At 43.8% G+C, this 72089-nt stretch overlaps 1 protein-coding gene across 1 annotated transcript; it reads right to left on the bottom strand.

Moving 5' to 3' along the window:
* Positions 1 to 25514: 25514 nt before the first annotated feature.
* On the bottom strand, positions 25515 to 60339 carry LOC126443346 (uncharacterized). The gene is made up of 2 exons (XM_050090941.1): positions 60148 to 60339; positions 25515 to 25765 (listed from the first exon to the last, which is right to left on the bottom strand). The coding sequence occupies exons 1-2, from the start codon at positions 60299 to 60301 to the stop codon at positions 25515 to 25517; spliced, it is 405 nt and encodes a 134-aa protein (XP_049946898.1). The 5' UTR covers positions 60302 to 60339.
* Positions 60340 to 72089: the final 11750 nt, after the last annotated feature.

A 72089-nucleotide genomic window follows, 5' to 3' on the forward strand; every position in this document is an offset into this window, starting at 1 on the left:
TAAAGGAAACAAAAGAAAAATTCGGAGTAGGTATTAAAATTCATGGAGAAGAAATAAAAACTTTGAGGTTCGCCGATGACATTGTAATTCTGTCAGAGACAGCAAAGGACTTGGAAGAGCAGTTGAATGGAATGGACAGTGTCTTGAAAGGAGGATATAAGATGAACATCAACAAAAGCAAAACAAGGATAATGGAATGTAGTCTAATTACGTCGGGTGATGCTGAGGGAATTAGATTAGGAAATGAGGCACTTAAAGTAGTAAAGGAGTTTTGCTATTTGGGGAGCAAAATAACTGATGATGGTCGAAGTAGAGAGGATATAAAATGTAGGCTGGCAATGGCAAGGAAAGCGTTTCTGAAGAAGAGAAATTTGTTAACATCCAGTATTGATTTAAGTGTCAGGAAGTCATTTCTGAAAGTATTCGTATGGAGTGTAGCCATGTATGGAAGTGAAACATGGACGATAACCAGTTTGGACAGGAAGAGAATAGAAGCTTTCGAAATGTGGTGCTACAGAAGAATGCTGAAGATTAGATGGGTAGATCACGTAACTAATGAGGAAGTATTGAATAGGATTGGGGAGAAGAGAAGTTTGTGGCACAACTTGACCAGAAGAAGGGATCGGTTGGTAGGACATGTTCTGAGGCATCAAGGGATCACCAATTTAGTATTGGAGGGCAGCGTGGAGGGTAAAGATCGTAGAGGGAGACCAAGAGATGAATACACTAAGCAGATTCAGAAGGATGTAGGTTGCAGTAGGTACTGGGAGATGAAAAACCTTGCACAGGGTAGTGTAGCATGGAGAGCTGCATCAAACCAGTCTCAGGACTGAAGACCACAACAACAACAACAAAAGTGTAAGTCGCACAGTGTATGGGGATGCTGGGCCTCTTTCATTACATTATACATATGTTCTGGACCACTTTCTTTACATCATGTGACCCACGTCATAATCTAAGATAGCGGCAGCCACGCCCCCTTGTCTATCAAGTTACAACCCACGCCCTCCCCTCCCCCCTTCTCCCCTCCCACCACCATCTCATCAGCCTCTCCAAACAGCCACACCGTGGTATTAAAATCAAGCATAATGATGTCGCTAAGTTCAAAGATATGCAGTAAAGAATTACGTAACATTAACTTGAATGGGAACCAATGTGAGATACGGGCATCATTTGCTTGACAGTAATATTTCGTTCACACACACACACACATTTATCTGTATTTAATAACTTTATTGTGTAAATCTCGCGCAAAAATGGAGTCAAGCTGCATTATTTCCATAACTTTCACATTGAAGTCAAAGTTTGTTACGTAAGACATTTTTGTACACAAACGCTCGAACTATCTCTCTTTCTCTCTCTCCCTCTCCCTCCCTCTGTCTCTCAGTCTCTCTCTCTCTCTTTCTCTCTCTCTCTCTCTCACACACACACACACACACACACACACACACACACACACACACACACACACACACACACACTCACATACACACAGACACACACAGACACACACACACGCACACACACACACACACACACACACACACACACACACACACACACACACACACATATCCGGCGAAACTGGTTCCAAAACAAGATTTTGAAGCCTAAAGTAAGAATTCCATTGCCATAATCGAGCTAAAATAATTTCAACTTGGCCTAACTTGGTCTAACTTGACCAGGCTCATAACGCAGAATATACATCTTAACTGAAATACCATGCTAATCAGACAAACTCACAGACAGACAGTCTGAATTACTAGAAGATGTAATTAATTAGACATGTACTTGATGTAAGTTACAATACACAAGCAGACCGTCTTTCCTGTTTACTCCCAACACGACCATGGACGGTGAGAGAGATGACACATCACCAAAGATGATTCAATATTTCTAAGTAAAACCGTTGATGATATTATATATGATTTATATGATTTATCGAGTACAAAACTCATGCAGGTGGTTTATAATCAATATGTATTGGAGAAGTAAGTGCATAATATGTGTGTCCCTGAAACTCATAAACGAGTCGCAGTACAATTAAGGGAGTTGTATGGTGCGGTAGCTATCCATCCTCCATCCATGAAGGTTCCCATTTTTACCTGAAGGGCATGCTTTTGAAGATACCTTGAAGAACCAAGAAAAGCTGGTACACCTGCCAAATGTCATGTAACGCCCCCGCGAGCACGCAGAAGTGCCACAACACGTCGTGGTACAGACTCGACTAATGTCTGAAGTAGTGCTGGAGGGAAGTGACACCATGAATCCTGCAGGGCTGTCCATAAATCCGTAAGAGTACGAGGTGGTGGAGATCTCTTCTGAACAGACAATGTTCATGACTGGGTAGTCTGGTGGTCAGCGGAAGTGTTTAAACTCAGAAGAGCATTCCTGGAGCCACTCTGTAGCAATTCTGGATGTGTGGGATGTTGCATTGTCCTGGTGGATGCACGTGATCAAACAGGATACTTAAGTACGTGTCACCTGTCAGAGTTGTGTCCAGGTGTATTAGTGGTCATATCACTCCAACTGCACACGCCCCACACCATTACAGAGACTCCACCAGCTTGAACAGTCCCCTGTTGACATGCAGGGTCCATGGATTCATGAGGTACAAGTCCATTCGCTCGATTCAATTTGAAACCAGATTCTTGCGAGCAGGTAACATCTTTCCAGTCAACAACATTACAATATCCGAACACATCCATCCACTCGATACAATTTGAAATAGGACTCTTCCGACCAGGCATCACGTTTCCAGTCATCAACAGTCCAATGTCGGTGTTGACGGGACCAGGCGAGCCGTAAAGCTTTGTGTCGTGCAGTCATTGTCTCCGAAGGCCCATTTAACAACTGCGCCAGAGATTTGTTGTCTTATGAAGGCGTTGCCGACCGGAGCGCCCTATTCTGATTGTTTAGATATATCTGCATTTGAATACGTGAGCCTATACCAGTTTCTTTGGCGCTTCAGTGTAGTTCATAATAAGTTGAGCCACCCTATAATAGAATTACAAATATCAGGATCCATTGTGTACTGAACATAAAATTCAGTGTGAACATCCAGTTTCATGTAAACAGAGAGAAGAGCTTAGGCAAGTGTTAGTCAAGCATAACAATGTGTTGTCACATGTATGGAAACATATTAATAATGCAATTTAAATGTAAGAAGTTGGAAATATTTTTCAAGAAACCATATCTAACGATGACCAGTTGCCAAGAACCTCTTAAAAAATGATTCAACGAACGTTAGATTGGGGATTATTGGAACAGGCAATACATATTTTTAAAAATTCACTGGTGGTAGCACTGAATTGCGATAGAATTGTAAGGCTGGTACTGGATTCTCATAGTTTAAACAAAATTTAATAAGGGATAAAGCACAAAATATACGAAGTTATTGCAATAATTCTGAGGAGCTACTTGTTTCACATGAATGGTTGGATATAATTTGTGATTACTGGAATTTTCCATTGGCAAAAGACTGAAGAAATTATGTGTCCCGTATATATAATGGATTTTCTCATGGGTATAGGGTATTTCCCTCTGTCTGTAATATTTTAAGATCTATGGCGCTGTTACAGAGGCAGGAAGCATTAGGGCAAGTGACATTTTACGTAGACAACATGAAGTTGCATGCCCTACTTGGGAAGAGTATTTTAGTTTTCTGGACAATGTATGACATGAAGTAGGACAAGGTGGCACAAAACTGAATTAAGAAAGTATGGCATGCACTAAGAACCAATTGTATTTCTTGCTCCATGTGTTTAACGGAGAACGTATTTTAGCAAAACCATCCCGGTTCTCCGTGACTGAGCTGTTTGAAACGTCAAAGAAAAAGCAACTACGTAAAGCCATGTTTAACTTGTTTATGTCTTATCGGCGTTTTGTAGAAGGAGTCATTCTACGCTTCTTACACACATCAGATGTTAAAAGAGGATAGCCCCTGGGTTCAGATTAAAGAATATCAGCCCACATTTTATGAGCTAAAAAATCATTTCGTAAATAACCCGCTGCTGAATCACTCACATTTTGAGAAGACTTCTTTTATTTTATTGAACTCTGGTGCATATGGTAAAAGAGTGTATAAAATAAAAAGAAGGGGTATTGAAGTGTGTAAGATGATAGCTTTTACCACTTAATCACTGCAATCAGTGGAGCATAATAAAGGAGTATCAGAGCTAGACGCACTGTCCATCGTATTTGGAATGAAGAAATCTGAGCATTCTTTGTTGAATCACCAAGTAATAATATGCAATGATTTTAAAGCATTAACATTTTTGCAAACTTGTCAGCTAAAACATGCCAGGTGAGCAATGTTCCTGCAACAGTTCGATCATGAAATTAAAAACATATGAAGAAAGTGTACTTTGGCGGCCAACAGGTTGCCTAGAATGCTGAACTATATAAGGCGTCTGAACTTACATTAACTAAAAACGATTTGGTACCCACTTTTGCTATAAATGAAATCAAAGCGGAAATTGCTTTGAAGAAAATATGTCGGTACTCTGAAAGAGAACAGAATAGGGTGATCTTCGGAGATCAGTAAAACATCATTTGGGAGACCCTAATTATCCCATAGTAGCACAATATTACAATATCCATCAAGGAATTTGGTGCAAGAGGACGAACATGGATTTGCCAGAACGGATACTATGCTTCCCCTCCAAAAATCTGCCATTTTAATAGACTAAGTGTATTTAGAGTAAGAGCATTAAGGGACTAAGAAATCCATTACAAACTTCAATGAGAGAGTAACTTTAGAAAATATGCGTTTTGAGTTAAATAGAAGATTAGTAAATAGCACTGTGCAAGGGAATATGCAATCCCTTGAACACAGTGGAATTATTAGCAGTTTATCATTTTCGACCTACGCCTAGTTCTAGAGGAGTGTGCTTTGGTCTACTTCAGTGGATTCAGTAAATACATTAAGCTATTTCCAGACAGAAGAGCTAATACCACAACACCTACAGAAAAGCTGGGTAACAACAATTTTGTTGAGTTAGGTAGGCCTCAGAATGTCGTGGTGAGTAATGGTAAACGGTTTCCAAAAAATGGTTCAAATGGCTCTGAGCACTATGGGGCTTAACTGTTGCGGCCATCAGTCCCCTAGAACTTAGAACTGCTGAAACCTAACTAACCTAAGGACATCACACACATACATGCCCGAGGCAGGATTCGAACCTGCCTAGAAACGCTCGGCCACTCCGGTCGGCGGTAAACGGTTTGATGCTAAAAAAGTGAAGAAATGTTGTCAGGATACGATACATAATTATCTTAGGATTTTCCCTTAGATAAATATGAGTGATAAGGTTATAGGGGACTTTGCAGAAGATGTAGAGGAAACATTCAACATGGGGTAATAATATTAAGGAATTAGAAGCCATCATTAACAACCACAAGCCTGATGCAACAGTATTTGCATCATACAAATTAATATGTAACCATAAACCAGAGCTGACTGACTTTCTTGTTTTATTCGATATCTCATTAGGCAATAATCAAGCACAAGAAAGAGTAAACAGGGGAAAGAATGTTAGATGCGAAATGGTGATATGGTGTAAAATCTGTAACCCCATCTAATTTCAAAGTAGGATAACTGGTATTAGTAAAGAGTAATGAATAAAGCAGAATGGCACAAACTAAAATGGATATGCAGGTATATAAGCAACCATTCAGAATTGTACGAAACCTCACGTGAATGTCTCTCGAATATCTGAAAATCTGGAAGGAATTGAGACTCAGGAACATTATAGCCCTGGGAAAAATTATAGATAACAGTATCTAAGAGTCTGTTGGGAAGGTACTTCTGCATCGTAGTTACACTGTTTGGCGAACTAAGAGGCCTGAACTGGATGGAACTTTATTTCCAAATGCAAGTATCATACTTCCATTTATCTTTCGTTCTTATTAATTAAGTGTTATTTGTCTTTATTTTTGACTATCTTGACTAGAATGGCGCAGCTGAAACAATTACCTCATACTGACCACTTTGAATCAAGTCAGAAATCTGAAACTGCAGTTTGCATCTGAGAACAACGTAAACAAATATATATACATTTATATCTGATGTAGATAGTAGAGAGTGTGATGTGTATGGGGACAGAGAGCCATATTATCTCATATCTATGTACGTTGCATGGAATATGAAGCTAGAGCTAGTAAAAGCCTGAAGATTCAACTAAGTGTAGTTATTAGGTATTACGTAAAAGAACTCAAGACTTAATGAAGGAGACGTCCCTGTATGTTGAAAGGGATCAGCATAATGATGGTGTATGGAGTAATATTGAATAAAAAGAGTATAAAACGTCGTGTATATTGAGGAGAAAAAGAGGTTCTCGGAAATGTGTCAGGAAAACGCAGATAATTGCAGTGTTGCAAGAGGTGCTGCAGACAAATAACGGGCAAGTACAGGAAGAAATAATGTCTGATTTATATAAGGGGCGATCAAACAGTTTCCTTTAATTTACGTCTATGGTCACAAACCTTTTGATAACAGATTATCGGTCTCGGTCTTTAATGACCATCATTAGATCTGCAGCAAAAATGGGAAAAACTTAAATTCACTCGCAAACTATATACAGCTTAAGAACAATACAGACCATAATGAAAAGTAGTGCTGACAAAATTTACATTTGTGCACTTTGAATATGAAGAGGCGTACCTGTTTCATAAAAACAAAGTCATAATGTACTGCAGCCATGGAGGCATCGTCAAATGTTAAATGCGGAATCAGCACCAGCATCGTCATTAACGTATAAATAACATCACATACACGAGTCATTTTGTCAGTAGTACTACTGTATAAACAAGTTGCCGTACAGTAGCCACAAGATGTTTGTGTTGTAAGTTCACCAGATGTCGCTAATGTCGGCATACACTACTTTTCAATAATTAATTGAAATAGCGAAAATAAAGGGCTGGTACAATAGTTGAAGTCTGTAATAAGCTTATAACGTATAACAGGCATTACATTAATAAAAAGAAATAAAAAGAAGAACACGACAAAATTAATATTGCTAAAAGGGGGGAAGACTTAAAAAACAGTGGTTGACATGTGCTGTAGATAATGACATAAATATTAAACACCGTTGATAGTGTACCGGGTAATATTAAACGATCGTAAAACAAATCACTAAAGGAGCCACAAATGAAAGAAAACATAGTGCAGCACATAATCAGCCCCCTCTGTTAGCGCTAACCACAGAACTCCGCACAGGCGGGAAGTGGCTGGAGGGACGTGACCGGCAGAGGGCACCTCGTACCCAGCCGTTGCAAGAAAAGAATGATAAAATTCCGTAACAGTGGATGATCTACATCATCTGATTAATGTAGTCTATGAAATGAATAGAGAGGGAACAAGAACATACTAGAGTCATGCGTAAAACGTATGAAAACGAAGTAAATATGTGATGCACTCAATGCTAGGTGAACTTGTCAACACACTATATATAACAGAGGCGTGAAGTGATTAGAGTAAAACATTGTCAAATAAAGCAAAGTAGGCATTGGGCACAAAGTCATTTTGCCAGTGAGGCAGTTGAGCTGGTTAAAGATCACGGCTTTTTCCCCCTCGGTGAAGAACACGCGTACAACTCCCAATGCTCCCTATGGAGTGACCTGTATCAGATAAACGCTGTCCCAAAGCCGTTTTGTTTCTGTGAGTGTCCTTTAAACCTTAATTTAAAAGAGCGGCCTGTTTGACCGATATAATATTTGTCACAATTACTGCAGTCAATCCTTTATACTCCAGAGCCATCAAATTTATCATAGTTCCCTTTCAGTTTATGTTTTATTCGTAGTTTTAGGGTGTTATTAACCTGAAAGCGACATCTGACATCAGAGCTTTTAAAACATTTTTCTATTTGCAAAAAGTTTCCATCTGAAAGACCTTGCTACAGCATATCTCCAATGTAGCATGACTCTGACGCGGGTATATAAGCACCGACATGTAGGCAAGGGGTAGTGTACCATTCGTGTCACTTTGAGGAGTGTGCGGTAAACACAGCCCCATAATCTATGTGTTTTTTATCTTAGACGAGATTTACGTCCTAACATAACTTAAAGGGCACATTCCGTTTCATTTAACAACTATCTTAGCACCCACTGCTTCTCTTGTGTGGAGTGTATGGTCCACACTGGTTATTTCTTTATCGGATTTTTACGTCGTTCAGAAATCGCTACATCTTCTAAGCTTTTCACGCTAATTAAGGCCGTAGAAGTATGGTCTTTTCTGAATGCACTTCCGACCAGAAATCAATTCTGGTAGCTGTAGTCAGAGATCCTCATTAATCCACCCTTTTGAGTAATTTCGGTGACATTTACTTTCATCAAAATTTTCATTCCCTAACGCATATTTCTTTACAAGTCAAATACCAATTTTCATAGATTTAACTTTAAATATGTTTTAATATAAAGAAATTTTTTGTAAAAACTAACGTCCCCTATTTCAACCCCTTAGGGGTTGCATTTCCAGAAAACATTTAAACATCAATTTCTTTACCTCTAACCAAGAAGCCAAATACAAACTTTCAACATTTTGTTTGAAAAATTCTTTCGTAATCAAATATTTCCAGAACCATTTTCATTCCCAATTTTACCTCCTTAGCAGCTGAATTTCCAGAAACACCGAAACACATAATTTTTTAGATTTCCAACCTAGAACATAAATACAAATTTTCTTCGATGTAGTTATAAAAAGGATTACTTAATGAAATACTTTCAGAAAAATGTTCATCGCCTGTTTCACCCCCTTAGCGACTAAAATACCAAAAACACCAAAACACATACTTTTTAATTACTAACAAAGAAGTCCAATGCCATTTCTCAGAGATACATCTTTAAAAATACTTTATTAGTACTGTAATAATGATTTATTTTCAAAATAAACTTTCACCCACTATTTTAACCCCTTAGTAGTTGAATTTTCAAAAATACTGAAGCATGTATTTTTTTTATTTCTGATTGAGAAACCAAATACCAGTTTTCAAGCTCTAGCATCACAATTAACATAAGAGTGACTTGTCTTGAAAAAACATTTCAGCCCCTACTTCACCCTCTTAGGGATGGAATTTCGAACAATGCCTCACTAAATGGCGCTAACAGTGTAAGACCAGCGCCCATTCCAGTAGTTCAAGTTCGTCTCATTAGCAGTTTGGGCTGATGAATGATGAGTCAGTGAATGAGTCACACACTATTTCATTCACTTAGGAGCTGAATTTCCAAAAACACCGAAACACGTATTTCTTGTTTCTAATCGAGTATCCAAATACAAATTTTAATTAATTTAGCTTTAAAATGCTTTCATAATGAAATAATTTCATAAAACATTTCAGTGCTTATTGCAAAAACGTTGAAAACCGTATTTCTTTTTATTTCTAAACAAAAATTCAAGTAACATAGATGTAGCGTCAATAATTGTTTCAATAGTTCTTTAATAAAGATTTATTTTTAAAAAGAGACAGTCACACACTATTTCTCCCCCCACAGGAGTTCAATTCCCAAAAGTGCTGAAACACTGTTTCTTTACTCTCTCCAAATTTCGAATTTCTGTCCTTTGTGATTAAGGCTGGATAGTGACGAGTCAGTCACTCAGGACGTGGATCTTCATGTATAGAGATAACAAAGTTTCAAAGGAGATACTCACCAGTTTTGCTGAGGTTCTGGTCATTATGAAGAAATTCCCAATTATAATCCAAGACAAGGCGATTCCTGTGGTTTATGGCTCTTGTGATCTGCTGTACAGCGTGCAGTAACTTGGAGAGAGTCGCACTCCTCAGCCGATCCTTTTGCAGTGTCTCCAGGTTCCATTCCATGTTATCCAACCTTAAACAATAAAATGCGGTCACCTGATGTAACAAGTGACATTTTGATACTAGACTGTCTTTTCGTGAACAGAGCAATGAAACCAAACTCAGGCAGCCACATCTCAAGTTTTTAGGTCGCCCTTCGACACTGACATCCAGGCCATTAGGTGTGAATCAAGATATTAGACTGAGTTATTCCAGCGTGAATTGTGAATGGTATGCGAGTCTGTTGACACGTTTTGGTAAAGTGAGCGGTCTTTGTTGAAGAATACTTTTGCACAAATTCATCCAATACTATGATAGGACAAGTACAAACTCTAGTACAGATAGATAATTACTAACGTACTCCTTATAGAACATACAAACGTATACATTATGTTGATTGGTGAATGTTCAAATTTCATAATCATACCATAGCACTCGGTGTCACTTGACACAAGTCTTTCAGGCTAAGTTTCGAAACATGGCGTCGACAGTTCTCTACAAGTGTCTGTTCCTGCACAGCACAGCCACATGCACCACTTTCACTATAAAGCCACCACTTCATCAAGAGGTGGCCATATCTGCCTTGCGACATTCGGGTGCAGATGAGTCATGAGCATTCACCACAACGAAGATCAGACTCTGCACGCTTCACCGTTGGATTCTGAATAAGATGCGCCTTTTGGGTGGAAGTTCATTCCCACATTCTTTCTACATCTCGGTGACATCGAAGATAAATACGAAAATAAACACAAAGTGGCCTGTGTGACTTTCTTCAGGTGTGCAATCAGTGGATTTATGGAATACGGTATTTAGAACTGAGTTCATACGGTGCTTCAGAATTTGCACATCGGTCGCTTTAGATCTCAGGTGAGCAGGAGCAGTGTTGGATAGGACAGGCAACCATTGAGTGGCACTTGATCTGGCAGTGTCATTAACGGTTCTCAAGGCCTCGTTGCGCATAATCGCCACTACATTTTCATGCTGTGGTATTGCGTAGCATATCTGCATTTAATCCCCAGTCATTTCCAGAAAATTGGTGCAATTGATTTACTGTTGAGCCAAACTTTGTCAGATCCATTGAGTGCAGCACAAATGACAGAGACAGATAAGGGAGACGCCTACAGTAGATGTTTAGACAAGCAGTTATTTCATTTGGGTTTGGCCACAGTCAGCGCACTGGTCAACCAAAGCACTATGACCACCAAATTACTATCGATACGAAACAGTCCAGACTGTAGCAGCGTTACCTGGCAAGGGACGTGTGCTAGTCACACACACACACACACCATGCGGTATCAGTGGGCGAGCTGTCTGTGTGTAGAATGGGAAGGCACGCAGCCCATCTGAGTTCCTCCAAGGGCGGATTGTGATGGCCCAGAGGCTCGGCACGAGAATTTCAGAAACTGCACGACTCGACGGATGTTCCGGGAGTGCTGTGGGAGTGTCTTCAATACGAGGCGAAACTAAGGTGAAACCACATCCTGACATCGAGGGGCCACAACCCTGCAACACCACCACCTGATCAAACCAGAGTATCTCCCTACAGATTATCTTACAACCCTCAATTAAATGGAAAATATAAAATTAAAAAGACTGAAAATCGAACGAGATATGAATAATGAAACACACGTCCTCGCCACACCAACAAATGAAGGAACATAGGGCTGCTGGCCTGGATGATATCTGCAGTGTACGAATAAAGCATTTTGGTAGTACAGCCTTATAATGTAATGTAAAGTTAATGAATAGCTGTATCAGTAAGTAGCATGCGCATTCCGAAACTGTAGAGGAAAGCCAGAGTGGTAGCCCAGCTGAAACAAGGGAAAGATCCTACAGATCCTCAAACTTCTCGCCTTTGTCACATTTGTGTCATCTCTATGGGGCCATTGAAAGAATACTTTTTGAAAGACTTTTTGTAGCATTAGAGACCAAATTCATACCAGAACCAGTAGGATTTATGCTTGGTGGTTGCGGTAAAATACTCAGTCTCATTCAACATATAGAGGACGGCCTCTAACAGAAACAGATAATGGGACTCGCTTTTACAGATCTCTCTGCTGGCTATGATACTGTCAGTCACCAACGGCTGCTCGATAAATTTTATGACAAGGACTTTGAATGACAAAATTAGCGGAACGTCTATTTCAAAATAGACTTTTTATGTGACGCTACAAACAGGAAATAGGCACAGGAGAAGGCGAAAAAATGACACTCACACAAAATTGGCTCAAATGGCTCTAACCTAAGGACATCACACACATCCATGCCCGAGGCAGGATTCGAACCTGCGACCGTAGTAGTCGCCCGGTTCCAAACTGTAGCGCCAAGAACGGCTCGGCCATATTGGCCGATCTACCTACACACACACACACACACACACACACACACACACACACACACACACAGACACATATATATATATATATATATATATATATATATATCGACGATATTCCCATGGGTTCACAAGGAAAATCGTTTGTGGTGTGAATTCTCAAAGACATACTATGGAGAACACTTCCGCACATCAAATCCCAGTAGAACTCTGATGTGTGTCTTTCACTTTAGAAATAAAGACGCACATACACAATTTAAAGTGGCGAGGCTGGGTCAAGAACTAAACCAGATGAACCGCTGAAATATTTGGGTATCCGACTTGACAACAATGTGACATTTTGGACGTTAAGGGAAATGTGTGTGCGAATAATAACATCATCCAAAAATTCAGCGGCACGAAATGGGGAGTTCATCCTCAAATTCTGAGAACATCGGCTCTCGTCCTATATTTCTCTGCAGCTGAGAATGCGACAAATGCCTGGTACCACTCTGCAGTTGCCACATATGCCGACGTAGCAGACAATGAGAAAGAGCGCGTAGTGTCTGGCTCCTAAAATCAATGCTAGTTAGGCAAATTTACCCAACCTTCGACATAGCTCGACCCATAAACAGAAGGTAAGTTGCAGTCCGATTATCACCGGCACGATTTATACGGTTACGAAATACAGCACAGGCTACTGATATCCCAGAGAAGTTTAATGCGAAGGACTAATTCTGTAAACGAGCCTCCTGAAATAGGATAAAAAATGTATTGCAAAACTGTACTGATCAGATGCTAATGAAGCCTGAAGAACCACTGGCTGCTGCGAATCATCTGTTGTTTCCGACATGGCAGGTGCTTCATCACTTAAGAACGACCATCACACACTGCAATACCAATCTGAGAAAATGGAGGTGTAACAAGAACAACTCCTGTGAATGTGCTGCAATACAAGACTTAACGATATGTCCAAAAACAGGCAAAACCATCACAGTGGCATACTTTATGGTGGCAAATGACAAAGCCATCCATTGTCTCAGTACTGGAAATTCATTTATCAGCCAGGACATTATGACAACCTACCTTATAGCCTGTACGTTCACGTTTGGCATGGATAATAGTGGAGCCTTATCATGGTATGGAAGCAGTGAGTCCTTTCTAGGCCGCTGGAGGGAGCTGGAACTACATCTACACACACAAATCCCCTAATTCCCGTAAATTCCGGGGAGGAGGGCCATGAGCTGCGACGCCACGTTGAAGCACATCCCAGATGTGTTCGATCAGGTTCAGATCTGGTGAGTTGGAGGGCCAGCAAACCAATTGGGGCTTGTCACTGTGTTCCTTGAACCATTCCATCACTCTCCTTGCCACGTCACATGGTGCATTATCTAGCCGAAAAAAAAAGTTGTCAGAAAACATGATCGTCAAGCAGGGGTGTATGTGGTCTGCAAACCAGTGTACTATTCTTGGCCATCATGGTGCCTTACACGAGCTCCATTGGACCCACGGATGTCCACGTGAGTGTTCCCTGGAACATAATGCAGCCACCATCAGTCTGTCTCCACCCCACATTACACGTGTCACGGAACTGTTCCCCTGGAAGACGACGGATTGGGGCCCTTGCAGCTGAATGATGAAGAAGGTATCGAGATTCATCAGATCATGCCACAACATACCAATGCGCCAAGTACGGGAGTCGATGATAGTGTGCCCATTTCAGTCGCAGTTGCTGACGTCGTTAGCATTTGCAGAGACACAGGCTGTCAGCTGTGGAGGCCTGTCACTAGGAGTGTTTGGTGCACTGTGTGTCTAGACACACTTGAACTCTGGCCAGCATTAAAGTTGGATGTTAGTTCCCCCACTGTCTGCTGCCTGTCCTGGTTTACCATTCTGCACAGCTTTCGACGTACAACATCTGTAATGATGGGTGGCCACCCAACCCCACGACGTGTGGACGTGCTTTCACCAGGGTGTCGCCACATGTTGAACACACTCACCACTGCAGTCCTAGAACACCTGACAAGTGGTGCAGTTTCCGTGCTGGACCTCCGGCCCATCACACTCTGTCCTCGGTCACACTCAGGTATATCACGTGCCTTCCACATTATAAACATGCACAGAATACTCACTGATACTAGAGATGCACTGTACATGTGTCGACTGGCATTTATTCCTCACAGGGTGACAGTTCCATCGCCTGGGTGGGTCTATATCACTGGTAGGTCGGTGGTCATAATGTTCTGGCTAATCGGGTCTCTGGTACTGTTACCAATCTGCACACATAAGGTAAGTAAGTACTGACATAAAGCCTGAGGTTATTATACATTATGCTGCCAGGTCGTTAATACCAAACATGAACAACAAGGGCCCTAACACGCCTCTGTGGGACACATTGCTAGTGACTCTTGGCATGCTGTCTGCAAAGTGGTCGATTCATCGCTGCCCAGGCCTACCACACTTTTCCATGGAGGCACTCCTGAGACCATCGAATGAGTATGCAGAGATTTCTCGTGATGGTAGACTCACACTTTCACCAGGTCTAAAGCATGCTCAACCTGGTTCATGTAACAGCTGAAATGGTAGTTTTATGCCTGTGTGGATCAATGTTTTAAGGATGTGGTACACGTCCTTGTTTTACAGCTTGAAGACAACAAACATAATTCTTACGATTCTTTTGGACAGACATTTAGATATCTGCACATCTATTTTGACAAGAAGGGGCAGTTAGTGAGGCGGGGCCTCATAGCAGAAACCATATGGACATTTGCCTGAAGTGATTTAGGGAAAACAGAATACTGAAGTTAGAATATCTGGCTGGTGAATAGAGCAGACTGGTGGTGCGCTGTCCGTTCATCTCTTAGCAACAGACCTGCATACTCTACGTACACAATATCAAGTGCAATCAACAGTATGACGAAGATGTTAGGTTTTAATTTCATGTACCATAACTTCCCATCGGCTTGCCGGAAAATACTGAGCTAACATCGCTCCACAATGAGTGACATATTGGGCTCAGAGGTATGTCAGTACTTTCCAGTACAGAACTTTGAGATGAAGTTTTCCATAAAAACAAAATGAAGATCGAAAATGTGCTATGACATAACTGTGGTGTGTTATTATTATTTACTTGTGTTACATTGTTAGGAAACCTCTGTGTTATCAAGTAATCCTTCACTGTATAGAACTTACTGCTTAACAGGTGGTTATTAACTGCATCTGTAAATATTTTCGTTTATAGTCACTTTTGTCTTGTTAAGCAATCTATTGGACATTTTTATTCCTCGGTACATACCCATGTTCATGAACACAGCAATTTCTGCTCTAATTAACTGACTGATAAATGTGCTGACTACTGTTCTTGCTTCATGTTAATGTTCTATTATTTTACTGGCATCAGCAGACAGAATTAGTGATTTTCACAGGTGATACATGCATTATTGTGAATGCTAGTAAAAAATCATCAGCAGAAAAAATAGTAAATTGTGCTTTTGTAAAAGTTAAGCCACTAATAGGCTACCTTTAAAATTTGAAAACACAGTCACACACACACACACACACACACCAACTAGTTTTGTGCTGTCAAAAGCATCCTACCACTGATTAACCGAAAATACAGAACAGAAATAGTTAACAGTGTAGAAGTTTTAAGTTCTTAAGTGCCCATACTGATGAAAAGTTCAACTGGAAAACCCGTTGAGTAGACTTGCTAAAATGTTTAGCTTTGTTTACTGTTGCAAAGAGAATAATTTTCAACTCTGGGGATATAGAAGTCAGTAAGTTGATATAATTTCCATATTTCCATTCATTGATGTCTTAATGGAAAATATTCTTGCCTAACTTCTCACAGAGGCAAAAAGTATTCATTTCCCCAAAGAAATTAATTACAATTATGTGAGTGGTCCTCACACATACGTCCAGCAAGTATCCCTCTAATAATCCGAGAATATTAATCAAAGCCTCGTAATTCATTTATGAACTTTAAAATTTGTTACAATCAGTGAATCCGAGTTTGAAAGTAACAGAGATATTCATAACACTAGAAGCATTTGCTTTGCCCTTCATGCAACCTTGGCACAGAAAAACTGAAATATACACCATCTGAAGAAAAATTTCAGATCATAGAAGAGTTTTTCAATGTAGATTCAAGATGTGCCTCCTTAACAATCCCTTTTATTCTATAGAGGAATTCTTCAAGTGCATAGCACGTAGTCATGTGAATAGTATATTTTGGTTTAAAAACTGTGTCTTATTTTTCTTCAAATGAGACAGTTCACATCAAAACGTTTATTTATTTATCTATCGTGACTATGATGTGTGGAACACGTCACTAAGTAACTTGATATGCTAGAGCCATTTCTTTTTCTAATATACCTTAATGACAATGTAACAGCTGCAGCAGATGACTCTGGAGACGTTTTTCTTGTGGAGGGGATAGACACTATGTTTACACATTCGAATTAGGAACTGAATTAATTATATTCTGGAGGAAGTAGCTTTTGGTTTATAGGGGACAGGCTGATAAAATTGAAGTAGGAACATGCACTTTCTTGTGAATGAACATGTCTTTTCTGGTGTTCAACTCCTACAATGGTGGTATACTGTATTCTTAAACGACAGGCACTTTTTTTGAGCCACCAGGTTTCTGACTAGTTTGATGCACCTCACCATGAATTCCTCTGCTGTGCTAATCTCTCCATTTCAGAGTAGCACTTCCGACATTTGTCTTCAATTATTTGCTGGATGTACTCCAATCTCTGCTTCTCTTTATAAATTCTACCGTCGAAGGCTCCCTCTAGTACCATATAAGCTATTCCCCAATATCTTAAAAGATGTCCTTGTCAGTGCTCGAATATATTCCTCACCTAACTGACTCACCAGAGAACCACCTCATTCCTTACCTCATCAGTCAACCTAATTTTCAGCAGTCTTCTGTAGCACCACATTTCAAATGCTTCGATACTCTTCTTTTCCGGTTTTCCGAAAGTCCATGTTTCACTTACCATACAATCCTATGCTCCAAACGTACATTTTCAGAAATTTCTTTCACAAATTAGGGCCTATGTCTGATACTGACACACTCCTCTTGGGAAGAAATGCTCTTTTCGCCAATGCTAGTATGCATTTTTTGTCCTTTTTTGCTCCGTCTGTCATGGGTTATTTTTCTGCCTAGGTAACAGAATTCCTTAATTTCATCTACTTCGTGACCGCCAATTTTGATGTTACGTTCGTCGCTCTTCTCATTTCTGCTACTTTCGTCTTTCTTCAATTTACTCTCAGTCCATATTCTGCGCTCATTAGACCATTCCACTCAGGAAATCCTGTAAGTCTCGATCACTTTCACTGAAGACAGAAAGGTCATCAGCAAATGTTATTTTTTATATCCTTTCACCTTTAATTTTAATTTCACTCTTTAATCTTTCTGTTATTTCCATCACTGCTTTTACGAAGAATAGATTGAGCAATAGGGGCGAAAGAGTACATCCCTGTCTTCCACTCTCATTGTTCCCTGTTGATCCTTGTACATGTCGTATACTACCCGCTCTTCACTATAGCTTACCCTTATTTTACTCAGAATTTCGGACATCTTACACCATTTGACCTCGTCGAACGCTTTTTCCAGGTCAACAACTCCAATGAAAGTGTCTTGACTTTTTCTTCCTTGCTTCCATTATCAACCGCAACGTCAGAATTGCCTCTCTAGTGGTTTACCTTTCCTAAAGCCAAGGTGACAGTCATCTAATGGATCCTCCATTTTAATTTTGTTTCTTCTGAATATTATTCTTGTCAGAAATTTGGATTATCAGATGTTAAGATGATTGTACGATAATTCTCGCACTTGTCGGGTCTTGTAATCTTCAGAATTATGTTGATGATGCTTCTTCAAAAGTCAGATGGAACGTCCTCAAACTCATACATTCTACACACCAACGTGAATAATCGTTTACTTTCGACTTCCCCAATGATTTTAAAAATTTCTATGGAGTGTTATCTATCCCCTTTTGCTTTATTTGATCTTAAGTCTTCCAAAACTCTTTAAATTCCGGTAGTAATACTGGATCCCGTATCTCTTCTATACTGATTCCTGTTTCTTCTTTTTTAGGTTAGAGGGTCTCAGGAAACCACAGAAAAGGAGTTTGTCGAAAAAGGGGCAGGTACAACACAGTAAGGCAATTGTGGCAACAGTTGGTATTGTAGTTGTAAATTGTCGTAGCTGTTTTGGGAAAGAACCAGAAAGCCCTAATAGAAAGCGTTGAAGCTGAAATAGTACGGAAATCTGGCTAAAGCCGAAAATAAGTTCAGCCGAAAACTTTTCAATCGACCATTCAAAAAGGATAGATTAAACACAGTTGGTAGTGTTTATCGCTGTCAGAAGTAGTTTGCCTTGTAGCGAAATTGAAGTAGATAGTTCCTGCGAAATAGTATGGGTAGAGGTTGTACTTGACAATCGGACTAAACTATTAATAGGATCGTTTTACCTACCCCCGACTCAGAAGATATAGTTGCTGAACAGTTCAAAGAAAACTTGAGTCTCATTTACAATAAGTACCCCACTCATAAAATTATACTCGGTGGCAACTTTAATCTAGCCTCGATATGCTGGAAAAATTATACGATTAAAGCCTGCTGCAGGCATAAAACGTCATCCGAAATTTTACTGAATGCTTTCACAGATAATTATTTTGAACAATTAGTTAATGAGCCCACTCGAAGAGTGAATTGTTTCGAAAGCATACTTGACCTGTTAGCAACAAATCCTGCACAAATAGTATCATGTCGAAACAGGGATTAGCGACCACAAGGTAGTTGCTGCTAGGCTGAATACCGTAACACCTACAACCATCAAAGAGAAACGCAAAGTATACCTATTTAAAAAAGCTGATAAAAAAGCTCTTAACGTCTTTTGAAGAGGCAGTCTCCAGTCCTTCCCATCTGATCATGTAAGCGTAGAAAAGATGTGGAATGATATCAAACATAGTATCGACGGTAACTGAGAGGTATATAACACATAAATTAATAAGTGATAGTATTGATCCCCCATGGTACACAAAACGGGTCAGATCGCTGTTGCAGAGGCAACGAAAAAAGCGTACCAAATTTAAAAGAACGCAAAATCCCCAAGACTGGTAAAGTTTTACAGAAGTTCGAAATATAGCGCGTACTTCAATGCGAGATGCTTTTAATAACTTCCACAACGGAACTCTGTCTCTGAATCTGGCAGAAAACCCGAAAGATTTTAGTCATACATAAAGCACACCAGTGGAAAGACGCAACCAGTACCTTCACTGCGCTATAAAAACGGTGTATACACTGATGACTGTGCCACTAAAGCAGAGTTTCCGAAACTCCTTCACCAAAGAGGACGAAGTAAATATTCCTGAATTCCAATCAAGAACAACTGCCGAGATGACAGACATAGAAGTAGATATCCTCGGTGTAACGAAGCAGCTTAACTCAGTTAAAAAAGGCAAGGCCTCCAGGCCAGATTGTATACCAGTCAGGTTCCTTTCAGAGTAAGCTGATACAATAGCCCCATATTTAGCTCATAGAAAGATACGTACCTAAAGACTGGAAAATTGCTCAAGTAGCACCAATACCCAAAAAGGGAAATAGGAGTAATCAGCTCAATACAGGCCCTTATCACTAACGTCGATTTGAAGTTGAGTTTTGGAACATATACTGTATTAGAACATTACGAATTACCTCTAAGAAAACGATTTATTGACACATAGCACGGCTTCAGAAAATATCGTTCTTGTGAAACACAACTGGATTCGTGATTTCCTGTCAGAAAGGTCAGTTAGTAGTAACAGACGGAAAGTAATCGAGTAAAACAGAAGTAATATGCGGCGTTCTCCAAGTAAGTGTTACCGGCCGGTGTGGCCGTGCGGTTCTAAGCGCTTCAGTTTGGAACCGCGTGACGGTCGCAGGTTGGAATCCTGCCTCGGGCATGGATGTGTGTGACGTCCTTAGGTTAGTTAGGTTTAAGTAGTTCTAAGTTCTAGGGGACTGATGACCTCAGTAGTTAAGTCCCATAGTGCTCAGAGCCATTTTTGAACAAAGTAAGTGTTACAGGCCCTCTACTGTTCCTGATCTATAGAGACAATCTGAGTAGCCGTCTCAGTGTGTTTGCAGATTAAGCAGTCATTTCCCGTCTTCTAAAGTCGTCAGATGACCAAAACGAACTGCAAAATTAAGTAGATATGATATCTGTGTGGTGCGAAAAGTGGCAGTTGACCCTGAATAAAGAAAAGTGTGGAGCTATTCACACAAGTAATAGAAGAAATCGGCTAAATTTCGATTACGCGATAAGTCACACAAATCTGAAGAACTTCTATTACGCGGTAAGTCACACATATCTGAAGGCTGTAAATTCATCTAAATACTTAGGGACTACAATTGCAAATAAGCTAAACTGGAACTCTCACATAGATAATGTTGTGGGTAGAGCAAACCAAAGACGGCTATTCATTGGCAGAATACTTAGAAGGTGCGACAGGTCTACTACAGAGACTGCTTACACCAGCTTGTCCGCCCTATTCTGGAGTATTGCTGTGCGGTGTGGGATCAGCATCAGGTGGGACTGACGGATGACAGGGAAAAAGTACAAAGAAGGGCAGCTCGTTTTGTATTATCACGAAATAGGGGAGATAGTACCGCAGACATGATACATGAATTGGAGTGACAATCATTAAAACAAAGGCGTTCTTCGTTGGGACGGGATATTCTCCTGAAATTTCAATCAACAGTTCCCTCCGTCGATTGCGGAAACATTCTGTTGTCACCCACCTACATCGGGAGAAACGATCATCAGTATAAGGTAAGAGAAAACAGGGCTCGCACAGAAGAATTTAAGTGCTCATTTTTCTCGCGCACCGTTCGAGAATGGGACGGTAGAGAGGCAGCTTGAAGGTGGTTGACTGAACCCTCTGCCCGGCACGTTATTGTGAATAGCAGAGTAATCACGTAGATGTAGATCTACCTCTTCCGAGCTCAGTAATTTTACTGTCCAAGTATCAGAACCCGTCAGCTACTTCTAGTGACTCATTTCCTAATTTAATTACACCTTTACATTTCACAGTTCAGACTGATTTGTTCACTTAATAACCTAAGGACAGGTAACTTTGTTTTCTACGATTTAATATCGTTGAGATATAAGACCATTTGAAAGAAAAGAAAATGAATTAACTTAACGGTACTCCGTGTTTGACAGAACATGACAGGAAAATCGTACTGCAAACACTTTCTTGGTGTTTATTTAATCACAATCCGGCTCTCAGTTTGTAGGTCAGCGTCACGTCGACACTTGACCATGAGTTAAGGAGCTGAAAGCCAGTTTGACATTAAGTGAATAACAGCTGCCGAACATCAGGAAGGTGTTCCCTTTATGATTTTAAAGCAAAGTTATGTCCGAATGAGGAACTAAGACTCGAGATTTATAAATATTCAGTGAAAAGTTGTCGTAGCCTCACTCATATACGAATGTCACTAGCAGTAAGAATAAACTTACGCTAACAAACTCTGGGCTCTTGTCCTGGCGCTCCAGTGGGAACAGAGCGGCGGCCGCGTCATCTTCTGCCAGTGGCGTCGTGGGAGGGGCATGGAGGAGTGTGCGACCGCGACACCGCTCTCCAGCGCACTGTCGACTTTCAGAACCTGGAGCCGGTCTTTCGGACGCAATCAGCTCGTGAAATGACATCACGAGGCTGAGGGCACCCCATTCCAGTCCTCCGAGGTAAAATACTTCGCAGTACTTGGAACCGAACACAGACCCCTTCTATACCAGGTCTACAAACTGAGCATTGATCTGCTTTGGTCTTTGTAGAAAGAAACTAACCTGTTGATAACTTTTCTGAGTGAAATTAAAAACAAAGTGGGCAATCACTTCTTGATTTCCAACACGATGCTCACTATTAGCCACAATAGGTGTACTAAAAAGGTTGCAAGCCTCCTACAATTTGCAAAATATGACATAAACCCACCAGACAAAATGTTATTCACCAGCTTAACTGAGCACACGTGTTGCTTTGGAGTGCTACAGATGTTGCAGGACTGGTACCATGCAGTCACGTGACCCCCGCCACTGACGTCAGCCACAACACTGAGGTGGTAATCGTGGTGTGCAGGTCGCTTGTGACAGATCAGTAGATTAAGACGGGTCGACGTGTAGATCTTACGGAATGGCAGAAGTGATCTATCACTTTTGAACAAGCACATGAACAGACCATGAATGAAGTTACCCAAGGTACTGGATTCAACGCTCACTGTGCATGTGTCTGGAGGGAACGATGTGCCAGTCATAGCGACAAAAGTCAGCGTAACAGTACTGTTCTTAAAGAGACTCTAACCGCCAGGACTGAGAACGACTGTCACTCTGAGTGAATGATGAGTCGTCTCACACCTTACACCAACTGCTGCTGTCAGTGAATGTGAGACATGTGATGTGTCATCTTACTACACACGTTCTATTCACAGTGATTAAGTTTGCAAATTAAAATAATGGTTAAGAGTAGGAAGCAGAGGAACCCTACACTATATGATCAAAAGTATTCGGACGCCTGGCTGAAAATGGCATACAAGTTTCCTGGCGCCCTCCACCAGTAATGCTGGAATTCAATATGGTGTTGCCCCAACCTTAGCCTTGATGACGGCTTCCACTCTCGCAGGTATGCGATCAATCAGGTGCTGGATGGTTTCTTTGGGAATGGCAGCCCATTCTTCACCGAGTGCTGCACTGAGGAGAGGTATCGATATCGGTCGGTGAGGCCTGGCACATCCCTTAGATGTTCCATAGGATTCAGGTCAGGACTCTGTGCAGGCCAGTCCATTACGGGGATGTTATTGTCGTTTAAGCACTCCGCCACAGGCAGTGCATTATGAACAGAAGCTCGATCGTGTTGAAAGATGCAGTAACCATCACCGAATTGCTTTTCAACAGTGGGAAGCGAGAAGGTGCTTAAAACATCAATGTAGGCCTGTGTCGTGATAGTACCACGCCAAACAGCAAGCGGTCCATGAAAAACACGACCACACCATAACACCAACGCCTCCGAAATTTACTGTTCGCACTACACACGCTGGCAGATGACGTTCACCGGGCATTCACCATCCCACACACTGCCATCGGATCGCCACATTGTGTACCGTGGTTTGTCTCCCTCACTGTTCAACTGCTCAATGTTTACGCTCCTTACACCAAGAGAGGCGTCGTTTGGCATTTACTGGTGTGATGTGTGGCTTATGAGCAGTCTCTCGACCATGAAATCCTCCTGTCAAACTGACATAGTACTTGCAGTGGATCCTGATGCAGTTCGGAATTCCTGTGTGATGGTCTGGATAGGTGTCTGCCTATTACACATTACGATCCTCTTCAACTGTCAGCAGTCTCTGTCAGTCAGAAGAAGAGGTCGGCCTGTACGCTTTCGTGCTGTACGTGCCCCTTCACATTCCCACTTCACTATCAAATTGTAAACAGTGGTCCTAGAGATGTAAAGGAGTGTGGAAATCTCGCGTACAGACATATGACACAAGTGACACCCAACGACCTGACCACGTTCCAAATCCCTGAGTTCGGCAGAGCGCTCCATTCTTCTCTCTCACGCTGTCTAATTACTACTGAGTTTGCTGATATGGGGTACCTGGCAGTAGGTGGCAGCATAATGCACCTAACATGAAAAACGTTTGTTTTTCGGGGTGTCCGGATACATTTGATCACATAGTGTATGTAGATGGATGTAAACCTTTATTAAAGAGAGGTTAGCGAAAACTACATCATGATCCAAACCTGGAATCAAGAGGGATTAGAATTTTGTTTCTAACTGCCTAATTTCCAGAATATGACAGCTACAAGAAATCATTGAAGCTCGGGAGGAAGACAGTGCCCACAAAAATTCCAAGTCATCGTGGCAGTAGTTTGGCTTGTCGTGTCAGGAGGAAAAATACTGTGTAGTTTGCAGAGACAGATACCCCCTGAGGTGCTAACAGGTGAAACAATCACAGGCAGTGTAGAACTGAAAGGAAAATTAGTCCCTCCCACGTTGTCAGCGTTGGGAGGTATAAAAAATTATTTAATAGATGGTCAGGAGAGTGTTTCAGTGGGGCCATCGAATTGGGCCATTATAGTATGAAAAGCATTATTTGTCCTACAGTGGACTGTCTGACGTCACTGCAGCCAAAAAATGTGAGCAGAGAGGGTGGCAACCAGTGAGAACGCGCCAGGTGTTGGAAGAAACTGGACAGGCGAATAATTGGTGCTTCACCTCTATGGCATGACAAGCTTTTCTTGGTCATTCCCAGTTAACAAACTGCCATGAAATACAGTTTCATAGCAAGTGAGTCTGTTTGACATTGATGAAGTATATTTTGTTTTGTGACAATCTACACAGACTTAAAAGATGATACATAATGAGCAAAGCTAACGCAGTGCAATACACCATCACCCCAACTCTAAATGGTAAGTGGGACGATGTAGGGTGCCAAGCTGTCGACTGGGTGAATGTTGTGACTATATCATCGTGCGTGGCCTCTTGATCATGATGACAGGCTTAAATCAGTTTGTGTCATGTTATTACTTGCCAGCAGATCCAAAATCATGTCGACTTTGTGGACTTAAGTCAGATTCGGTGGACCACTCAGTACAGAAGTATTGTTACAGGGTAGAACTGTAAACTCATCTACACACATATGACTACCACTGTGTCTGATGAGAGAAGCAATCCGTGAGTGCTGGTGGTAAGTAGGAGGGTGGGGAAGGAGGAAGGATAGCATGGAAGCGGTGGGGGAGGGTGCTGTGTTGCTTGTGGGAATACGCAGGAATATGATGGGGACATGACAAAAAACAAGCTGTCAGTCCGCATGACAAACTGTGACCAAGAGGCAGCTGGACACCCAGTTGCTGATTACGCTGCCCACTACATTGGACCTCAGTTCAGTGACTGCTTCACAGCCTGGGCCATCTGGATCCTGACTAACAGCACCAGCTTTTTCTGAATTGAGCAGGTGGGAACTCTCCTGCAATTATCTTACCTTCCCATAAGCCCCCTAGCTGAGACCTTGCTATTCCTTTTGCTCCACACTCCTATCCCATTCCTGCTTCCACTCCAGTTCTACACAGCCTTCTATTTCATCAATGCCTTCGCTACTCTTTTTCCTCACATCTCCCTTTGCCATTCCTGCTCAACTGGTAACTTTAAGGGAAGTTGAGCTCCGTATGACAAAGCTGAAGAAACTCCAGAGGTCATTATCAAGTTGTCACAAGGTGTTATCTTGATATCTCCCAGATGACCAATGTTTCGTCCCGTCTACTGACTAACTAATATTAGTCTCGGAAAATAGAGGTAGTAAAGGTAACTTAGAGAACAAATATGAGAACTGGAGAAGAGGATTACATGTACGACTATGGGTTGGTTCTTTCAGTGGCGTACGTACCCTTGTACAGAGCAAGAGCGAATGCAGTCGGCAGCGACGCTGCGGATGAGGCCCCTGGTGAGCTCCCTGGAGCTGTCCTCCGTGAGGTGGCGAACCTCCGCGAGGGCGCGGCCGCACTCCTCGTCCTCCGCGGGCGGCGGCTCGTGGCCTCTGCGCGGCACCAGCCGTGTGGCGGCCGGCACCGCGACGGACGGCGCCTCCAGGTTCTCGCACGTTTCGAACAGATAATAATTTCCTGCGAAACGATTTCCAGTACCCATTAGGCTGGCACACTGACTGATCAGACAGGTTCTTCTTGATTACTACTGTCTAGACGGTCACTAGCAGCCATTGAAATTGCAACACAAAAAAATCGACTCCACCGAGACCGAACGTCGCCAGGTTGAACTGGTCGCTCTCATATATCTCCGGCACCTTGTGTTATCGTACACAGTAAATGGCTGGCAAGTTTGACAAAAATCATTAAATTTCTGACATCTTAAGACCTGTGAATGATCTGCAGACCTCTCACCTTCGAGATCTCCATCATTCTGTCTTCAGCAAAATATTAAGTTCCTGGCAGACGAAAATCGTGTGCCGGACGGAGACTCGAACTCGGGACCTTTGAATTCGCGGGCAAGTCCTCGATTGGTAGAGCACTTGCCCACGAAAGCCAAAGGTCCCGAGTTCGAGTCCCAGTCGGGCACACCGATTTTATCTGCAAGGAAGTTTCAGGTCCAGAGTTCGAGTCTCAGTCAGGCACACAGTTTTAATCTGCCAGGAAGTTTCATATCAGAGCACGCTTGACTGCAGAGTGAAAATCTCATTCTATGTTTCCCATGCTGTCCCAACGTACATCGATACAGAGAGTGTTGGGCTGTTACCTCCAGCACGTTCTGCAGACCTCTCACCCATTGAAAGCACCTTGTCACGTGTTGCTAAGAAACGGGCACGTCAAAACTCACCAGCCATTGAGCTCTGGTACAGAGTTGAAGAGGGGTAGAATGTAACTATACCTGTCATCTAAGCTTTAGTTCGACTCAACGTCCAGTCAGATCACAGCCAGTGTTGATGGCACAACTGGAGGCTCTGTGTGCTACAGCTTGTATAGTCATCAGTCAGCTAACAACGTAATCATAGTATCTGCCCGTATTCAGAAAACACACAGAAAGTACAATTTAGTTATTTTCTGTACCTTCTGCTGTTACGAATCTAGTAGCCAAATGTGGGCTTCTACATCCATAATTTAGCGACGACTTTGATGTACAGCAAACCAGCTGCTTGGAATTTCCTGAAGGAATGATACTGCGAGCCGGACTGGGACTCTAACTCGGGAACTTTACTTTTTGCTCTCCGGACTGAGCCACCCAAGCACGACTCACGACCCCTCCTCACAGCTTTACCTCCGCCAGTACTTCATAGAAGTTTTCCTGTGAAACGTACTGGATTAGCACTCCTCCTTCATCCAGTTTTCCGATTTTGCACATTTTCTGCAGTTTTTGAGGTGTGACATGAATTACACGTCTTTTTTAAACAAAAATCTTGTTCAATACCGCAGCATTTTCAAGAACAATCTCAAATTTCATCATTCGTTAAAACACTTCAGCGTCGATTCTAATGATACGTTCAGTACCATACCTTTTATCTCCGACACATAACGCTTCTGCTTAGTGAAGCATTATACACTTAAGCGCCAAAGAAACTGGTATAGGTATGCGCAGATATGCAGAGATATGTAAACAGGCAGAATACGGCGCTGTGGTCGGCAAGGCCTATATAAACAAAAAATGTTTCGCGCAGTTGTTAGATCGGTTATTGCTGCTACAGTGTCAGTTAATCAAGACGAGTTTGAATGTGCCGTTACAGTTGGTGCGCGAGCAATGGGACACAGCATCTCCGAGATACCGATGAAGTGGGGATTTTTCCGTACGACCATTTCACGAGTGTACCGTGAATATCTGGAATCTGGTAAAAGTCAAATCTCCGACACCGCTGCGAACGGAAAAAGATCCTGGAAGAACGGGACCAACGACGACTTAAGAGAATAGCTCAACGTGACAGAAGCCCCACCCTTCTGCAAATTGCTGCAGATTTCAATTCTGGGCCATCAACAAGTGTCAGTGTGCGTATCATTCAACGAAACGTCATCGATATGGGCATTCGGAGCAGAGTGCTTATTCGTGTGCCCTCGTGACTGCACAATACAAATCTTGACGCCTCGGCTGGTCCTGTCAAAACCTACACTGGACTGTTGACGTCTGGAAACATGTTGCCTGGTCGGACGAGCCTCATTTCAAATTGTATCGACCGCATGGACATTTGAGGGTGTGGAGACAACCTCATGAATCCACGGACCTTTGCTTGTCAGTAGGGGACTGTTCAAGGTATTGGAGAATCTGTAACGTGGGGCGTGTGCAATTGGAGTGATTTGTGACCCCTGATACGTCTAGATACGACTCTGGCAGGTGACATGTACATAAGCATCCTGTCAGATCACACGCACCCATTCGTGTCCATTGTGCATTCTGACGGCCTTGGGCAATTCCAGCAGGACAATGCGACACCCCACACGTCCATAATTTTACAGAGTGGCTCCAGGAACACTTCTGAGTTAAAAGACTCCCGTTAGCCACCAGACTCCGCAGACATGAACATTATTGAGCATATCTGGGATGCCCTGCAACGTGCTGTTCAGAAGAGATCTTCACGCCGTAGTACTCTTTCGGATTTATGGACAGCCCTGCAGGATTCATGGTGTAAGTTCCCTTCAGCACTACTTCAGACATTAGCCGACTCCATACGACGTCATGTTGCGGCACTTCTGTGTGCTCGCGTGGGCCCTACACGATATTAGGTGGGTGTACCAGTTTCTTTGGCTCTTCAGTGTAAAAGAAATGAAATGTTGTGGTTGGCATTGTTGTGCATAGGGAACTGTTGGCGGTGTATTATATGTTCATTTTCGTAACATCTTTTTGTAATCTACATTGTTGTACGTGTGGCTAGCTATCATTTTGGGAGAGAGAACCTATATCCATGTTGAAACAGTAACGAAAGAACTGATCAGTGAAATTCCTAGAAGTAGCGCTGCAAAGCGATGAGCAATGGAGCGAGCTCGTACGGACGGTAACAGGTAGTAAGGCGAATGGTCGACTTCGGTTACAGGGAAGTGCAGCTCATCTGCAAAGGAGGCCGCGTATAGAAGAATTGTGCGGTCCATTCTTGAGTACTGGTCGCGTGTGTGGTACGCCCGCCAAGTCGAACTGTAGGAAGATGTCGAGGCAAATCAGAGGAATGCTCCTGGACTTGTTACCGGTAGGTTCGATAGACACGCGAGTGTTACTAAGATACTTGGTGACGTCAAATGGGAATTCACGGAGGGAAGACGATGTTCTGTTCGCGAAAACCTGCTGATAAAATTCACAAGTGGAATGGAACTGACTAGTAGTCGCGGGCTGAACCCTCCTGCATTCACCATGCGGTGACCTAGCCAGTATCTATGTAGATGTAGATGGAATGCTTGTTACAGGCTACATTCCCTTGTACTACACACGAAGGGTTCCTCAATGCTTTGCGTATTGTACACGGGAAGAATGAAATACGTAGGTGGCTCTAGTTTAATCTCTGATTCCAAACTTTTTCACTGGATCGTCACCCTATACAGGCTATCGAGTAATAGCTGAGACTAGTTTGGCCTTAACAGCGTTCCCCTGATGCTCTTATGCGACTCAGAGAAGCCTGTGTCCATTCGAATTGCTCTCTTCGTTGTTGTTGTTGTGTTCTTCAGTCCGAAGACTGGTTCGATGCAGCTCTCCATGCTATTCTATCCTGTGCAAACCTCTTCATGTCCGAGTAACTACCGCAACCTACATCCCTCTGCATCTGCTTACTGTATTCATCTGTTGGTCTCCCTCTACAGTTTTTACACCACACGATACATGATCCACTCATCTAATCTTGAGCATTCTTCTGTAGCACCCCATTTCAAAAGCTTCTATTCCTTTCTTGTCTAAACTATTTACCAGCCATTTTTCACTTGCATACATGGCTACACTCTATACAAATACTTTCAGAAAGGACTTCCTGACATTTAAGTCTATACTCGATGTTAACAAATTTCTCTTCTTCAGAAACGCTTTTCTTGCCATAGCCAGGCTGCATTTCATATCCTCCCTACTTCGACCATCATACTTTGCTTCCCAAACAGCAAAACTAATTTCTAGTTTCGTATACAAGTGCCTCATTTCCTAATATAATTCCCTCAGCACCATCTGATTTAATTCGACTACATTCCATTATCGTCGTGCGGTAGCGTTCTCGCTTCCCACGCCCGGGTTCCCGGGTTCGATTCCCGGCAGGGTCAGGGATTTTCTCTGCCTCGTGATGACTGGGTGTTGTGTGATGTCCTTAGGTTAGTTAGGTTTAAGTAGTTCTAGGTTCTAGGGGACTGATGACCATAGATGTTAAGTCCCATAGTGCTCAGAGCCATTTGAACCATTATCGTCGTTTTCCTTTTGTTGATGTTCATCTTAAAACCTCCTTTGCTCTCTTCGCCTACCTTCGGAATCCTCACTTAATCCTTTTTCGTATGCATCCCATACATTTCAACAGTAAGCAGGGCTGGGTTGCACGACCGTTTTGTAAGGAAGCTCCCTTATAGACTAATTAGTTATGTTGTAATGAGTAACGGAGCAGTATACGGACTTCACAGTTCGGCCCTCGGCGCATGGATATGGTGAATCACTTCTTTGTAATCTCCTCCTAGCATTTTCTCCAATGCAGTTTTAAAATTGGTAATTAGGTGATTGTATTCACGCAACATTCTCTTTTTTCCACGCCTCGCATGTATCCCTACAGGCTGCTTCATTGGTCCCATTCCCCACTATGTCTGTCTGTAGGGACTGATGGTGATGGTTAAGTGGAGGACGCAAAGAGGCAATTACGGTAAATTTCACCTTGAATCGTAAGAGTAGGTGAAAACCTGGCATTTTTACCTCCGTACCCGTAGCAAATGATGTCGTCTCAAAGCATGCATTGCATTTCCCAATTATATTTTAACAACACATTGATTCATTACATTCCGTCAAAAATGCAGTTTTTAGGGGTTCCTCCGGCTTTCCTAGGAATTTGAGAGCTCGTATCCAGAGCAAATCAGACCAACCATTTCTTCCTACGATTTCAACGCGTTACGATGTTTACATTTTTGATGTATCCTCCCTAAGATGACCAATCGATGATTAACGTAGTCAGTTAAATGATTCATAATTAAATGCAGCTCACTAAATGCTTCCCACATTTTACATGTAAAAGTACATAGTCTCTCTGTTTCTTATTTGCATTCAAATAACGCCGTCGCTCAGAGTGTTCAAGCGTCTCGAAAGCTGCAAGACACCTCTGACACTCAGTGTCTAAAATGCAGCGTGTCAGTGACTGGTCTGTCTCTGCAGCTGTTACGGCCGCATGACGTTCTGCATGTAAGGTACGGCGGCTCTGAGACTGCTTTGAGGCTTGATGAATTCGAGAAACTTTCGCAGACAGAGCTATCTTAGAAAATACTCTAAATCACACTCACGTTTACGAAGCGTAGCATGAAATAACCGATAATCAGTGCGCATCTGGCAGCACGCGAACCTAATATACTCCAAAACTCTGCTTACAAAAACAGGACCTTAATGTTCTCGTACCTGAGGTTATGTTAATGATAAAAAGGTAGGGCCCAGTGTTGTGGACGGACCTTCGGCTAGAGGCCATTTGCATACCCAGCAGAAGGATCCTCTCAGTGCCACTATCCTACAGTACAGGATCAAAGTACGAATAGTACACACTTCATCTTGCTTAGGCAAATGGAGCAAATCGGTTGGTTCTTTTTGCATTTGACGTGGTCTATAATGTGTTAGGGCAACGGCCTTGCCGCAGTGGATACACCAGTTCCCGTCACATCACCGATGTTAAGCACCGTCCGGCGTGGCCGGCACTTGGATGGGTGACCATCCGGGCCGCCATGCGCTGTTGCCATTTGTCGGGGTGCACTCGGCCTCCTGATGCCAATTGAGGAGCTACTCGACTGAATATTAGCGGTTCCGGTCAAAGAAAACCATCGTAACGACCGGGAGAGCGGTGTGCTGACCACACGCCCCTCGTATCTGCATCCTCAGTGAGGATGACACGGCGGTCGGATGGTAGCGATGGGGCACTTGTGGCCTGCTGACGGAGTGCTTATAATGTGTTTGATGAAACGGATGGAGGCACCGTTAGTTTATATGCGGTTCCTTGGAAAACCATACAAAAAAGGCTTTTTACTATATTTTCGACTGCACCGGCTGACCAGAACCCAGCCGAGGATTCCAAGACAGCGATTCACAGCAAATATCCCAAAGATCCCGGTCTCGAACAAACTTGAAAATTGTTTTCATAACTTTTTACATTCCGAGATACAGAGAGGTTAAAAGATATCCTACTTGTACGCGCAAAATACGCACCTTTAATCCGGTTTGAGACGAAATCATGATACATAAAGTGACGTAACAAGAAGAAATATGCTGTAAGGTGTCTCCGTTATCATCTGGGTACTTCATGTTGTAAAACTAAAATCCATTTGCTCCTAAAAATCAGGTCTGAAGGCGAAACTCAGTTTTGTGTTATTTCAGTTTCACATACTCTATGTGGACAAAAGTATCCGGACACCTGGTTGAAAATGACTCACAGGTTCGTCGCGCCCTCCATCGGTAATGCTGGAATTCAATATGGTATCGGCCCACCCTTAGCCTTGATGTAGCTTCCAGTCTCGCAGGCATACGTTTAATCAGGGGCCTTTGGGAATGGCAGCCCATTCATCACGGAGTGGTGCGCTGAGGAGAGGTATTGATGTCGGTGAGGCCTGCCACGAAGTCGGCGTTCCAAAACATCCCAAAGGTGTTCTATAGGATTCACGTCAGGACTCTGTGCAGACCAGTCTATTACAGAGATGCCATTCTCGTGTAATCACTCCGCCACAGGCAGTGCATTATGAACAATGCTCGATCGTGTTAAAAGATGCAATCGCCATTCCCGAATTACATTTCAACAGTGGGAAGCAAGAAGGTGCTTAAAACATCAATGTAGTCCTGTGTTGTGACAGTGCCACCCAAAACAACAAGGGGTGCAAGCTCCCTCCATGAAAAACACGACCACACCACAACACCACCGCCTCCGAATTTTACTACCGGCACTACACACGCTGGCAGGTGACATTCATCGGGCATTCGCCATTCCCACACTCTGCCATCGGATCGCCATATTGTGTACTGTCATTCGTCACTAAACACAACGTTTTTCCGCTGTTTAGTCGTCCAGTGTTTACGCTCCTTACACCAATCCAAGGATCGTTTGACATTTACCGGCATCATGAGTGGCTTATGAGCAGCCTCTCGACCATGAAATCCTCTCGCCTAACTCTCGTATTACTTGCAGTGGATCCTGATGCAGTTTGGAATCCCTGTGTAAGGGTCTGGATAGATGTATGCCTATTATACGTTACGAGCCTCTTCAACTGTCAGCGGTCTCTGTCAGCCAACAGACGAGTACGGCCTGTACGATTTTGTGCTGTACGTATCCCTTCACTTTTCCACTTCACTATCACATCGGAAACAGTAGACCTAGGGACGTTAAGAGTGTGGAAATCTCGCGTACAGATTCATGACACAAGTGACCCCAATCACCTGACCACGTTCGAAGTCCGTGAGTCCCGCAGAGGGCCCCATTCTGCTCTCTCACGATGTCTGATGACTACTGAGGTCGCTGATATGGAGTACCTGGTGGTAGATGGCAGCACAATGCACCTAATATAAAAAATGTATGGTTTCCGGGTGTCTCGATACGTTTGATCACATAGTGTAAGTGAAGTATCTATATTTTATTGGCCAATAACTTTCTTTTCATATAAGTTACATGCCCTGTTGCAGCAGGGAAAGGAAAGAAAACAACTGAGAAATGTTCGTATCGGACAGAAAAAATGCGAATATGTCCCTGTTTAATTGAAAGACCCTTGACTGAATACTGAGTGCTATCTGCCCCACTCTACATTCCTCAGCACCTCTAAAGATTTTGCTGAGAGAGAAGAAGAGAGTGGCAGTGGCGAAGAGACAGAAAAGTAATAAATACTGAAGGATGGTAGAAAGTGGTTGTGCTATAGAAAATGCAAACGGGACGGTGGCAGTGTGGGGGGAACAGAGAAGCTCAGTGCCAGTGGAGCATAGTTGAGAGTGACAGAACAGTTCTTTGAAACGAGTGAAGGAGACAGTCCCAGGGTGATAAGGTGTGGCCAGGGGGGGAGGGGGGAGTGGAGGAGAGCCAGCGATATTAAGAGACAGAGTGAATGATGTGTATGACAATGACAAAGAAGAAGAGACACATGCAGTGGGGAGGAAGAAATAGTATATTATCAATAAGAAAGAGCAAGAGGGAGACAGAGACAGTGACAGAAGGGTGTAGTAGTAGGACAGAATGAAGGGGAGTGTGGCTGTGAGACAGGAGAGAATGACAAAGACACACAAAGTTATAATAGCGATGATGGGCTGAATGGGTGGGTGAGGAAGGACATCTGGAAGTGGATGAGTATTAGCCGGTCACAGGGGTGGATTACTGGATGTGAGCGAGTTACAGGTAGTGGAACTTGTTGAAGAACGAATATGTTCGCATGCCTATATTTTTGAGTAAAACTTTACAGGTGCAGAAGAAAGTGGCTGCTAACCCACTTTTGATTGAGAGCCTTTTAAGGAAATGATTTTTTTGTGGTCCGGTAGGAGCGATTTTTCCACTGCTATGTTTCTTATAGCTTTCCCAGCGTAATAGCCGGCCGGTGTGGCCGAGCGGCTCTAGGCGTTTGAGTCTGGAACCGCGCAACCTCTACGGTCGCGGGTTCGAATCCTGCCTCGGGCATGGATGTGTGTGATGTCCTTAGGTTAGTTAGGTTTAAGTATTTCTACGTCTAGGGGACTGATGACCTCAGATGTTAAGTCCCATAGTGCTCAGAGCCATTTGAACCGGTGTAACAGTTTTAACCACGGTTCTCGGGCTTACCTTAGCATTTTATCATTGCATCTCCACAATATTACGCCGTAAAAATCGTATGGCCTCACCAGGTGGTGTAGCAGTTATTTTTAAAACTGCAGAAACCGCACGCACGAGCAGACCTCGGTTTTGCACTGTAACGGTTTAATCTATAAACACTTGTAGTCGTCGACATCTGCTGGGGTGTCGTCTACGGGATAGTCACGTATACCATGTTTAAAAATGTGCATAATACTTATAAAGATAATACAACTACGCAGCTTAAAAAAGATGGAAAGGATGTTCTACAAATAGATAATATTGAAAACATTTTAGAAACTAAAAAAAAGATAGTGTTAGAGAAACAAAGAAACATTTGGTGCTGAACAGTTATGCAATTTAACAGGATTTTTTTTTTCTTCCCTGAGTTTACCACGTTTTCCTTCGAAGTCCAAGATATCTCCATACCAGATTTTATCCAAATTGGTTCAGCGATTTAGTCATGACAATGTAACACACAGATTTACTTTCACATTTGTAATATATGTATGGGTTTTACGTTCCCTGTACTGTACCAGTTAACCGTTGTCCACCACCGCCTTGGCATACGACTGAGCACATGTGATCATTCCGATATGTTTACAAGTTGTAACACCCAGGTATTTCTACGAGATGAGTGATTCCTATGTGTGAAGTGCACGATTTTATACTTCTGAACGTTTAATGCAAGTTGCCATTCTTTGTGCCAGTTTGAAGTCGTATCGATTTTCAACATATGGTTAGACGTTTGTGCCGGTTCTTTCGGGTAGCACTTCATTATAGATAACTGCGTCATGTGAGGTTATTATCAATATTTTCCACTGCGTAATCAACACTCAGTACGAACATAAATTTCACAAAGTACACTATAACACAAAGAAGAAACGACGCACCACGAAGAAATTATCCGAATCGGTAGATGTGGTGGACAGATATAAATAAACTAGTGATGACAAGTGAAGAAAAAAAATTAATAGTTTTTTCCAGAGAAAGAGCTTCACAAACTGAGCAAGTCAGTAACGTGCTGTACACCTCTGGTCCTCATGCCGGCAGATATTCGGCTTAGCATTGACTGACGGAGTTGTTGGATGACCTGCTGAGGGACATCGTGCGAAATTCTGCTCAGCTGGCAAATTAGATCGCCAAAGGCTCGAGACGGTGGGAGGGCTCTTTCCACAATGCTCCTTACGTTCTTTATTGGGGAGAGATCCGGCGACATTGCTGCCCAAGGTGGAGTTTGGCAAGCAGGAATACGAGCAGCAGAAATCCTCGCCGTCTGCGGGAGAGCATTATCTTCCTGAAATATAAGCCCAGGATGGTCTGCCATGAAAGGCGACAAAAGTGGGCGTAGAAAATCGTCGACGTACTACTGTGCAGTAAAGGCGGTGCAGATGCCTACCAAAGAGTTCCTGCTACGAAGAGAAAAGAAACGTCACCCCAGACCACTCCTGGGTGCCGCGCCACGCGGCGGGCGACATTCTGGTTGGTGTCCCGCCATTGCGCGGGACGTCTGTAGACACGTCTTTGGTCTGAGAGCTCAGTGACTGGAGTAGAATCGTCTTCACTGATGAATTCTGCTTCGAACTGAGCCCCGATGGCCAGTGGAGAGGTGTCTGGAGGCGCCCCAGACAGTGGTAAGATAAGCCAAACAGCTGCTTGCATAAGGCCAGAGGTTGATCAACGTTTTACAGACTTGCTCAACTTGTGAAGTTATTTTTTTTTCAATAAATCATCCGATTTTTCTTAAACTACAATTACATGTTTGTCGGTCCATCTACATCACATCTACCGATTTCCGTCCCATTCACATAATTCTTGGTGCGTCGTATTTATTTTGTAGTGTAGTTCGCTATGATTACCTCTGCATCTGTCGAATTCGTCTCAGTCCTAGCTGCGTTATTGCAGCCTGAATGAAACCCCATCACGGTACTCTTTTTAATATATTTTGGTTTGATGACTACTCAAATATATTTTAAGATAAGTAAATACGCTACCTGATATCCTGGGTCATAGCCTTTGAGTTGACACATATATAAAGATTTAGTCTGTTCATGCACGTCCCACATATTTCAGATTCTTTGCTGGTTGACGTAAAGAAATTCACTGCATAAACAGTATGATCTTTAGGGAACATTACCACGAGCCTTACTGTACAAACTATATGTTGATTACCCATCAGAAAATATTAATAGTCTTCTGACTGGTTTGATACAGCCCGCCACGAATTCCTCTGCTGTGCTAACTTCTTGATCTCAGAGGAGCACTTGCAACCTATGTCCTCAGTTATTTGCTGTCTTCCTATAGAGTTTTTGCCTTCTACAGTTCCTCTAGTACAATGGACGTCATTCCCTCATGTCTTAACACATGTCCTATCATCCTGTCCCTTCTCCTTACCACTTTTTTACCACATATTCCATTCCGATTCAGCACAGAAGTTCCTCATTCCTCACCTTATCTGTCCACCTAATTTTCAACATTCCTCTGTAGCACCACTTCTCAAATGCTTCAATTCTCTTATGTTCCTGTTTTCCCACAGTCCATGTTTCACTACCATACAGTGCTATACTGCAGACGTACATTCTCAGAAATTTTTTCCTCAAATTAAGGTCGATATTTGATATTGGTAGACTTCTATTGGCCAGGAATTCCCATTTTGCCATTACTAGTCTGCTTTTGATGTCCTCCTTGCTCCGTCCGTCACTCGTTATTTTACTGCCTAGGTAGCAGAATTCCTTAACTTCGTCTACTTCGTGACCAAGAATCCTGATGTTAAGTTTCTCTCCTCATTTCTACTACTTCTCATTACCTCTGTCTTTCTTCGATTTACTCTCAGTCCATACTCTGTACTCATCAAACTGTTCATTCCATTCCGTAGAGCATGTAATTCTTCTTGACTTTCACTCAGGATAGCAATGTCATCAGCGAGTAGTATCATTGATATCCTTTCACCTTGAATTTTAATTCCACTCCTGAACCTTATTTCCATCATTGGTTCCTCGATGTTCAGATTGAACACTAGGGGTGCAAGACTACATCCTTGTCTTACACCCTTTTTGGTAAGAGCGCTTCGTTTTTGGTCGTCCACTCTTATTATTCCCTTTTGGCTGGTTCACGTATTGTATATGACCCATGTCTCCCTGTAGCTTACCCCTATTTCTCTCAGAATTTTGAACATCTTGCACAATTTTACATTGTCGAACGCTTTCTCCAGGTCGACAAATCCTGTGAACGTGTCTTGATTTTTCTTTAGTCTGCGTCCATTATTAACGGCAATGTCATAGTTGCCTCTCTCGTGCCTTTACCTTTTCTAAAGCAAAACTGATCGTCATCTAGCACATCCTCAATTTTCTTTTCCATTCTTCTGTATATTATCCTTGTCAGCAAGTTGGATCCATGAGCTGCTAAGCTGATTGTGCGATATTCTCGCTCTTGTCAACTCTTGACGTTTTCGGAATTGTGTGGATGACATTCTACACACCAACGTAAATAGTCGTTTTGTTGCCACTTCCCTCATCGTTTTTAATAATTCTGATGAGATGTTATCCAGCCCTTCTGCCTTATTTGATCTTAAGTCCTCCAAAGCTCCTTTAAATTCCGACTCTAATACTGGGTCCCCTACCTCTTCTAAATCGACTCCTGTTTCTTCTTCTATCACATCAGACAAATCTTCCCCCTCACAGAGACTTTCATTGTATTCTCTCCGCCTATCCGCTCTCTCCTCTGCATTTAACAGTGGAATTCCCGTTGCACTCTTAATGTTATCACCCTTGCTTTTAATGTCACCGAAGGTTCTTTTGACTTTCAGGTATGCTGCGTCAGTCCTGCCAACAATCATTTCTTTTTTGATTCTTTCACATTTTTCATGCACCCCTTTCGTCTTAGCTTCCCTGCACTTCCTATTTATTTCGTTCCTCAGCGACTTGTATTTCTGTATTCCCTAGTTTCCCAAAACATTTTTGTATTTCCTCCTTTCATCGATCAATTGAAATATTTTTTCTGTTACCCTCCGTTTCTTCGCAGTTACCTTCTTTGTACCTGTATTTTCCTTCCCAGCTTTTGTTGTCGCCCTTTTTAGGGACGTCCATTCCTCTTCAACTGTACTGCCTACTGAGCTCTTCCTCATTGCTGTATCTATATATTTTCTACCCAACATGGAAGTTTGACGCTAGTTCCGCCACAGTTCGCTGCCCAGCCTACGATGTCCGACACCGGTAATGAGGGGTGGCTGCCCAACCTCTGGGTGTGGTTTCACTCTGGTTTCACCACGTATGAAGCCAGGCTGACAACACGCATTAAATATTGATAGACGTTTCGAGAAAGTATGCACTAAATACAGGACAGTGTTAAACAGATAACTTTAATACCCACTGTCGTAATGGATTCAGATGGCACGGAGCAGGAGTATTTCGACTGGCTGTCTATACACGATAATATGGTGTCTATCAGAATTGCAGCGTTATCCGAAATATCTCGTACTAGTGCAATATCTAACGCGAGCACAGAGTGTGTTGTCCAAATCGAAAACGTAGCTATTGTTCACTGATTTCATTGGCAATTTGGAGAATTCGAGCTGGCTAGTCAGATGTATGCACGCGCCGATGGGAAACTTTTCAGAACGATAGAGATGAGATACCGGTACGTCAGTGAGCGAGAGGTCTGTTCAAGGCTTCATGAGAGACACTGGACTGCACCTGTGGCACCTGAACTGCCGCTCACAGGAGCCCCAAGACTTGGCTCGTCTGTACGCTGGCGGCCAGCGGGGGTGGGTGCCGCCAACTCCAGAGCTTCAGTCCGGCCTGCTCTGCAGACTTGCAGCCTTTGCCGTCGACTTCCCGCCTGCCTTCCAACACGCTCTCACCTCCCGGAATGACACCCTCTTTACATCCCCCACCATGGCCTGTCTGCCCACATTTATACAGGAAAACAAAAATCCTCACATTATAATGGACATACGACGGGTGTTCAGTAAGTAACGCAACACTTTTTCTCTGCCAACAGTTATGTTTTATTCAGGTTACCAAGACACCATACTATTCCCCAGTTCTCTGGCTCCTAAACTCTATTTCTGAACACAACGTCGGTTCAGCGCGACACCCTTACGCCGCCTCATTGGGAGGGCCTCATGGCACCACTCTACTGGGTGATGACGGAGCCAGCCTCCTGCTGCATCGATAATTTCCCCGTCATCCACGCACTGCTTCCTGTAGTGGTTATCCTTCATTGGGACAAACAGATGGCAATCGGAATGTGTGAGTTCCGTGATGTAGTATGCACGAGGAAGAACAGTCCCATGATGGTCTGTGAGCTCATTTCGGGTGTGTAGAATTGTCTAAGGCCTTACACAATCATGGATAACAACGGCGGCGTGTTTGTTGCTGTCAGAAGTAGTTCAACTTGCCGCCAAACTGAAGTAGATACTACCTGTGAGCTAGTGTGGGCGGAGGTCATTGTTGGCAACCGGTATACAATCATAATTGGATCCTTTAATCGACCTCCCAATTCAGATGATTCAGTTGTTGAAAGGTTCAAAGAAAACTTGAGTTTGATTTCAAACACCAACCCGACTAATACGATTATAGTTGGTGGTGACTTTAATTTAGCCTCGATATGTTGGCGAAAATACATGTTCAATTCCGGAGGTACGCATAAAACATCATCCGAAATTGTGCTAAACGCATTCCCTGAAAACTATTTCGAGCAGTTGGTTCGTGAGCCCACACGAATAGTAAACGGCTGTGGAAACACACTTGATCTCTTAGCAGCAAATAATCCTGAGTTAATAACGAGCATCATAACGGATACACGGATTACTGAACACAGGGTTGTCGTAGCGAGACAGAATATTGTAACACCCAAATCTTCCAAATATAAACGAAAAATATACCTATTCAAAAAAGCAGATAAAAATTCATTTGACACCTTCCTCACAGGCAATATCCACTCATTCCAAATTAATAATATCCGTGTAGACCAGATGTAGCTTGAATTCAAAGAAATAGTATCGGCAGCAACTGAGAGAGTTGTACCAAGTAAATTAACAAACGACGGAGCTGATCCTCCTTGGTACACAAAACAGGTGAGGAGACTGTTGCAGAAACAACGAAACAAACATGCAAAATTTAAACAGACGCAAAATCACCAAGATTGGCTATCTTTTACAGAAGCTTGAAATTAAGCGCGGACTTCAATGCGAGATACTTGCAATAGTTTCCACAACGAAACCTTGTCTCGAAACCTGGCAGAAAATCCAAAGAGATTCTGGTCGTATGTGAATTATGTTGCCGGCCGGTGTGGCCGTGCGGTTCTAGGCGCGTCAGTCTGGAACCGTGACACCGCTACGGTCGCAGGTTCGAATCCTGCCTTGGGCATGGATGTGTGTGATGTCCTTAGGTTAGTTAGGTTTAAGTAGTTCTAAGTTCTAGGGGACTGATGACCTCAGCTGTTAAGTCCCATAGTGCTCAGAGCCATTTGAACCATTTTTTTGAATTATGTTAATGGCAAGAAACAATCAATGTGTGCTCTGCGTGATAGCAACGGAGATACTATCGAAGGCAGTGATGCCAAAGCAGAGCTACTAAACGTAGTCTTCCGAAATACCTTCACAAAAGAAGACGAAGTAAATATCGCTGAATTCGAATCAAGAACAGTTGCCAACATGAGTAACGTAGAAGTAAATATCCTCGGAGTAATAAAGCAACTTGAATCACTTAATAAAAGCAAGTCTTCTGGTCCAGGCTGTATACCAGTTTGGTTCCTTTCGGAGTATGCTGATGCATTAGCTCCCAGCTTAACAATCACTTACAACCGTTTGCTCGACGAATGATCCGTACCCAAAGATTGCAAAGTCGCACAGGTCACACCAATATTCAAGAAAGGTAGTAGGAGTAATCCACTAAATTACAGGCCCATATCGTTAACGTCGATATGGAGCAGGATTTTGGAACATATAGCCTGTTGTGTTCGAACATTATGAATTACCTCGAAGAAAACGGCCTATTGACACACAGTCGACATGGACTTAGAAAAGATCGTTCTTGTGAAACACAATTAGATGTTTACTCTCCCGAAATGTTGAGTGCTATTGACAAGGTATTTCAGATTGATTCCGTATTTCTGGATTTCCGAAAGGCTTTTGACACTGTACCACATAAGCGGCTTGTAGTGAAATTGCGTGCCTATGGAATATCATCCCAGTTATGTAACTGGATTCATGATTTCATGTCAAAGAGGTAACAGTAATTGACGGAAAGTCATCGAGTAAAACAGAAGTGATTTCTGGCGTTCCCAAGGTAGTGTTATATCTATATAAACGATTTGGGAGACAATATGACCAGCCGTCTTAGGTTGTTTGCAGATGTCGCTGTCGTTTATCGACTAATAAAGTCATCAGAAGATCAAGACAAATTGCAAAACGATTTAGAAAAGATATCTGAATGGTACGAAAATTAGTAGTTGACCCTAAATAACGAAAAGCGTGAGGTCACCCACGTGAGTACTGAAAGGAATCCGTTAAATTTCGGTTACGCGATAAATCAGTCAAATCTAAAGGCCGTAAATTCAACTAAATACCTAGGAATTACAATTACGAAGAACTTGAATTGTAAGAAACACATAGAAAATGTCGTGGGGGAAGTCTAAACAAAGACAGCGATTCGTTGGCAGGTCACAAAAGAAAATGTAACAGATCTTCTAAGGAGACTGCCTACACTACGCTTGTCCGTCCTCTTTTGGAATACTGCTGCGCGGTCTGGGATCCTTACCAGATAGAATTGGCGGAGTGCATCGAAGAAGTTGAAAAAAGGACAGCACGTTGTTTATTACCGCGAAATATGGGAAAGTGTTACTGAAATGGTACAGGATTTGGGCTGGACATCATTAAAAGAAAGTCGTTTTCCGTTCCGACGTAGTCTTCTCACGAAATTCCAGTCACCAACTTTCTCTTCCGAATGCGAAAATATTTTATTGAGACCGACCTACATAAGGAGAAACGGTCACCACGACAAAATAAGGGAAATCAGACCTCATACGGAAAGATATAGGTGTTCGTACTTTTCGCGCGCTACACGAGATTGGAATAATAGAGAATTGTGTAGGTGCTTCGATGACCCCTCTGCCAGGCACTTAAATGTGATCTGCAGAGTATCCATGTAGATGCAGATGTAAAATTCAGTTTACATTTTTGTGACAGCAAATATGCAGAAGTCGTTTCTTCAGTTCTCTGAATGTAGCGCAGTACGCTTCAGATTTGACCTTCGCACCATGAGGGAGAAGATCGAACAGAATAACCCCTTCACCCCTTCAGACTCCGACAAGACGGACACCATTACTTTACCAACTGACGGTACAGCTTTCAGTTTTTTCTTCAGAAGTGGAGTTGTGTGGCGCCACTCCATGGATTGCCGTTTTTTTTTTCGTTTCGAAGTGATGAATCGAAGTTTCATAGCATGTGGCGATGTCCAACAAAAAGTTGTAACTATCAGTCACGTAATGTGCAAGCATTTCCGCACAGACGGTCCTTGCATGAAGTTAAAATCTTCTGGGCTATTAGCCCGCTTCATATCTCCTCTAAAATAATCGACGTTTCGACCTTTCTGCTGGGATCATCTTCAGGATCTTCCCGTGTCCACTGCTGCTAGAACACTCTTTCTGTTAGGCGACGAGGAACCCAGCGGGCGCACACCTTTGAGTAGTTCACCTGGTGGACGAGTGTGTCAGCGCTAACAACACGGACGTCCAATTCTGCAGCGAGATGTCTGAGTGTGATCCGTCCATCATCTGGAATGAGAGTGTCCGCACGTTTCAACACTGCAGGAGTCACAGCTGTGTGTAGATCGGAAGGTTTTGTGCGACCTTGTTGCGATGACGTCAGATGCCTCGCTCAACGACTCACCGTGCTTTAGTTCACTGCCACGTCACCGTAGACATTCTGCCCGCGCCTGTCAGTGTCTGCGACGCTCTGGTGTTCCGCCAATAGAAATTAGAAATTCTCTCTGCTTGGAACGCACCTCTGTTACAGACGCCATTTTAAAGGCTACGTATTGTCCCCCACCACCTATCGGAGCTCCATGAGACAATAGGCGGGAATATTCCAATATGTAGCATACAAAACTCCGTATTTTTTCAATCAAAATTTTCCGAGAAAAATTGTGTTGCATTACTTATTGAACGCCCCTAGTGTAGTGGTTTTAATTTCTGTGATGCGCCTCTGAGCTGCTTACGTTAAATATCTCCTCAGGTATATTTACCTGACGATCTGCCGCCATTCCTTGTTTTTTACTCGTGTAAGAGAGTCAGAGTGTTACAGTGTTTTTCCACCTACACTTACACAGTTGACAGTAAGCTAATAAGATAGCTGATTACTCAACAGTCTTCGGATCGGTTAAAACAATAATCCAACAGGATCTGCCTTTATGTGTAGTAGTGTGGCTGACAAATGAGTACACGCCGGAAAAGAGTCAGAGCACTGAATGGCAGCAAGTGGACCCACAATAAATAAAAAACAGAAAAAAATTATATTCATCTGCCTAAAAATTTATGGTCAGATTATTCTACCACGCAAAAGACATTATCGCCGCTAGTTGGGCTACGAAGGATACGAGAATATTTTAAAAGGGCGACTCAAGTACTCTTTAGAAAAGCACCAACAAAGAGCAATAAGAGCCCTAGACTAAGAAATACAGGAGAAGATTCAGTGTCTCTGGAAACAAACAACGCTGAGCCCGAGAGAAGCGACCTCGGAGCCATCTGATAAAGTTTATCTCGGTTGAGAGATAATCTCGCGAGAGAACATTTAAGCTGTTTCGTACCTGCTCCGTGTTACTGTTCGTTGCGATGTTCCTCGCAGTCGGTAGCACTGTCGTGAAGTAAACTCATGAAGCGAGGCCCCTGATAGGCAGCTATCATCAACAGCCGAAACATCGGGATGCCATCATAGTGTGTACATTGCAAATAATCAGTGCGAGCTTTACAGTAATGTGCATGAGATATTAATAAACTTGTAAATGCAGAAAGCTTCCAGGTCCTAATCAACACACAGATCTTGGCTGCATTGTGTCTAAGAGCCAACGAATTCACTTCGCACGCAGCACAGCCCACTGCGTAGTTTGGTACGACTGCGTGGCCTCTCGTCTCATCACTGTCCTCGTCATCTGTTTGGAGAAGGCTGGAAGTTTACTGGATCGGAGTAGCGTCGCAGTGGCTGAAAGACATTGCCTGACATTTTTTACAACATAATTAATCATTAATACTTGTAAGTAAGTAATTCCCGACGTTGCCCAAGATGTTTAATATCTGTCAAGAAATTGATTGGCCCTGTGACTTGTTGATACCCACAGCGAAAGTAACCGCGCTTTGGAAACAGCAATCAACTTTTTTCCTTCCTTACTGTTGCTTCCCCCTCCCCCCCCCCTCTCCCAACCCCCCGCCAACGTATGGGCTTTGGTTGGATCGTCAGGGGATACTATTTGCTGCGCTTCAGTCACATGAGAGGAAAAATTTTAGATAAGTACTATAAAAGCTGGACATGGCAGTTGCCAAAAAAATTACGTGTTGTACAGTAAAAAACAGATCGACAATTATGTAAGTCAAAATACAAGAAGTTGATTTAGTAATTAATTAATTTACACATACAGATGAATGGAAAATGAGAGTCGCATACGAATATACAGGGTGAGTCACCAACTATTGCCACCAAGAATAACTCCGAAAGTACGATAGTAGCTGAAAAGTTTGTGGGAGAAATGCTGCATAGGACAACGGTGGCCATAATATGACGTTGGTTTTTTGATGCTAGGTGGTGTCGCGTCAGAAATATGAAAGTCAACTTCGTTTTCTTAAATGGGATGCTATAGTTTGGTACTTATTAGCTGATAGCGGCTATCGAGACGAATCGAATGACATGTAACAGTAAGGTCTTTGAAGATCAACGAAGGTCAAAAACGTGGCATGAACGTCCATGTACAGAAGGTGTTCGAACTGATGACCATTGGTATCAAGTCAGTGCTGCAATCTTCTTATCATGGATTGAGTGGTATTCCTTCTCACTTCGGCACTTGTCGAACCACATGCTCTGACAATTCTCTCTCGCATATCTTCAGCTGTAGTAGAACGTCTTTATAAACAATGTCCTTTATGAATCCCCACAAGAAAAACTCCAGAGGTGTCAAGTCTGGCGAACGAGCCGGCCACGACTCGTCTCCTCCGCGTCCAGTCCAACCATCTGGGAATTGTCTCTGCAACTCGTTTCTGGCCATCAGCGAAAAATGTGTCGGACACGCAAAGTGTCGATACTACATTCTGTTCCTAAAGGTATTTCTTCCAATAACAGACCTAATGTTTCTTCCAGTAACATGGTGTACTTCCTAACATTAGGATTTCATTCGATGAAATAGGGGCCTGTAATTCTGTCCAGAATCCCACACCGTACAGTAACCGACCACGGTTTTTGGTGTGCAACTTCCCGCAGCCAACATGGATTTTCAGTTGCCCAGTAATGTATGTTATGCGAATTAATCAATTTGCGCATACAATTCTTCATTTGAGGAAGAGAACCACATTTGTAACTTTTTTATATCGTAAGATGGCATGCTGTTGTATATGCGTATAAATCAGTTCAAATGATACTTTCTTAAACTTTCCGTGTGACTTGATTATTTAATTGTTCAAATGGCTCAGAACACTATGGGACTTAACTTCTGAGGTCATCAGTCCCCTAGAACTTGCAACTGCTTCAACCTAACTAACCTAAGCACATCACACACATCAATGCCCGAGGCAGGATTCGAACCTGCGGCCGTAGCGGTCGCGCGGTTCCACACTGTAGCGCCTAGAACCGCTCGGCAACTCCGGCTGGCGATTATTTAATATTAAGCTAAAAGTAAAGATAGCTCAAGATAGCTTTAGCGCCCCTCCTTCAGGTTTTCCTGTATCCGCCACTGCTCGTGTGTAGGTATGTATACAAGTTTCTGAAAAGAGCCACAGGTCGCAGTTAGTATTATGTATCTACCGGTTTCGCTCTCCAAATGACAATACCAGCTCTTGCTAAAAATATATGTAGCCTACGTCCTCCCAAATTTTCACTATGGCATCATGTAGAAATTTGAAGTAGATCGGCGAAGAACTTTTAGAGTTATTTCGCAAAAACCTTTCCTCTATATGTACCACAAACACATATATTTAAAGTCAGATTACGAAATATTATGCAGACAGTGACCTTCCTCTTCCCTTGAAGGTAAAGTGTGCAAAATTTCATGAAGATCGGAATAATACTGTAGATTTGTATGAATTACAATGAAACGAACACTATACACCGTGTATCATAATAAATAGTGTAAACACATACAGTTGAAAGTACACGATACTAGAAGCAAAAAAGTCTCAGGAAACATGGGGTCGATAATGGATATCTTAAGAACTACGAGCAGTTTTTCATCTTCGATACTATGAAGCAAATTTCTTCTACTGCAAGCTCTTTGCTTTCCACATTTTGGGAAGTAGTAGTAGGGACCAAAACAAGAAAAAGTGTCCAGTAAACATTGGCTCTAAAATGTACACCTTAAGAGCTATGAACACGTGCTCATCTTCGCTACTTGGAAACACAACTCTTCTAATGAACAATTGCTTATAGCTTTACAGGTTTGCATTTTATAGCCAATGTTACTGGACATACTTCCCAAAATGTGGAAAGCAAAGAGCCTGCAGTAGGTGAGACCTGCTTCACAGTATCGAAGATGGAGAATTGCTCGTAGCTCTTAAGGTATGCATTTACGACGCTATGTTTACTGAGACTTTTTTACTTCTAGTGTCGTGTACTTTGAACTACATGCGTTTACACTAGTAATTATGATCCACAATATATATATATATATATATATATATATATATATATATATATGTGTGTGTGTGTGTGTATAGATTATTATAACTATGATGTTTGCCGCCCCTTCTCTGGGTGATCCGCGATCTACATGACTGTATGCAGGCAGGATGTCTTCTCAAGTACCGCTCCACCCCTCACAGCTACGGCCTGCTGTAAGCACCACGCAGTCTGGCTCGCCATGTCAGCTAAGCACGTTCACCGGCCATTGCAAAACACTGGTAGCTCTACAAACCACTGCTCGAAATAACAGAGGGCACTGGAAAACTAATATAGCGACTGGAAACGGCTGTAGCTGTTCAATGCACACCAGTACATACCGACAGGAATTGCAGAGAATATACACAGCAGCCGTTGATGACTGGAAACGTGTTTTCTGGTCGGGCGACTCCCGTTTCAAATTGTATCGAGTGGATGAACGTGTACGAGTATGGAGACAACCTCATGAATGTTTAGAGTCGGTGGCATGCAAGAAACTTATTTCGAAATACCACTGAATGCTTTCTTAGAAAACTATTTCGAACTGTTAGTTCAGGAGCGCACTCGAAGTGTTAATGGTTTAGAAACTATATTTTAACTCTTAGCAACAAATAAAGGTGAACCAATAGAGAGCACAATAGCGGATACACAGATTAGTGGCTACAAGGCTGTTGTAGTGAGACTGAATACCGTAACACCTAAACCCACCAAAAATATGCCATGTTATCAGAAGTATCTGGACACTTGGCTGAAAACGACTTACAAGTTCGTGGTAATGCTGGAATCCACCCTCAGCCTTGATGACAGCTTCCACTCTCGCAGGCGTACGTTCAGTCAGGTGCTGAAAGGTTTCTTGGGGAGTGGCAGCCTATTATTCTCGGAGTGCTACATTAAGGAAAGGTATCGATGTTAGTCGGTGAGGCTGGGCAAGAAGTCGGTGTTCCAAGACATCCCAAAGGTATTCTGTAGGATTCAGGTCATGACTCTGTGCAGCCCAGTCCATTACAAGGATGCTATTGTCGTGTAGCCACTCCGCCACAGGCCGTGCATTATGAACAGGTGCTCGATCGTGTTTTAAGCGTAAATCGCCATTCCCCCAATTTCTCTTCAATAGTGGGAACTACAAAGATGCTTAGAGCCGGCCGGAGTGGCCGAGCGGTTCTAGGCGCTACAGTCTGGAACCGCGCGACGGCTACGGTCGCAGGTTGGAATCCTGCCTCGGGCGTGGATGTGTGTGATAGCCTTAGGATAGTTAGGTTTAAGTAGTTCTTAGTACTAGAGGACTGATGACCTTAGAAGTTAAGTCCCATAGTGCTCAGAGCCATTTGAACCATTTTTGAAGATGCTTAAAACATCAGTGTTGGCCTGTGCTGTCACAGTGCCACGAAAAACAACAAGGAGTTCAAGCCCCCTTCATGAACAACACGATCAGACCATAACACCACCGCCTCCGAATTTTACTGTTGGCACTACACACGCTGGCAGATGACTTTCACTGGGCGTTCGCCATACCCACACCCTGCCATCGGATCGCCACATTGTGTACCGTGATTCGTCACTCCACACAACGTTTTCCCACTGTTCAGTCGTCCAATGTTTACGCTCCCTACACCAAGCGACGCGTCGTTTTGTATTTACCGGTCTGATGTGTGTCTTATGAGCTGCCGCTCGAGCACGAACTCCAAGTTTTCGCACCTCCCGCCGAACTGCCACAGTACCTGCAGTGGATCCTGATGCAGTTTGGAATTCCTGTGTGATGGTTGGATAGATGCCTGCCCACTACACGTTACGACCCTCTTCAACTGTCAGCGGTCTCTGTCAGTCAACAGACGAGGTCGGGCTGTACGCTTGTGTGCTGTGCGTGCCCCTTCACGTTTCCACTTTACTATCGCATCGGAAACAGTGGACCTAGGGACGTTTAGGAGTGTGGAAATCTCGCGTACAGACGTATGACACAAGTGACACCCAATCACCTGACCACGTTTAAGGTCGGTGAGTTTCGCAAGGCGCCCCATTCTGCTCTCTCACGATGTCTAATGACTACTGAGGTCGCTGATATGGAGTACCTGGCAGTAGGTGGGAGCACAATGCATCAAATATGAAACACGCATGTTTTTGGCATGTCCGGATGCTTTTGAGCACATAGTGTACATGCAAAATACATCTACTTAAACAAGCAGATAAAAATCCGCTTCACGCTATTTCCACTCTTTTCGATCGCAATATCTAAATACAGACAAGACGGAGTTTGAATGCTAGGAAATGGCATCGACCGCAGTTGAGAGATGCGTATCAAACAGATTCCCCACGATACACAAAACATATCAGAACGGTGTAGCAGAAGCAACAGAAAAAAGCACACAAATTTTTAAAAGAACGAAAGAACACCTAGATCGTCAAAGTTATACAGAAGCTCGAAATTTAGCGGGAACTTCGATGGAACATGTCTTGAATAGTTTTCTAAAAATCTGAATGAAAACTGAGAGATTCCGATCATACACTCCTGGAAATTGAAATAAGAACACCGTGAATTCATTGTCCCAGGAAGGGGAAACTTTATTGACACATTCCTGGGGTCAGATACATCACATGATCACACTGACAGAACCACAGGCACATAGACACAGGCAACAGAGCATGCACAATGTCGGCACTAGTACAGTGTATATCCACCTTTCGCAGCAATGCAGGCTGCTATTCTCCCATGGAGACGATCGTAGAGATGCTGGATGTAGTCCTGTGGAACGGCTTGCCATGCCATTTCCACCTGGCGCCTCAGTTGGACCAGCGTTCGTGCTGGACGTGCAGACCGCGTGAGACGACGCTTCATCCAGTCCCAAACATGCTCAATGGGGGACAGATCCGGAGATCTTGCTGGCCAGGGTAGTTGACTTACACCTTCTAGAGCACGTTGGGTGGCACGGGATACATGCGGACGTGCATTGTCCTGTTGGAACAGCAAGTTCCCTTGCCGGTCTAGGAATGGTAGAACGATGGGTTCGATGACGGTTTGGATGTACCGTGCACTATCCAGTGTCCCCTCGACGATCACCAGTGGTGTACGGCCAGTGTAGGAGATCGCTCCCCACACCATGATGCCGGGTGTTGGCCCTGAGTGCCTCGGTCGTATGCAGTCCTGATTGTGGCGCTCACCTGCACGGCGCCAAACACGCATACGACCATCATTGGCACCAAGGCAGAAGCGACTCTCACCGCTGAAGACGACACGTCTCCATTCGTCCCTCCATTCACGCCTGTCGCGACACCACTGGAGGCGGGCTGCACGATGTTGGGGCGTGAGCGGAAGACGGCCTAACGGTGTGCAGGACCGTAGCCCAGCTTCATGGAGACGGTTGCGAATGGTCCTCGCCGATACCCCAGGAGCAACAGTGTCCCTAATTTGCTGGGAAGTGGCGGTGCGGTCCCCTACGGCACTGCGTAGGATCCTACGGTCTTGGCGTGCATCCGTGCGTCGCTGCGGTCCGGTCCCAGGTCGACGGGCACGTGCACCTTCCGCCGACCACTGGCGACAACATCGATGTACTGTGGAGACCTCACGCCCCACGTGTTGAGCAATTCGGCGGTACGTCCACCCGGCCTCCCGCATGCCCACTATACGCCCTCGCTCAAAGTCCGTCAGCTGCACATACGGTTCACGTCCACGCTGTCGCGGCATGCTACCAGTGTTAAAGACTGCGATGGAGCTCCGTATGCCACGGCAAACTGGCTGACACTGACGGCGGCGGTGCACAAATGCTGCGCAGCTAGCGCCATTCGACGGCCAACACCGCGGTTCCTGGTGTGTCCGCTGTGCCGTGCGTGTGATCATTGCTTGTACAGCCCTCTCGCAGTGTCCGGAGCAAGTATGGTGGGTCTGACACACCGGTGTCAATGTGTTCTTTTTTCCATTTCCAGAAGTGTATGTAAAATACAGCAGCAGCAAGACGCAATCAATACCTCCACTGCGCGTTAACAATGGTGATGTTAGTGATGACAGTGCCAGTAAATAAGAGTTACTAAACATCGTTTCCCGACATTCGTTCACCGAAGAAGTCGAGGTAAATATACCAGAATTCGAATAAAGAACAACTGTCAACATGAGTAACTTAGAAGTAGTTGTCCTCGCTGTAGCGAAGCAGCTCAAATCTATTAAGAAACGGAACTCTTCTAGTCCCGACTGTATACCAGCCAGGTTCCTTACAAAGTATGCTGATGCAACGGCTCCGTACTTAGAAGTCGCGTACAACCGCCCGCTCCACGAAAGATCCGTACCCGAAGACTGGAAAGTTGCACGAGTCACACCAATACTAAGAACGGAAGCAGGAGTAATCCTGTGCATTGCAGATCCACATTAGTAACGACGATTTGCAGTATGATTTTGAAGATGCTCTGTGTTCGAACATCATGAATCACCTGGAAGAAGGCGTTTTATCGAGAGATAACTAACACATATTCAGTAAATATTGTTCTTGTGAAGAAACAACACGCTCTTTATCCTCACGAAGTAATAAGTGATATCGAAAGGGGATGTCAAATTGATTTAATACTTTTATGTTTTCAGAAGGCTTTTGACACTGTTCCCCACAGACGGAATGTTATCAGTTGTGCGAGTGGATTCGTGATTTCATGTCGGAAAGGTCATAGTTCGTAGTAATCGACGGAAACTCTTCGAGCAATTCCAAAGGAATATTTATAGGACCTCTGTTGTTCCTCATCTACATGAATCATTTAGGAGACAATCTGAACAGCCCACAAAGATTTTTTTCATCTGCATCTACATCTACACGGGTAAATCACATTTAAGTGCTTGGAAGAAGGTTCATCGAACCACTTTCACAATAATTGTGTATTATTCCAATCTCGTACAGCGCGGAGGAAACAAACACCTGTATCTTTCAGTGCGAATTCTAATCTCCCTTATTTTCTTATGGTTATCGTAGGTCAGGTTCTGGACACTTGGCTGAAAACGACTTACAAGTTCGTGGTAATGCTGGAATCCACCCTCAGCCTTGATGACAGCTTCCACTCTCGCAGGCGTACGTTCAGTCAGGTGCTGAAAGGTTTCTTAGGGAGTGGCAGCCTATTATTCTCGGAGTGCTACATTAAGGAAAGGTATCGATGTTAGTCGGTGAGGCTGGGCAAGAAGTCGGTGTTCCAAGACATCCCAAAGGTATTCTGTAGGATTCAGGTCATGACTCTGTGCAGCCCAGTCCATTACAAGGATGCTATTGTCGTGTAGCCACTCCGCCACAGGCCGTGCATTATGAACAGGTGCTCGATCGTGTTTTAAGCGTAAATCGCCATTCCCCCAATTTCTCTTCAATAGTGGGAACTACAAAGATGCTTAGAGCCGGCCGGAGTGGCCGAGCGGTTCTAGGCGCTACAGTCTGGAACCGCGCGACGGCTACGGTCGCAGGTTGGAATCCTGCCTCGGGCGTGGATGTGTGTGATAGCCTTAGGATAGTTAGGTTTAAGTAGTTCTTAGTACTAGAGGACTGATGACCTTAGAAGTTAAGTCCCATAGTGCTCAGAGCCATTTGAACCATTTTTGAAGATGCTTAAAACATCAGTGTTGGCCTGTGCTGTCACAGTGCCACGAAAAACAACAAGGAGTTCAAGCCCCCTTCATGAACAACACGATCAGACCATAACACCACCGCCTCCGAATTTTACTGTTGGCACTACACACGCTGGCAGATGACTTTCACTGGGCGTTCGCCATACCCACACCCTGCCATCGGATCGCCACATTGTGTACCGTGATTCGTCACTCCACACAACGTTTTCCCACTGTTCAGTCGTCCAATGTTTACGCTCCCTACACCAAGCGACGCGTCGTTTTGTATTTACCGGTCTGATGTGTGTCTTATGAGCTGCCGCTCGAGCACGAACTCCAAGTTTTCGCACCTCCCGCCGAACTGCCACAGTACCTGCAGTGGATCCTGATGCAGTTTGGAATTCCTGTGTGATGGTTGGATAGATGCCTGCCCACTACACGTTACGACCCTCTTCAACTGTCAGCGGTCTCTGTCAGTCAACAGACGAGGTCGGGCTGTACGCTTGTGTGCTGTGCGTGCCCCTTCACGTTTCCACTTTACTATCGCATCGGAAACAGTGGACCTAGGGACGTTTAGGAGTGTGGAAATCTCGCGTACAGACGTATGACACAAGTGACACCCAATCACCTGACCACGTTTAAGGTCGGTGAGTTTCGCAAGGCGCCCCATTCTGCTCTCTCACGATGTCTAATGACTACTGAGGTCGCTGATATGGAGTACCTGGCAGTAGGTGGGAGCACAATGCATCAAATATGAAACACGCATGTTTTTGGCATGTCCGGATGCTTTTGAGCACATAGTGTACATGCAAAATACATCTACTTAAACAAGCAGATAAAAATCCGCTTCACGCTATTTCCACTCTTTTCGATCGCAATATCTAAATACAGACAAGACGGAGTTTGAATGCTAGGAAATGGCATCGACCGCAGTTGAGAGATGCGTATCAAACAGATTCCCCACGATACACAAAACATATCAGAACGGTGTAGCAGAAGCAACAGAAAAAAGCACACAAATTTTTAAAAGAACGAAAGAACACCTAGATCGTCAAAGTTATACAGAAGCTCGAAATTTAGCGGGAACTTCGATGGAACATGTCTTGAATAGTTTTCTAAAAATCTGAATGAAAACTGAGAGATTCCGATCATACACTCCTGGAAATTGAAATAAGAACACCGTGAATTCATTGTCCCAGGAAGGGGAAACTTTATTGACACATTCCTGGGGTCAGATACATCACATGATCACACTGACAGAACCACAGGCACATAGACACAGGCAACAGAGCATGCACAATGTCGGCACTAGTACAGTGTATATCCACCTTTCGCAGCAATGCAGGCTGCTATTCTCCCATGGAGACGATCGTAGAGATGCTGGATGTAGTCCTGTGGAACGGCTTGCCATGCCATTTCCACCTGGCGCCTCAGTTGGACCAGCGTTCGTGCTGGACGTGCAGACCGCGTGAGACGACGCTTCATCCAGTCCCAAACATGCTCAATGGGGGACAGATCCGGAGATCTTGCTGGCCAGGGTAGTTGACTTACACCTTCTAGAGCACGTTGGGTGGCACGGGATACATGCGGACGTGCATTGTCCTGTTGGAACAGCAAGTTCCCTTGCCGGTCTAGGAATGGTAGAACGATGGGTTCGATGACGGTTTGGATGTACCGTGCACTATCCAGTGTCCCCTCGACGATCACCAGTGGTGTACGGCCAGTGTAGGAGATCGCTCCCCACACCATGATGCCGGGTGTTGGCCCTGAGTGCCTCGGTCGTATGCAGTCCTGATTGTGGCGCTCACCTGCACGGCGCCAAACACGCATACGACCATCATTGGCACCAAGGCAGAAGCGACTCTCACCGCTGAAGACGACACGTCTCCATTCGTCCCTCCATTCACGCCTGTCGCGACACCACTGGAGGCGGGCTGCACGATGTTGGGGCGTGAGCGGAAGACGGCCTAACGGTGTGCAGGACCGTAGCCCAGCTTCATGGAGACGGTTGCGAATGGTCCTCGCCGATACCCCAGGAGCAACAGTGTCCCTAATTTGCTGGGAAGTGGCGGTGCGGTCCCCTACGGCACTGCGTAGGATCCTACGGTCTTGGCGTGCATCCGTGCGTCGCTGCGGTCCGGTCCCAGGTCGACGGGCACGTGCACCTTCCGCCGACCACTGGCGACAACATCGATGTACTGTGGAGACCTCACGCCCCACGTGTTGAGCAATTCGGCGGTACGTCCACCCGGCCTCCCGCATGCCCACTATACGCCCTCGCTCAAAGTCCGTCAGCTGCACATACGGTTCACGTCCACGCTGTCGCGGCATGCTACCAGTGTTAAAGACTGCGATGGAGCTCCGTATGCCACGGCAAACTGGCTGACACTGACGGCGGCGGTGCACAAATGCTGCGCAGCTAGCGCCATTCGACGGCCAACACCGCGGTTCCTGGTGTGTCCGCTGTGCCGTGCGTGTGATCATTGCTTGTACAGCCCTCTCGCAGTGTCCGGAGCAAGTATGGTGGGTCTGACACACCGGTGTCAATGTGTTCTTTTTTCCATTTCCAGAAGTGTATGTAAAATACAGCAGCAGCAAGACGCAATCAATACCTCCACTGCGCGTTAACAATGGTGATGTTAGTGATGACAGTGCCAGTAAATAAGAGTTACTAAACATCGTTTCCCGACATTCGTTCACCGAAGAAGTCGAGGTAAATATACCAGAATTCGAATAAAGAACAACTGTCAACATGAGTAACTTAGAAGTAGTTGTCCTCGCTGTAGCGAAGCAGCTCAAATCTATTAAGAAACGGAACTCTTCTAGTCCCGACTGTATACCAGCCAGGTTCCTTACAAAGTATGCTGATGCAACGGCTCCGTACTTAGAAGTCGCGTACAACCGCCCGCTCCACGAAAGATCCGTACCCGAAGACTGGAAAGTTGCACGAGTCACACCAATACTAAGAACGGAAGCAGGAGTAATCCTGTGCATTGCAGATCCACATTAGTAACGACGATTTGCAGTATGATTTTGAAGATGCTCTGTGTTCGAACATCATGAATCACCTGGAAGAAGGCGTTTTATCGAGAGATAACTAACACATATTCAGTAAATATTGTTCTTGTGAAGAAACAACACGCTCTTTATCCTCACGAAGTAATAAGTGATATCGAAAGGGGATGTCAAATTGATTTAATACTTTTATGTTTTCAGAAGGCTTTTGACACTGTTCCCCACAGACGGAATGTTATCAGTTGTGCGAGTGGATTCGTGATTTCATGTCGGAAAGGTCATAGTTCGTAGTAATCGACGGAAACTCTTCGAGCAATTCCAAAGGAATATTTATAGGACCTCTGTTGTTCCTCATCTACATGAATCATTTAGGAGACAATCTGAACAGCCCACAAAGATTTTTTTCATCTGCATCTACATCTACACGGGTAAATCACATTTAAGTGCTTGGAAGAAGGTTCATCGAACCACTTTCACAATAATTGTGTATTATTCCAATCTCGTACAGCGCGGAGGAAACAAACACCTGTATCTTTCAGTGCGAATTCTAATCTCCCTTATTTTCTTATGGTTATCGTAGGTCAGCGTAATCAAAATATTTTCACATTCGGAGGAGAAAGTTGCTGATTGAAATCTCGTGAGAAGATTCCGTAGCAACGAAAAACGCCTTTGTTTTAATGATGTCCAGCCCAAATCCTGTTCATTTCAGTGACACCCTCTCCCATATTTCGCGATTATACAAAACGTGCTGCCCTTCTTTGAACTTTTTCGATGTACTCTGTCAATCCTATCTGGTAAGGATCCCACACCGCGCAGCAGTATCCTAAAAGATGACGGACAAACGTAGTGCACGCAGTCTTTTGAGTAGACCTGTTACATGTTCTAAGTGTGTTGCCAATGAAACGCAGTCTTCGGTTAGCCTTCCTCACAATATTTTCTATGTGTTCCTTCAAATTTAAATTGTTGGTTATTGTGATTCCTAGTTATATAGTGGAAGTTAGCGGTGCTTAGATTTGACTGATTTATCGTGTAACCGAAGTTTAACGAATTCTTTATAGCACTCATGTGGATGATCTCACACTTTTCATTATTTAGCGACAATTACCAATTTTCGCACTGTACCGATATTTTTTCTAAATCGTTTTACAATTCGTTTGGATCTTCTGATGACCTTATTAATCGATAAACATCATCTGGAAACAAAGCCAAGGCGGCTGCTCAGACTGTGGCTCTGAGCACTATGCGACTTAACTTCTGAGGTCATCAGTCCCCTAGAACTTAGAACTAATTAAACCTAACTAACCTAAGGACATCACACACATCCATGCACGAGGCAGGTTTCGAACCTGTCACCGTAGCGGTCACGCGGTTCCAGATTGAAGCGCCTAGAACCGCACGGCGCCGGCGCTCAGACTGTCTCCCAAATACACTCCTGGAAATGGAAAAAAGAACACATTGACACCGGTGTGTCAGACCCACCATACTTGCTCCGGACACTGCGAGAGGGCTGTACAAGCAATGATCACACGCACGGCACAGCGGACACACCAGGAAGCGCGGTGTTGGCCGTCGAATGGCGCTAGCTGCGCAGCATTTGTGCACCGCCGCCGTCAGTGTCAGCCAGTTTGCCGTGGCATACGGAGCTCCATCGCAGTCTTTAACACTGGTAGCATGCCGCGACAGCGTGGACGTGAACCGTATGTGCAGTTGACGGACTTTGAGCGAGGGCATATAGTGGGCATGCAGGAGGCCGGGTGGACGTACCGCCGAATTGCTCAACACGTGGGGCGTGAGGTCTCCACAGTACATCGATGTTGTCGCCAGTGGTCGGCGGAAGGTGCACGTGCCCGTCGACCTGGGACCGGAGCGCAGCGATGCACGGATGCACGCCAAGACCGTAGGATCCTACGCAGTGCCGTAGGGGACCGCACCGCCACTTCCCAGCAAATTAGGGACACTGTTGCTCCTGGGGTATCGGCGAGGACCATTCGCAACCGTCTCCATGAAGCTGGGCTACGGTCCCGCACACCGTTAGGCCGTCTTCCGCTCACGCCCCAACTTCGTGCAGCCCGCCTCCAGTGGTGTCGCGACAGGCGTGAATGGAGGGACGAATGGAGACTTGTCGTCTTCAGCGATGAGAGTCGCTTCTGCCTTGGTGCCAATGGTGGTCGTATGCGTGTTTGGCGCCGTGCAGGTGAGCGCCACAATCAGGACTGCATACGACCGAAGCACACAGGGCCAACACCCGGCATCATGGTGTGCGGAGCGATCTCCTACACTGGCCGTACACCACTGGTGATCGTCGAGGGGACACTGAATAGTGCACGGTACATCCAAACCGTCATCGAACCCATCGTTCTACCATTCCTAGACCGGCAAGGGAACTTGCTGTTCCAACAGGACAATGCACGTCCGCATGTATCCCGTGCCACCCAACGTGCTCTAGAAGGTGTAAGTCAGCTACCCTGGCCAGCAAGATCTCCGGATCTGTCCCCCATTGAGCATGTTTGGGACTGGATGAAGCGTCGTCTCACGCGGTCTGCACGTCCAGCACGAACGCTGGTCCAACTGAGGCGCCAGGTGGAAATGGCATGGCAAGCCGTTCCACAGGACTACATCCAGCATCTCTACGATCGTCTCCATGGGAGAATAGCAGCCTGCATTGCTGCGAAATGTGGATATACACTGTACTAGTGCCGACATTGTGCATGCTCTGTTGCCTGTGTCTATGTGCCTGTGGTTCTGTCAGTGTGATCATGTGATGTATCTGACCCCAGGAATGTGTCAATAAAGTTTCCCCTTCCTGGGACAATGAATTCACGGTGTTCTTATTTCAATTTCCAGGAGTGTAGTTTACGTAGATGAGGAACAGCAAAGGGCCGATAACAGTACCTTGGGGAACGCTAGAAATCACTTCATTTTACTCGATGACTTTCCGTCAGTTACTACGAATTGCGACCTCTCTGACAGGAAATCACGAATCCAGTCGCATAATTGAAACGATATTCCGTCAGCACGCTATTTCACTACAAGCCACTTGGTGCTGATGCTGTAATTTATTATTGTCGTAAAGTCATCAGATGATCAAAAAAAATTTCAAAATGATTTAGTCAAGATATTTGTGTGATTTGAAAAGTGGCAACTGACTCTAAATAATGGAAAGTGTGAAGTCATTAACATGAGCAGTAAAATATGTCCGCGAAATTTCAGTAACACGATAAATTGCGGAAATCTAATTGAGTTACACAATTAGAGATTAGGATTATGAGTAAATTAAATTGGAAATGTCACATAGGTAATGTGTGTGGGAAGGCTAACCAAAGGCGTCTATTTATTGGCAGAAGATTATAAAGCTGCAGCAGGTCCACTAGAGAGACTGCCTGCACTACACTTGTCCGCCCTTTTCCGCAATATTGCTGTATTGAGTGGGATTCTTACCAGGTAGAATTGACGGACATCGTAAATGTCCAAAGAAGGGCACTCGTTCTGTATTAGCACGAAATAGGGGAGAGTGTGCCACGGATATAATAGCCGGCCGGGGTGGCCGAGCGGTTCTAGGCGCTACAGTCTGGAACCGCGCGACCGCTATGGTCGCAGGTTCGAATCCTGTCTCGGGCATGGGTATGTGTGATGTCCTTAAGTTACTTAGGTTTAAGTAGTTCTAAGAAGTCCCATAGTGCTCAGAGACATTTGAATCACTTGAACGGATATAATACAGGAATTGGGGTGGCTGTCATGAAAAAAAAAAAAGACCTTTCACGTTAAGGCAGGTTCTTCTCATGAAACTGCAATCACCAGCTTTCTCCTCAGAGTGTGGGAATATCTTTTTTGGCGCCCACCTACACAGAGAAGACGAAGAGAAATCAGGGTTCACATGGAAAGATTTAAATGTTCATTTCTCCCGCAGGCTGTTTGAGAGTGGAACACTAGCCACGTAACTTGAAGGTACAATGTAGTTCGATGAACTGCTTAAATATGAATTGTAGAGTGATCATATAGATATAGACGTACAGGTAGTCCTTCACTGGTGGCCTGTGAACGTTTTACCTTGTTTCACAGCACTATGTGCAAGTCAAGCCGCCTGTTTGAGTACATAACTGTGTAACTGCGTAACGTCGAGTGAATCGACGCTGTACGAAGATGTACTCACCGAGGTCTTGGCAGTACGTCTCCCACATCAGTCCATCGCCGTAACTCATTTCGTCGGTGACGCTGGCGACGTGGTTACAGACACAGTCGAGCACCGAGGTGTTATTTGCTGCCAGCAAAACCAGCAGCGACGTAGCTACGCCCGCTGGGTCCATTGTCAGCTACTCACGCAGAGGTGCGAACGAACACAGGCGGTGCGTACCGCAGGGAGCACTGACTGAGTGTGCGCTACGTGCAGCGGAAGAGTTTCCGCAGGAAGGTTAAACCGCAGGAAGCGTGACGTCTCCCACCCGTGACTCGCTCATTTTTCCCTTTACCTTACCAGACATCAACTGCGGACACGCATTCGTCACAAAAGAGTATTTGTTTCACAAATACGCCTGCAACGTGGACTTAGGACGACATCAAGTTACACTAAGAGACTTGTAGCAGATGTCCAGGCGTACTGATTTACTATTCCGACACAAAAATCTCATGACGTGCCAGTCTTTAATAATGAATTGGGAACTGATGCATATTCAAGTGCCAAAGAAACTGGTACACCTGCCTAACATCATGTAAGGCACCAGCGAACACGCAGAAGTGCCACATGCGCTCGACTAATGTCTGAAGCAGTGCTGGAAGGAATGAACACCATAAGTCCGCAAGAGGGAGTGGAGATATCTTCTGGGTAGCACGTTGCAGCACATACCAGATGTGGTCAGTGATGTTAATGTCTGGGGAGTTTGGTGGCCAGCGGAGGTGTTTAAACCCATAAATGTGTTCCCGAAGCCACTCTGTAGTAATTCTCGACGTGTGGGACGTCGCATTGTCCTGCTGGAATTGCCCGAGTCCGTCGGAATGGAAAATGGACATGAATGGATGCAGGTCATCAGGCAAGGTGCTTACGTACGTGTCACCTGTCAGTGTCGTATATAGACGTATCAGAGGTCCCATATCACTCCAAGTACACATGCACCACATCCTTACAGAGCCTCCAGCAGCTTGAACCCTCGCTACTGACATGCAGGGATTCATGATGTTGTCTCCATACCTGTACACATCCATCCGTCGCTAGAACTTGAAACGACACTCGTCCGACCAGGTAACATGTTTCCAGCCATCAACAGCCCAACGTCTCTGTTGACGGGCCCTGGCGAGGAGTAAAGCTTTGTGTTGTGCCGTCATCAAGGGTAGACGAGTAGGCCTTTGGTTCCAAAAGACCATATCGATCATGTTTTGTTGAATGGTTCGCACGCCGATACTTGTTGATGGTGCAGCACTGAAATCTGCAGCAATTTGCATAAGTGTTGCACTTCTGTCACGTTAAACTATTCTCTTCAGTCGTCGTTGGTACCGTTCTTGCAGGATGTTTTGTCGGCCGCAGCGATGTCGGAGATTTGATGTTTTACCCGATTGCTGATATTCACGGTACACTCGCGATATGATCGTACGGGGAAAACTCCTCACTTCCTATCTACCTTGGAGATGCTGTGTTCCATCGCTCGTACGCCGACAAACTCACTTAAATGTTGATAACCTGCCACTGTAGCTGCAATAACCAATTTAATGATTCCGCCAGACACTTGTTGTCTTACATGGGAGCTGCCGACCGCAGCGCCGCGTTCTGCTTATTTACGTATCTCTGTATTTGAATATGCATGCCCATAACAGTTTCTTTCCCGCTTCATTGTAGATCTGCAAAGAGCGTTCAAAAAGTTTTGCACAGTGGTCGCTAATTTTTTTATTTTTTGCAGGAGGAGAGTTAAATTTTTTGTGAACGTACTTGGAACATTCAGCTATAACTTGGTATCTAAAAGTATTTCCTTTCATTTACAGGTGAGCCATAATGGACCGTGAAGTAGATGTCAGGTGGCGACTACGGTCGATGATGGAGTTCCCCTTTCAAGACAGGCGATGACTCTGCCACATTGATTCAGAGGAAGTTTCTCCCTGTTAATGGGGAGGACACTGTGAATGGCAGCAGTATCCAGCGGTGGTTGCAGAGGTTTAAAGAAGTTGATTTCTCTTTACTGGGAAATCCACGATGCGGTAGACCATCCATGGCAGTGAGTGATGTGAATAAGGAGACCATTGACCAAATCATCCAAAAGACAGATGTGTGACGACACGACAAATTGCTGAAATGACTCGTTTGTCATTGGGTAGTGTGGTATCACTGGTACAGTCACTAGGGTACAGAAAAGTCTGTGCACGTTGGGTGCCTAGATTACTGACAAGCGAAATGAAACCGATGAGGAAGAATGTGTGCTAGGGTCTCATGAAGACCTTTACCGAAGAGTGGAAACAGTGTCTTGACGGCATCATTACATAGGATTAAACATGCTTGTTTTTGTCCGAACCTGAGAGCAAAGTACAATCCATGGAGCGGCGCCGTCCGGGTTCCCCTCGGGAGAAGAAAAAAAGACGTTCACGAACAAGAGGGTGAAAGGTGATGACCTCGTTCTTCCGGGATCAGTGTGGTGTCGTTTTCATTGACTTTTTGGAACCTAGCTCCACAGTTAATCGGGACCATTACTGTTTGTCAATGGACAAGCTGCGACGTGCCGTCAAGACCCACAGACCACAGCTTCAGCGTCAGTTCATCGGACTACACCGTGACAATGCCACACCCCATACAGTTCTTATGCCTCAGAAAAAAATGAGGACAATGGGTTGGAAAATTGTTCCTCATCCTCCCTACAGTGCGGATTTTTACCTCTTTGATCGTCAGAAGGCCCGCCTGCGCGGTAAAACATTTGATAGTGGGACTTATTTCCTGTGTCACGCGATGGTTAATAGTCAATCCCCAGAATTTTACAAAAGTGCATAGTAAGAACGTTGGGCCAGATGCGTCACAGCTGATGGAGGCTACACAGTGTAGGCTCAATGTAGAGCTAAATGTTCCAAGTATGTTCACAAAAAATTTCATTCTCCTCCTTCAAAAAATAAAAAAAAGAGACGACTGTGCAATACTTTATAACGCCCTTTGTGCATTATATCAATTCGAAATTGCGAATATGGACAACCATAAGCTGTGGAGTGGAATGACGACAGTGAAAGTTTGTGCCGGACCGGGACTCGAACCCGGACGCCCCACTCGTCGCGAGTGGCCGCCTTGCCATTAGGCTATCCGAGCGGGACCCGCGGCCAGCCGCAAACACCTGTTTGTTGTCAACCATGTGTCTGCAAGCTGTACTCTTACCTCCATTATGTGTATTCCAACACAGGGGAGACGTTTCTGTAGAAAGTCGCCTGCCTACAGTCAGAGGATGAATACGCCACTGCAGTGCCTGTGTTATTCTGAATTACGATGCAGGCGCGCCGAAGCGAACTTCACGTCGTAATTCGGAATAACACAGGCACTGCAATATCGTATCGTTGTATAAACCCGTCGATAACTGCGTTTGTAACAAAAATAAATTTGTTGATCAAAATGATTATCGATGGATACGTTATGCAGGAAATACGCTAATGAGCGAACACATGACCACCACGGCAGTCCGGGAAGCTGAATGCCGCCAGGTACCGCTTAGTGTGTGTACATATTGTAGTAAGTGTGAGGTGTCGAGATGGCTACTATCGGCGAGAAAACTGCGCTACTAGGATATTAGTTGAAAAGACAAAGGCACCACATCAGCTGGGGGGGGGGGGGGGGGGAGAGTAGGTGGTGGTTGTGAGGGGAGGGGTGGAGAGGGGGGGTACGCCTGGGGGGGATTCCTTCGAAATGGAGAAAGCTGCAGCCCTATACTCGGATCTGAAAATCGCAACACCAAGGAGCAGTTCTGCAACTGAAACGTAAGTTGGGAGGCGTCTTTCTGCTTCAGAATGATGATGTCTATCCAAATTTAAGAGCAGTGCCAGTCGCACAAGAGTGTGGCTAGCAGTGCCTCTATGGGGATGCAAATCAAGTTTCTTTTAAATACTTGCTGCAACGTTCGTGAGCGTTAATTACCTTTGAAACAGTCCGCCCCCGGTTGCTAAGTGGTCAGTGCGACAGAATGTCAATCCTACGGGCCCGGGTTCGATTCCCGGCTGGGTCGGACATTTTCTCCGCTCAGGGACTGGGTGCTGTGTTGTCCTAATTATCATCATTTCATCCGCATCGACGCGCAAGTCGCGAAAGTGGCGCCAAATCGCAAGATTTGCACCTGGCGAACAGTCTACCCGACGGGAGGCCCTAGTCACATATTTCATTTATCTTTGAAATTGGACTTTGCCATTTGTTGTTTGTCACTGGGACTGAAAGAGGTTGTGTATTAGGGCTACAAGAAGGTCCATGTTCCTTTTGCAACATTACAGAAAAACTTGCCCCGAATGTTGCCACTGTACATCATTCTTGCCAGAAAAGGTCACGACAATGTACTGCGGAGCCAATAAGATTGGACTCCAAACGGCCTCGTGCAACTACAGAGAGGGAGAACAATTGTGTTTGGCGTATGGCTCTGGCGTACCGTACTGCATCTGCAGCGGCAGCTTATGTGGTAGTTGGCACCACACTGACACAATGAACTGTTACAAAGTGGTTACTTCAAGAACAGGTCCGAGGTGGATGTCTTGTAGCGTGCATTCTACTACCTACAGACCAGCGACGTTTGAGAGTTGAGTGGTGTCAAGCGAGAACTCAGTGGAGCGCAGCAGGGTGGAGGTGTCTTGTGTTTCCTGGTGGAGGCTGGTTCCACCTCGGTGCCAGTGATGGCCGGGAGTCGACTAGGAGGAGGCGACTTGAGTGCCTGCAGCCGACCCGCCTGCCTGCCAGACACGTGGGACCCACACCCGGGGTTACGGTCTGCAGTGTGGCTTCGTGTGAAGGCTGGATCACTCTCGTGGTTACTCCATGCACCCTGACTGCTAAGTTGTACGTCAGTCTGGCGATTCGACCTGTTGTCCTCAGAAGCGACCTCCGAGTTCTGCTTTGCTGCCGTGAGGCGATAAGCGAATGAACTGTTTACTGAACTCTGCATTCCGTTATAAATTCCCCAACGTGATTCTTATGCACTTAATGATACCAAGGTAATGCTGTTCCTTATCTATATAAATGATTTCGGAGACAATTGATGAATCGTCTGAGGTTGTTTGTAGATCGGCTCTGAGCACTATGGGACTTAACTTCAGAGGTCATCAGTCCCCTAGAACTTAGAACTACTTAAACCTAACTAACCTAAGGACAGCACACACATCCATGCCCGAGGCAGGATTCGAACCTGCGACCGTAGCACTCGTGCGCTTCCAGACTGAAGCGCCTAGAACCGCTCTGCCACTCCGTCCGGCTTGTTTGTAGATGATGCTGTCATTTACCATCTAGTAAAGTCATTAGAATATCAAAACCAATTTGCAAAACGATTAGAAAAGATATCTGTATGTTGCGAAAATTGGCAGTTGACCCTAAATAATGAAAAGTGTGAGGTTCTCCACATGAGTGCTAAACGGAATCGGTGAAACTTTGGTTAGACGATAAATCAGTCAAATTTAAAGGCTGTAAATTCAACTAAACACCTAAGAATCACAATTAAGAACAACATTAATTGGAAAGCACACATAGGAAATGTTGTGGGTAGGTGAGCCAAAGACTGCGTTTTATTGGCTGAAGATGCCACAGATCTACTAGAGAGACTGCCTACACCACGCTTGTCCGTCCTCTTCTGGAGCGCTGCTGTACGGTGTTGGATCCTTACCAGACAGAATAAACGGACTACATCGAGAGTGTTCAAAGAAGAACAGCATATTTTGTATTATCGAGAAACAGGGGAGACAGTGTCACTGACACGATACAGGATTTGGGGCGGACATCATTAAAACATAGGCGTTTTTCGTTGCGGCAGAAACTTATCACGAAATTTCGATCACCAGCTTTCGCCTCAGAATGCCAAAAAATTTTTTGACGCCGACCTACACGGGAAGAAACTATCATCATCATAAAATAAGGAAATCAGAGCTCGCTCAGAAGGATATAGGTGTTCGTTTTTTCCGCACGCTGTTTGAGACTGGAATAATAGAGGATTATCCTGAAGGTGGTTCGATAAACCGTTTGCCAGGCACGTAAATGTAATTTGCAAAGTATCCCTGTAGGTGTAAATATAGATTAAGGGTTTACTACGAGTGATATTACGGACTTGACAGGCCGTCTATGGTTCTTTCACTTGCTTGCATAAACTAATTTAATGCATGAAACTTCCTTGCACATTAAAACTGTGTGCCGGACCGAGACTCGAACTCGGGACCTTTGCTTTCGCGGGCAAGTGCTCTACCAACTGAGCTACCCAAGCACGACTCATGCCCTGTCCTCACAGTTTTACTTTTGCCAGTATCTCGTCTCCTACCTTCCCAACTTAACAGAAGCTCTCCTGCAAACACAGGAAGTTTGGAAGGTAGGAGACGAGGTACTGCCAGAGGTACAGCTGTGAGTTCACTCATCAAACAACAGCGGACAATTGATAGACTCGTTAATATTTCTGTCAAACTGATTTCATGCCTAGTGCATGTCCCACTAAGTTCACGTTTTCAAGACCCAACGTAAAATTCCTCCCCCTTGTTTTCTAACACAAGATTTACTAAGAAGATAGTAATAACTCAACATTATTGTAAAATGAATAGAGCACATCCACAACTCAAAATATCTACAAAAATAACAATAATAATAATACCATAACTAGTAATAAGTAAAATTTCCACAAAACAACTTTTTTTTGCTAATTTTTCTCTGTAAATAACTAGATCGTACAATCAATGCTTATTCCCAATCCATTCTACCACACGTAGTGTACAAATACTCAGAAAAAGCTAAACTGCAACAATAAACAGTGCAAGAAACAACTAACGAAATGTGACTGACAGACTCTCGAAAAATATATATATAAAAAAGCACCAAATGAAATAATTACCTGGACAGTACAGTAACAGAAAAATAAAAGCAAAGAATGGATTGTCTCGTCTTTAGAAGTAAAACGCAAACTGTAATTGTAAAACGAAAATTGTTATTTTGTAAATGAAAGTCTATATACGTTAAAAAAAAAGTTGGAGTCTCGGTCCAGCACACAGTTTTAATCTGCCAGGAAGTTTCATATCAGGGCACACTCCATTGCAGAGTGAAAATCTCATTCTGGAATTATTTTATGCTTGTTTGTTTTTAATGTTGTTACTTTCTTTTTTGTTACATCAATTTCTTTGCGATATATCTTGTGGCTATTTAATTCGCGTGAGCTGCTATGAAATTTTATTGTATGTATGTCTACTATCTTTCTTTTCTGCGATACATTCTTTGGTTTAGGAATAAACCTCATTGCCTTCAGATGTAGCGTCTGTGACTTAGATATGACATCGGTCAAAGCCATGGAGTAGAAAAATCTCTGGAGTGGTCACTGCGTGATGCTCACGTTGTCAACATTAAGCAGAAATTATCACGTGATCTCGGCATGACTCTGTTTAAGAACAGTTCATCTTGGCCATTGCGTCCCGTCAAAACTTTCCACACTGCATTTCAAATGGCGGCATTCAGACAAGTCGTCAACAGACCGTCACGTCACGTCACGTCACGTCACGGCAGGTCAAGGGTTCCCGGGAAGGAAATGTCGACAGTATCATCGTCTGCTAACATCGTAAGTTAACCTATTTTCCCGCACTCACGCGTGTTATAGTAGTGGATATTGTGCTTTGTATCTTCTTAATATTCCTTTCATTATTGTGCTTTATTTTCGTGGCAAATTGTAAATGTTTCATGCTGACTTGCAGGTTTTTTGCATTGGATGTTTTTACACAAGCAGTGTGAGATATCCGAAAGCGACAAAACTATTTAGGTTTGAGAGTAGCAGAACAGATGCCCACTTTCCCACAGCACAGAAATGTCGACGTTTTGAAATGTTGTTTCACGTCTTAGCACAAACAAAACTGATCAAGAACATGCCTTATTTGGTTTGCTTTGGCCATTAACAACCTTGTTTCCTCAATTGCAATACTGTACTCTCACACAGACTAAGGGAATTGACGCTACATGACGTGACAGACAGTGTAAACACACGCTGACTTGACGGTGCAGTTAGATGACGCCCGCTCATTTTACTCATCTAAGCTGAGAGAAGAATTTATTCCAGGTATCGAATGCAAATTGTTATGGCGTCTACAAAACACCTGTCCCAAATACACAGCGCATACGAAGGGTCTCTATCGGTACTAAGGATATGGCGGCATTCCAACTTTGTGGGACGTTTTACGGACAGACCTACGCCGCCCCGAGGTCACGTGCCCACTGTGGCAATGTGTGTCGACAACAGAAAATTAAATCCGTGCGTCCGAATGCTCACCCTGTGGTCAAAGCCGAGGGTGAAACGGGGCACTAGAATTTATTCACTGCTTTTTTACCGTTTGTGTATCATTAAATGAGGCGTCTTCATCGTCCTTGCGCCAATGAAATTCGTATCCTTAACACCAGTGCAATACTGTCACGTTATGTTGGCTTCTCATCTCCCTGGAACTGAAATGGTAGAGACTGCACGAGTTCGAGCTGCTGATACTTTGATTCATTTCGCTGTCGACTTTCGCAAAGGCAAATTCTCGTAATTTTCTGTAGTATGGTATGTATGACACATGGACATGTTTCTCATTTAATCCTGTGTATCATGTGGGTATTCCTTTCGGCATGGTGTCACATTTTCATGCTATGGACATGCTGTTTACACCTTGTAGACACAGAAAACACTGATCTTCCAAAGATGTATTTGTAAGTGTAATCACAGAAAACATAGTTCTTCCAAATATGTATGATTTTATGTACCTATGATCTTCCTGTAAACATGTGTTATCGTACAGGGACATACAACCTATGCTATTCATCTTTGGGCATTAGTCCATCAGTATCTTCCATAGTATATTTTCAGACCAAATTCACTACACATGTAACTACTGTACTAATGTTCATTCTGTGGCTCGATTGTTTAATGACTGGAAAACATATTTGCTACCTGTTTGTCACAGATTTAGACGATTTTGGACTTTCTGCACGCTGAGACATCCATTTCAATAGACCTTGACGATGACTTCACTTAACAATGTCTGATTATACTCAGTGAACCTGATAATGACTTAAGGCCAAAATCATGATTTTAATATAGAACAAGGAAGTGTGTACAGTCAGAAGGCGGAAATATCATTCAAGAGCTGTGATCGTCATTGATTAAAGCTGTATTTTATTTCAGTGATATGTAACATACAGCAGTGAGCATCATTTACCCGTGACCTCTTACACACTTGTGTATCCTGTTATCTGATAGGATCGCCGACGACGAGTTCATCTAGCAGCCTACACATGTGCAATATCTCGCTGGCAATGTCACCAGCAGTTGTTGCTAGTTATTGGTCACAAAACACACCAGCGTTTTATATAGCAATTTTAATCAGTAATCCGAACGATACAAAGTCTGGAACACCTGCTATCGAAAATTACCTGGAGTGATGAGCAAAATCTCGCATGTCGATTAATACCCGCAGCAAAACAAGAGTTTAAATGCATTAACGTTCTTTTGGGATGTTACAGACTGGAAACTGTAACATATCAACTAAAATAGTGTGCAGACTTAAACTACTGCTCTTCTTCCCTTATCTCGGCATTTCTAACTAGGGCTCAGGATTAACCCATTGCAGCTTATACGTATTATGGGTATTTTATGCTGTACTACATTGTTGTCAGTTAATTTTTCTCAAAATTTCCCTGGAAAGAACTACTCTCCTAACTCATACATATTTTTAAAGCATAATATCTAGGAACCCATAATGGAGAGAAAAAATCGTAGATGCAAGTTTGCAGAAAAATGCTCTACAAAACTTATTAACGCTGCGTTTACCGAAATTTCCACTGGAAAGTAGACATATAGGGAAAAAGATTTTGTCGTGATTTCGGGTGGTTTTTCGAATGTGACCACATGCACACGTCCACTCTAATGTCGAGACCTTAGACTTTACAGCTTAACATACTAAAAATGTGGAACTACCGGAATAAATGCGATCGTGAATTAGTAATTGCATTGAGCTACAGGGTGTTCTGAAATTCCTGTTCCAAACTTCTAATACATGTAGATGGGAGTGGGTACATAATATTTTGGACAAAAACCCACAGCCGAAAACTTACGGTTTGTGTCCAGCTTTTGAATTCACACACTTTTACTTGAGGAATTAAATTATACTTTGTTGTTGTGGTCTTCAGTCCAGAGACTTCTTTGATGCAGCTATCCATGCTACTCAATTTTCTGTGCAAGCTTCTTCATCTCACAGTACCTACTGAACCCAAATAGCAAAACTCATTTACTACTTTAAGTGTCCATTTCCTAATCTAATTCTCTCAGCATCACCCGATTTAATTCGACTATATTCCATTATCCCTGTTTTGCTTTTGGTGATGTTTATCTTATATCCTCTTCTCAAGACACCGTCCGTACTGCTCAGCTGCCCTTCCAATTAACTTTGAAACGTCCCCTTAGAACAATTTCTAAATTACTGTGCTGATAAACCTCTTACATTATTCGCTTTTCAAACAGCTGAGCAAAACTGAACGTACTCAAACATTCACTAAAGTGACACACAATATTTTTTTAGTGCAACGCAATCTCACTTTCAAAAATCCCTACAAAAGAATGGCCCTGACTAACATTAACCTATACCTTTCACAAATCACTTACCTCACAAAAATCTTCCTTACTCGAACTACTGCAATACAGCGACCGCCACTACTGCCAGCTAAATAAAAGATTCAAACTACAGAAGGCACTAACTACTGATAGGCATAGTTAGCAGATGAAAGATTTTAATAGAGAACAAACAATGATTTTCCTTAATAGTCATCAAAAGTCATAATATATATAGCAGTTCATGACATCCAGTCTTACAAATTTCAAAACTCCGCCATTTCTCTCCCCACATCCACCACTGCTGGCGGCTCACCTCCAACTGCGCAACGCTATGCGCTGTTAACAGCCAACAGCCCAACACTACGATGGCCGACAACAATGCAAATCAGCCACAGACTGCACACAGCACAGCCAGTGATTTTCATACAGAGCGCTACGTGGCGTTACCAATATAAAAACCTAAACAGCCTACTTACAACTTGCTGACACTGACAGAATTACTATGTCATCGAAAAACCTCAAAGTTTTTATTTCTTCTTCATGGATTTTTTCTTCCTACTCCGAATGTTTCTTTTGTTTCCTTTACTGCTTGCTCAATATACAGATTGAATAACATCGGGGAGAGGCTACAACCCTGTCTCACTCCCTTTCCACCCACTGCTTCCCTTTCATACCCCTCAACTCTTATAACTGCCATCTGCTTTCTGTACAAATTGTAAACAGCCTTTCGCTCCCTGTATTTTACCCCTGCCACCTTCAGAATTTGAAAGAGAGTGTTCCAGTCAACACTGTCAAAAGCTTTCTCCAAGTCTACAAATGCTAGAAACGTAGGTTTACCTTTCCTTAATCTGTCTTTTAAGATAAGTCATCGGGTCAATATTGCTTCACGTACTTCAGCATTTCTATGGAATCCAAACTGATCTTCCCTGAGGTCAGCTTCTACCAGTTTTTCCATTCGTCTGTAAGGAATTCGCGTTAGTATTTTGCAGACGTGGCTTATTAAATTGATAGTTCGGTATTTTTCACATATGTCAACCCCTCCTTTCTTTGGGATTGGAATTATTATATTCTTCTTGAGGTCTGAGGGTATTTCGCCTGTTCATACATCTGTCTCACCAGATGGTAGAGTTCCGTCAGGACTGGCTCTCCCAAGGCTGTCAATAGTTCTAGTGGAATGCTTAGAACTGGGTTCCCATCTGAGCTCTTGATATTCATACAAGTGGTTCTCTTTTCTGCAAAAGTCTCTTTAATTTTCCTGTAGGCAGTATCTATTTTACGCCTAGTGAGATAAGCCTCTACATCCTTGCATTTGTCCTCTAGCCATCTCTGCTTAGCCGTTTTGCAGTTGCTG

The sequence above is a fragment of the Schistocerca serialis genome, unplaced genomic scaffold (genome assembly GCF_023864345.2).
Source record: "Schistocerca serialis cubense isolate TAMUIC-IGC-003099 unplaced genomic scaffold, iqSchSeri2.2 HiC_scaffold_1458, whole genome shotgun sequence".
Taxonomy (NCBI): Eukaryota; Metazoa; Arthropoda; class Insecta; order Orthoptera; family Acrididae; genus Schistocerca; species Schistocerca serialis.

Bases quoted from the DNA above. Each gene is read 5' to 3' on its own strand.
- LOC126443346 (XM_050090941.1), bottom strand. From the start codon at position 60,301: ATGGACCCAGCGGGCGTAGCTACGTCGCTGCTGGTTTTGCTGGCAGCA. The intron at 25,766-60,147 runs GTGAGTACATCT...ATCGTTTCGCAG, and splicing joins GACGTACTGCCAAGACCTCG to GAAATTATTATCTGTTCGAA.